At 45.5% G+C, this 72089-nt stretch overlaps 2 protein-coding genes across 2 annotated transcripts; both read left to right on the forward strand.

Moving 5' to 3' along the window:
* The first annotated feature begins 19020 nt into the window (after nt 1-19020).
* LOC123065273 (probable homogentisate phytyltransferase 2, chloroplastic) lies at nt 19021-25166 on the forward strand. The gene is made up of 11 exons (XM_044488613.1): nt 19021-19325; nt 20904-21025; nt 21104-21250; nt 21412-21637; nt 22527-22600; nt 22759-22851; nt 23467-23584; nt 23878-23940; nt 24242-24274; nt 24696-24772; nt 24859-25166. The coding sequence occupies exons 1-10, from the start codon at nt 19125-19127 to the stop codon at nt 24768-24770; spliced, it is 1152 nt and encodes a 383-aa protein (XP_044344548.1). The 5' UTR covers nt 19021-19124; the 3' UTR covers nt 24771-24772; nt 24859-25166.
* An 8476-nt stretch (nt 25167-33642) lies between these two features.
* LOC123065284 (transcription factor LATE FLOWERING) lies at nt 33643-35791 on the forward strand. Its single transcript, XM_044488622.1, has 2 exons — nt 33643-33796; nt 34090-35791. The coding sequence occupies exon 2, from the start codon at nt 34232-34234 to the stop codon at nt 35417-35419; it is 1188 nt and encodes a 395-aa protein (XP_044344557.1). The 5' UTR covers nt 33643-33796; nt 34090-34231; the 3' UTR covers nt 35420-35791.
* The last annotated feature ends 36298 nt before the right edge of the window (nt 35792-72089 follow it).

Consider the following 72089-nt stretch of genomic DNA (forward strand, 5'->3'; position numbering starts at 1 on the left):
TCCTCATCATCCTTTTTCTTGGATGGTTTGGGAGGAAAAGGCATGGGTTTATAAACCCATGGTTCTCTTTCTTTACCATGTTTCCTAGCAACAAAGTCTTACTTATCATAACGTTGATTCTTTGATTGTGGGTTATCAAGATCAACAGCAGGTTCAATTTCTATGTCATTATCATTACTAGGTTGAGCATCATTATGAACATTATCATTAACATTATCACTAGTTTCAGGTTCATTACCAGATTGAGTTTCAACATCAAAAATAGAAATATCATTTGGATTCTCAGGTGTTTCAGTAATAGGTTCACTAGAAGCATGCACAGTCCTATCATTTTTCTTTTTCTTCTTTTTAGAAGAACTAGGTACATCTATATTATTTCTCTGAGAATCTTGCTCAATTCTCTTAGGGTGGCCTTCAGGATACAAAGGTTCCTAAGTCATTCTACCAGTTCTAGTAGCCACTCTAACAGCATTATCATTATCTTTACTATTCAATTCATTGAGCAAATCATTTTGAGCTTTAAGTACTTGTTCTACTTGAGTGGTAACCATAGAAGCATGTTTACTAATAAGTTTAGGTTCACTTTTGACATTAGCCATACAATCACCCAAGTGTTCAAGCATATTTGAATTGTATTTCAATTGTCTACCAAAATAAGTATTAAAGTCTTCTCGCTTGGCCATAAATTTATCAAACTCATCTAAGCATGGGCTAGCAAATTAAGTAGATGGGATTTCAGCTTTATCATATCTGTAGAGAGAATTTACCTCTACTACCTGTGTCGGGTTATCAAGACCATGAGTTTCTTCAATAGGTAATGGATTAAGATTATATGTTTCTTCAACAGGCGGTAAATTAAGACCATGTATTTCTTCAATAGGAGGTAAATTCTTGACATCTTCAGCTTTAATACCTTTTTCTTTCAAAGATTTCTTTGGCTCTTGCATATCTTCAGGACTGAGAAATAGAATACCCCTCTTCTTCGGAGTTGGTTTAGGAATAGGCTCAGGAATTAGCTCCGGAGGTGTCCAATTATTTTCATTTGTCAACATATTATTCGATAGAATTTCAGCTTCATCCGGTGTTCTTTCCCTGAAAACAGAACCAGCACAACTATCCAGGTAATCTTTGGAGGCATCGGTTAGTCCATTATAAAAGATATCAAGTATTTCATTTTTCTTAAGAGGATGATCAGGCAAAGCATTAAGTAATTGGAGAAGCCTCCCCCAAGCTTGTGGGAGACTCTCTTCTTCAATTTGCATAAAATTATATATATATACCTTAAGGCAGCTTGTTTCTTATGAGCAGGGAAATATTTAGCAGAGAAGCAATAAATCATATCCTAGGGACTATGCACACAACCAGGATCAATAGGATTAAACCATATCTTAGCATCACCCTTTAATGAGAATGGAAATATTTTAAGGATGTAAAAGTAACGAGTTCTCTCATCTTTAGTGAACAGGGTGGCTATATCATTCAATTTAGTAAGATGTGCCACAACAGTTTTAGATTCATAACCATGAAAAGGATCGGATTCAACCAAAGTAATTATATCAGGATCAACAAAGAATTCATAATCCTTATCAGTAACAAAGATAGGTGAAGTAGCAAAAGCAGGTCAGGTTTCATTCTAGCATTTAGAGATTGCTTACTCCATTTAGCTAATAGCCTTTTGAGTTCATTTCTATTTTTGCAAGCTAAAATAGCTAAAGAAGCTTCTTGATCAAAAACATAACCCTTAGGAATAACAAGTGATTCTTCATCATCACTTTCATCAGTATCATCAGATTCAATATTTTCAATTTCTCCAGCTCTAGCAAGTTGTTCATCAAGAATTTACCAAGTGGCACAGTAGTATCAAACATAGAAGTAGTCTCGTCATAAGTATCATGCATAGCAGAAGTGGCATCATCAATAACATACGACATATCAGAACGAATAGCAGAAGCAGGTGTAGGTGTCGCAAGCTTACTCAAAACAGAAGGTGAATCAAGTGCAAAGCTAGATGGCAGTTCCTTACCCCCCCCCCCTCGTAGTTGAGGGATAGATCTTGGTTTTTGGATCTCTTCAAGTTCTTCATAATGATAAGAAGATATATATCCCAAGTGACTCAAAGAATAGAGCTATGCTCTCCGGCAACGGCGCCAGAAAATAGTCTTGATAACCCACAAGTATAGGGGATCGCAACAGTTTTCGAGGGTAAAGTATTCAACCCAAATTTATTGATTTGACACAAGGGGAGCCAAAGAATGCTCTCAAGTATTAGCAGCTGAGTTGTCAATTCAACCACACCTGGAAACTTAGTATCTGCAGCAAAGTATTTAGTAGCAAAATAATATGATAGTAGTGGTAACGGTAACAAAAGGTAACGGTAGTAAAAGCAATGTTTTTGGTATTTTGTAGTGATGATAGCAATAGCAACGGGAAAGTAAATAAGCGAAGAACAATATATGGAAAGCTTGTAGGCAATGGATCGGTGATGGAGAATTATGTCGGATGCGGTTCATCATGTAACAGTCATAACCTAGGGTGACACAGAACTAGCTCCAGTTCGTCAATGTAATGTAGGCATGTATTCCGAATATAGTCATACGTGCTTATGGAAAAAGAACTTGCATGACATCTTTTGTCCTACCCTCCCGTGGCAGCGGGGTCCTTATGGAAACTAAGGGATATTAAGGCATCCTTTTAATAGAGAACCGGAACAAAGCATTAACACATAGTGAATACATGAACTCCTCAAACTACGGTCATCACCGGTAAGTATCCCGATTATTTTCACTTCGGGGTTAACGGATCATAACACATAATAGGTGACTATAGACTTGCAAGATAGGATCAAGAACACTCATATATTGATGAAAACATAATAGGTTCAGATCTGAAATCATGGCACTCGGGCCCTAGTGACAAGCATTAAGCATAGCAAAGTCATAGCAACATCAATCTCAGAACATAGTGGACACTAGGGATCAAACCCTAACAAAACTAACTCGATTACATGATAGATCCCATCCAACCCATCACCGTCCAGCAAGCCTACGATGGAATTACTCACGCACGGCGGTGAGCATCATGAAATTGGTGATGGAGGATGGTTGATGATGACGATGGCAACGGATTCCCCTCTCCGGAGCCCCGAACGGACTCCAGGTCAGCCCTCCCGAGAGGTTTTAGGGCTTGGCGGCGGCTCCGTATTGTAAAACACGATGATTTCTTCTCTCTGATTTTTTCTCCCCGAAACACAATATATGGAGTTGGAGTTGGAGTCGGAGAGGCAACAGGGGACCCACGAGGTAGGGGGGCGAGCCCCCCACCCTCGTGGATAGCTGGTGGGGCCCCTGGCCTTCATCTTTTGCAGGTATTTTTCATATTTTCTGAAAAGTGGCTCCGTGAAGTTTCAGGTCATTCCGAGAACGTTTGTTTCTGCACATAAATAACACCATGGTAATTCTGCTGAAAACAGCGTCAGTCCGGGTTAGTTCCATTTAAATTATGCAAGTTAGAGTCCAAAACAAGGGCAAAAGTGTTTGGAAAAGTAGATATGGCGGAGACATATCAATCAACTCCATGGCCCCTCCGATGATGTGTGAGTAGTTTACTTCAGACCTTCGGGTCCATAGCTAGTAGCTACATGGCTTCTCTCTCTTTGAATCTCAATACAAAGTTCTCCTCGATTCTCTTGGAGATCTATTCGATGTAACTCTTTTTGCGGTATGTTTGTCGAGATCTGATGAATTGTGGGTTTATGATCAAGTCTATCTATGAACAATATTTGAATCTTCTCTGTATTCTTTTATGTACGATTGGTTATCTTTGCAAGTCTCTTCGAATTATCAGTTTGGTTTGGCCTACTAAATTGATCTATCTTGCAATGGGATAAGTGCTTAGCTTTGGGTTCAATCTTGCGGTGCTCGATCCTAGTGACAGAAAGGGAAACGACACGTATTGTATTGTTGCCATCGAGGATAAAAAGATGGGGTTTATATCATATTGCATGAGTTTATCCCTCTATGTCATGTCATCTTTGTTGGGGAACGTAGCAGAAATTCAAAATTTTCTACGCATCACCAAGATCAATCTATGGAGTAATCTAGCAACGAGGGGAAGCAGAGTGCATCTACATACCCTTGTAGATCGCTAAGCGGAAGCGTTCAAGTGAACGGGGTTGATGGAGTCGTACTCGTCGTTATCCAAATCACCGATGATCCTAGTGCCGAACGGACGGCACCTCCGTGTTCAACACACGTACAACCCGATGACGTCTCCTACGCCTTGATCCAGCAAGGGGATAAGGAGAGGTTGGGGAAGACTCCATCCAGCAGCAGCACGACGGCGTGGTGGTGGTGGAGGAGCGTGGTACTCCAGCAGGGCTTCGCTAAGCACCGCAAGAGACGAGGAGGGAGAGGGGTAGGGCTGCGCCAAGAAGGAGATGTTCTCGTGTGTATGGCAGCCCGAAACCCCCACTATATATAGGGGAAAGGGAGGGGCTGCGCCCCCACCAAGGTTTCCACCCCTAGGGGTGGCGGCCAGCCCTAGATCCCATCTAGGGGGCGGCCAAGGGGGGAGAGAGGGGGCGCACCACTAGGTGGGCCTTAGGCCCATCTGAGCCTAGGGTTTCCCCCTTTTCTCTTCTCTCTTCGCCTTGGGCCCTGGTGGGGTGATTCCTATATGATGCCCGTTAGCGTCAAATCGTCTCAGCTTCGCTGAGAGGGCGCCTCCCGTCGTGACCACATGGGCCGGCCCACGTTTCAGCATCGCTGTTGTTTCTTCCTTGCGGGATCGACCACTTGGTCCGGCCCATGTTTCACCTTCGCTGCTGTTTCTTCCCTGCGGGATCCCTGTTTGGGGAACCTTCTAGAAGGTTCCTAGCAGGTTGTGTTTTTTAACTAGAATCGATCCTTCTGGAACCTTCTGAACAGGTTCTTCCCTGTTTTGTTTTTTAACAAGGTTATATTCTTTTTTTATTTTTCATTTTTCTTCTTATTTCTTTCTTTTATTTTTGTTTTTACTGTTCTTGTCTCTGTTTCCCTTTTTGTAGTATAAAATTTCACCGTGTATTAAAACAAAATGTTCATCGTATATTAAGAAAAATATTCATAGTATATTATGAAAAAGTCAGCCATGCATTTAAAAATATGCATGGTTTATTTTAAAAATGTTCATCGTATTTAAGAAATTGTTCACCTTTATTTGAAACTTGTTCAGCATATAATAAGAAATAGTTCACCATATACTACAAAAATGTTCATCGTATTTAAGAAATTGTTCACCTTTATTTGAAACTTGTTCAGCGTATAATAAGAAATAGTTCAACATATACTACAAAATGTTCATGGTGTATTTTAGAAAATTGTTCTGCATATATCACAAAAATGTTCAATGTGTTTTTAGGAATTGTTCAGCGTATATTATGAAAATGTTCAATGTACATTTAAAAATTGTTCATCCTATATGAAAAATTATTCGCGTTTTTCAATTATTGTTCTCTTTTTTCAAAAATTGTTCACGTTTAAAATGTTGTTTGATTTTTTTTACATTTTCAAACATTATTCGCATTTTTCTAAAGGAAATTTGTTCACATTTCCTCAAGAAATGTTGTTTTTTATAAGAAAAAAACGTGTGTGTCGTTGTATTTATTACTTAAGCTCTCGTGTTGCATATTAGTCAAGTAGAGTTGCTAGCTCGACCGGCTACGAACGTTGCTTTGTTCCGTGCGGTCGTGAGTTCGAATCCAGTCGCAAGATTTTAATTTGCGTGAAGTTTTTCCATTCAATGCCTGTGAATGGGCCGGCCTGTTTTGTGCGTCCTTCAGCGAATGCTAGTCTGTTTGCCGCGAGCGCACCAGTCCACCCGGGGCTGGTCCCCCTTCACACTTGGCCCACGCAGCCCTCTGGGGCAGGTAGCACCACCTGGTGGACCCCCGGGACCCTCCCGGTAGTCCCGGTACATTACCGATAGCACCTGAAACTTTTTCGGTGACCAAAACAGGACTTCCCATATATAAATCTTTATCTCCGGATCATTCCGGAACTCCTTGTGATGTCCGGGATCTCATCCGGGACTCCGAACAACATTCGGTAACCACGTATATCTATTCCCTATAACCCTAGCGTCATCGAACCTTAAGTGTGTAGACCCTACGAGTTCGGGAACCATGCAGACATGACCGAGACAACTCTCCGGTCAATAACCAACAGCGGGATCTGGATACCCATGTTGGCTCCCACATGTTCCATGATGATCTCATCGGATGAACCACGATGTCGAGGATTCAATCAATCCCGTATTCAATTCCCTTTGTCCAGCGGTATTGTACTTGCCCGAGATTCGATCGTCGGTATCCCGATACCTTGTTCAATCTCGTTACCGGCAAGTCTCTTTACTCGTTCCGTAACACATCATCCCGTGATCAACTCCTTAGTCACATTGTGCACATTATGATGATGTCCTACCGAGTGGGCCCAGAGATACCTCTCCGTTTACACAGAGTGACAAATCTCAGTCTCGATTCGTGCCAACCCAACAGACACTTTCGGAGATATCTGTAGTGAACCTTTATAGCCACCCAGTTACGTTGTGATGTTTGGTACACCCAAAGCATTCCTACGGTATCCGGGAGTTGCACAATCTCATGGTCTAAGGAAATGATACTTGACATTAGAAAAGCTTTAGCATACGAACTACACGATCTTTGTGCTAGGCTTAGGATTGGGTCTTGTCCATCACATCATTCTCCTAATGATGTGATCCCGTTATCAACGACATCCAATGTCCATGGTCAGGAAACCGTAACCATCTATTTATCAACGAGCTAGTCAACTAGAGGCTTACTAGGGACATGGTGTTGTCTATTTATCCACACATGTATCTGAGTTTCCTATCAATACAATTCTAGCATGGATAATAAACGATTATCATGAACAATGAAATATAATAATAATAACTAATTTATTAGTGCCTCTAGGGCATATTTCCAACAGTCTTCCACTTGCACTAGAGTCAATAATCTAGTTCACATCGCCATGTGATTAACACTTACAGGTCAAATTGCCATGTGACCAACATCCAAGAGTCTACTAGACTCAATGATCTAGTTCACATCACTATGTGATAAACACTCAAAGAGTTCTGGGTTTGATCATGTTATGCTTGTGAGAGAGGTTGTAGTCAATGGGTCTTGCCATATTCAGATCCCTATGTATTTTGCAAAACTTTATGTCATATCGTAGATGCTGCTACCACATTCCACTTGGAGCTATTCCAAATTGTTTCTCCATTATACGTATCCGGTATCTCTACTCAGAGCTATCCGGATAGGTGTTAAGCTTGCATCGACGTAACTCTTTACGTCGAACTCTTTATCACCTCCATAACCGAGAAACATTTCCTTATTCCTCTAAGGATAATTTTGACCGCTATCTGGTGATCTACTCCTAGATCACCTTTGTATCCTCTTGCTAGACATGTGGCAAGGCACACATCAGGTGCGGTACTTCAGCATGGCATACCGTATAGAGCCTATGACAAAAGTATAGGGGACGACCTTCGTCCTTCCTCTTTCTTCTGCCGTGGTCAAGCTTTGAGTCTTACTCAACTTCACACCTCACAACTCAGGTAAGAACCCCTTCTTTGACTGATCTATTTTGAACTCCTTCAAAAACATGTCAAGGTGTGCGTTCTTTGAAAGTATCATCAGGCGTCTTGATCTATCTCTATAGATCTTGATGCCCAATATGTAAGCAGCTTTATCCAGGTCTTCCTTTGAAAAACACTCTTCAAACAACCGTTTATGCTTTCCAGAAATTCTACATCATTTCGAATCAACAATATGTCATCCACATATACTTATCAGAAATGTTGTAGTGCTCCCACTCACTTTCTTGTAAATACAAGTTTCTAGCAAACATTGTATAGACCTAAAAGCTTTGATCACTCCATCAAAGCATATATTCTGACTCCGAGATGCTTTCTCTAGTCCATAGAAGGATCGCTGGAGCCAGCATACCTTTTAGCATCCTTAGGATCGACAAAACCTTTTATTGTATCACATACAACTTTTTCTTACGAAAACTGGTAAGAAAACTTGTTTTGACATCCATCTGTCAGATTTCATAATCAAAAAACACAGCTAATGCTAACATGATTCCGACGGACTTAAGCATCGCTACGGGTGAGAAATTCTCATCGTAGTCAACTCCTTGAACTTGTGAAAAGACTCTTTCCCACAAGTCGAGCTTCATGGACGGTAACATTACCGCCCACGTCCGTCTTCTTCTTAAAGATCCATTTATCTCAATGGCTTGCCGATCATCGGGCAAGTCCACCAAAGTCCATACTTTGTTCTGATATATGGATCCTATCTCGGATTTCATGGCTTCTAACCATTTGTCGGAATACGGGCCCACCATCGCTTCTCCATAGCTCGTAGGTTCATTGTTGTCTAACAACATGATATCTAAGACAGGATTACCGTACCACTTAGGAGTAGTACATATCCTTGTCGACCTATGAGGTTCGATAGCAACTTGATCCGAAGCTTCATGATCACTATCATTAACTTCCTCTTCAACAGATATAGGTGCCACAGAAAACATCTTTCTGTGTTGCATCACTCTCTGGTTGAAGTAAAGGTTCGACAACCTCATCAAGTTCTATCTTCCTCCCACTCAATTCTTTCGAGAGAAATTCCTTCTCGAGAAAGGACCCATTCTTAGCGACAAACAATTTGCCCTCGGATCTGAGATAGAAGGTGTACCCAACTGTCACCTTTGGGTATCCTATGAAGATGTGTTTGTCCGCTTTGGGTTCGAGCTTCTCCGGCTGAAGCCTTAAGCATCGCAGCCCCAAACATTAAGAAGTGACAACTATGGTTTCTTGCCAAACCAATGTTCACACGACGTCATTTCAACGGACTTAAATGGTGTCCTATCTAAAGTGAATGCAGCTGTCTCTAACGCATAACCTCAAAATGAAAACGGTAGATTGGTAAGAGACATCATAGATCACACCATATCTCATAGGGTTCGATTACGACGTCCGAACACACCATTACCTTGTGGTGTTCCAGGTGGCTTCAACTGTGAAACAATTCCACAATGTCTTAAGTGATTGCCAAACTCATAACTTAGAAAATCCCCTTTTGATCATATCATAGGAACATGATCTTATTGTTATGATGATTCTTAACTTCACTCTGAAATCACTTGAACTTTTCAAACGTTTCAGACTTGTGCTTCATTAAGTAGATATACCTATATCTACCCAAATCGTCAGTGAAGATGAGAAAATAGCGATATCCACCGCACGCTTCAATTCTCATTGGATCACACGCATCAGCATGCATGATTTCCAACAAGTCACTTGCCTGTTTCATTGTACCTGAAAATGGGGTCTTAGTCATCCTGCCCATGAGGCATGGCTCGCATGTGTCAAGTGATTCAAAATCAAGTGACTCCAAACATCCATCGACATGGAGTTTCTTCATGCATCTTACGCCAATATGACCTAAGCGGCAGTGCCACGAGAAAGTGGTACTATCATTATTAACTCTACATCTTTTGGCGTGAACATGTGTATTACCATGACCGAGATTCAATGAACCATTCACATAGGGTGCATGACCATGAAAGGTATCATTCATGTAAACAGAATAACCATTATTCTCTAACTTAAATGAATGACCATATTGCAATGAACATGATCTAATCATATTCATGCTCAACGTAGACACCTGATAACATTTATCTAGGTTCAATACTAATCCCGAAGGCAGATGGAGCGTGCGATGGTGATCTCATCAATTTTGGAAATACTTCCAACACACATCGTCACCTCGCCCTTAGCCAGTCTCTGTTTAGTCCGTAGCTTTTGCTTCAAGTCACCAGTAATAGCAACTGAACCGGTATCCAATACCCAGGTGCTACCAGGAGTACTAGCAAGGTACACATTAATAACACGTATATACTTTGTTGAAGTTGCCAGCCTTCTTATCTACTATGCATTTGGGGTAATTCCGATACTAGTGACCGTTCCCCTTACAATAGAAGCACTTAGTCTCGGGTTTGGGTTCAACCTTGGGTTCCTTCACTGGAGCGGCAACTGGTTTGCCATCCATGAGGTTTCCCTTCTAGCCCTTGCCCTTCTTGAAACCAGTGGTCTTGTTAAACCATCAACACTTGATGCTCCTTCTTGATTTCTACCTTTTGCGGTCTTAAGCACCGCGAACAGCTCCAGGATCAATTCCATCCCTTGCATGTCATAGTTCATCACGAAGATCTAGCAGCTTAGTGATAGTGGATAGAGAACTCTATCAATCACTATCTTATCTGGAAATTTAACTCCCACTTGATTTAAGTGATTGTAGCACCCAGACATTCTGAGCACATGCTCACTAGCTGAGCTATTCTCCTCCATCTTGTTGGCAAAAGAACTTGTCAGAGGTCTCATACCTCTCAACACGGGCATGAGCCTGAAATCCCAATTTCATCTCTTTGAACATCTCATATGTTATATGGCGTTTAAAACGTCATTGGAATCCCGATTCTAAGCCGTAAAGTATGGTGCACTAAACTATTAAGTAGTCATCAGGACGTGTCTGTCAGGTGTTCACAACATCCACAGACAACGTTGTAGGGGTTTGCACATCGAGCGGTGCATCAAAGTCGTAAGCCTTCTGTGTAGCAGTGAGGACACTCCTCGGACTACGGACCCAGTCCGCATCATTGCTTACAATATCTTTCAACTTAATCTTTCTCTAGGAATGTATTGAAATAGGGAGCTACAACGTGAGCTATTTATCTACAACATATTTGCAAAGACAATTTAGACTATGTTCATGATAATTGAGTTCATCTAATGAACTCCCACTCAGATAGACATCCCTCTAGTCATCTAAGTGAAACATGATCCGAGTCAACTAGGCCGTGTCCGATCATCACGTGAGACGGACTAGTCAACATCGATGAACATCTTCATGTTGATCGTATCTTCTATACGACTCATGCTCGACCTTTTGGTCTTCCGTGTTTCGAGGCCATGTCTGTACATGCTAGGCTCGTCAAGTCAACCTAAGTGTTTTTGCTGTGTAAATCTGGCTTACACCCATTGTATTCGAACGTTAGAATCTATCACACCGATCATCACGTGGTGCTTCGAAACAACGAACCTTCGCAACGGTGCACAGTTAGGGGGAACACCTTTCTTGAAATTTTAGTGAGGGATCATCTTATTTAAGCTACCGTCATTCTAAGCAAATAAGATGTAAAACATGATAAACATCACATGCAATCAAATAGTGACATGATATGGCCAATATCATTTTGCTCCTTTTGATCTCCATCTTCGGGGCTCCATGATCATCGTTGTCACCGGCATGACACCATGATCTCCATCATCATGATCTCCATCATCGTGTCTTCTTGAAGTTGTCTCGTCATCTATTACTTCTACTACTATGGCTAACGCTTTAGCAATAAAGTAAAGTAATTACATGACGTTTATGTTGACACGCAGGTCATAAATAAATAAAGACAACTCTTATGGCTCCTGCCGGTTGTCATACTCATCGACATGCAAGTCGTGATTCCTATTACAAGAACATGATCAATCTCATACATCACATATATCATTCATCACATCCTTTTGGCCATATCACATCACAAAACACTTGCTGCAAAAACAAGTTAGACGTCCTCTAATTGTTGTTGCAAGTTTTTACGTGGCTGCTATAGGTTTCTAGCAAGAACGTTTCTTACCTACGCGAAAACCACAACGTGATATACCAATTTCTATTTACCCTTCATAAGGACCCTTTTCATCGAATCCGATCCGACTAAAGTGGGAGAGACACACACCCGCTAGCCACCTTATGCAACTAGTGCATGTCAGTCGGTGGAACCAGTCTCACGTAAGAGTACGTGTAAGGTCGGTCCGGGCCGCTTCATCCCACGATGCCGCCGAATCAAGATAAGACTAGTAACGGCAAGCAAATTAACAAAATCGATGCCCACAACAACTTGTGTTCTACTCGTGCATAGAAACTACGCATAGACCTAGCTCATGATGCCACTGTTGGGGAACGTAGCAGAAATTCAAAATTTTCTACGCATCACCAAGATCAATCTATGGAGTAATCTAGCAACGAGGGGAAGGAGAGTGCATCTACATACCCTTGTAGATCGCTAAGCGGAAGCGTTCAAGTGAACGGGGTTGATGGAGTCGTACTCGTCGTGATCCAAATCACCGATGATCCTAGTGCCGAACGGACGGCACCTCCGTGTTCAACACACGTACAGCCCGGTGACGTCTCCTACGCCTTGATCCAGCAAGGGGAGAAGGAGAGGTTGGGGAAGACTCCATCCAGCAGCAGCACGACGGCGTGCTGGTGGTGGAGGAGCGTGGTACTCCAGCAGGGCTTCACCAAGCACCGCAAGAGATGAGGAGGGAGAGGGGTAGGGCTGCGCCAAGAAGGAGATGTTCTCGTGTGTATGGCAGCCCAAAACCCCCACTATATATAGGGGAAAGGGAGGGGATGCGCCCCCACCTAGGTTTCCACCCCTAGGGGTGGCGGCCAGCCCTAGATCCCATCTAGGGGGCGGCCAAGGGGGGAGAGAGGGGGGCGCACCACTAGGTGGGCCTTAGGCCCATCTGAGCCTAGGGTTTCCCCCTTTTCTCTTCTCTCTTCGCCTTGGGCCCTGGTGGGGGGGGGCGCACCAGCCCACCTGGGGCTGGTCCCCCTTCAAACTTGGCCCACGCAGCCCTTTGGGGCAGGTAGCCCCACCTAGTGGACCCCCAGGACCCTCCCGGTGGTCCCGGTACGTTACCGATAGCACCCGAAACTTTTCCGGTGACCAAAACAGGACTTCCCATATATAAATCTTTACCTCCGGACCATTCCGGAACTCCTCGTGATGTCCGGGATCTCATCCGGGACTCCGAACAACATTCGGTAACCACGTATATCTATTCCCTATAACCCTAGCGTCATCGAACCTTAAGTGTGTAGACCCTACGGGTTCGGGAACCATGCAGACATGACCGAGACAACTCTCCGGTCAATAACCAACAGCGGGATCTGGATACCCATGTTGGCTCCCACATGTTCCACGATGATCTCATCGGATGAACCATGATGTCGAGGATTCAATCAATCCCGTATTCAATTCCCTTTGTCCAGCGGTATTGTACTTGCCCGAGATTCGATCGTCGGTATCCCGATACCTTGTTCAATCTCGTTACCGGCAAGTCTCTTTACTTGTTCCGTAACACATCATCCCGTGATCAACTCCTTGGTCACATTGTGCACATTATGATGATGTCCTACCAAGTGGGCCCAGAGATACCCCTGCATTTACACGGAGTGACAAATCCCAGTCTCGATTCGTGCCAACCCAACACACACTTTCGGAGATACCTGTAGTGAACCTTTATAGCCACCCAGTTACGTTGTGATGTTTGGTACATCCAAAGCATTCCTACGGTATCCGGGAGTTGCACAATCTCATGGTCTAAGGAAATGATACTTGACATTAGAAAAGCTTTAGCATACGAACTACACGATCTTTGTGCTAGGCTTAGGATTGGGTCTTGTCCATCACATCATTCTCCTAATGTTGTGATCCCGTTATCAACGACATCCAATGTCCATGGTCAGGAAACCGTAACCATCTATTAATCAACGAGCTAGTCAACTAGAGGCTTACTAGGGACATGGTGTTGTCTATTTATCCACACATGTATCTGAGTTTCCTATCAATACAATTCTAGAATAGATAGTAAACGATTATCATGAACAATGAAATATAATAATAATAACTAATTTATTATTGCCTCTAGGGCATATTTCCAACAATCTTACTTAAGGCGTTACTCTGTTCTTATGAACTTAATACTCTAGATGCATGCTAGATAGCGGTCGATATGTGGAGTAATAGTAGTAGATGCAGGCAGGAGTCGGTCTACTTGTCACGGATGTGATGCCTATATACATTATCATGCCTAGCTATTCTCATAATTATTCATTCTTATATCAATTGCTCGACAGTAATTTGTTCACCCACCGTAATACTTATGCTATCTTGAGAGAAGCCACTAGTGAAACCTATGGCCCCCGAGTCTATTCTCCATCATACAAGTTTCCAATCTATCTTATTTTGCAATCTTTACTTTCAATCTATATCATAAAAATACCAAAAATATTTATCTTATCATTATCTCTATCAGATCTCACTCTTGCAAGTGGCCGTGAAGGGATTGACAACCCCTTTATCGCGTTGGTTGTGAGGTTCTTATTTGTTTTTGTAGGTACGAGGTGACTCGCGTGTGGTCTCCTACTGGATTGATACCTTGGTTCTCAAAAACTGAGGGAAATACTTACGCTGCTTTGCTGCATCACCCTTTCCTCTTCAAGGGAAAACCAACGCATGCTCAAGAGGTAGCATGTAGGTAGAATGTAAGAGAGAACCATCTTTCGAGAGGAGCAGTTTCTCTCTGTTGGCTCTACTTTGTAGTGTAGGTAGAATGAAAATTGCCTCTATTAAGCCTCAAGTTGTTGGGTTAGGATACCCATCTTTTTTCTCTAATTATGATTGTTTTTTCTAGTAGTGAGATGATTTTCTCTTGTATTTTAGTGTGGAGTGTACTTCAATTTATGACTTGAATCGCATGGCCAAGTTTCTGAGTTCTTTGTTATGTACAATGGATTCCGGTTGTGGTTGCATGTACAGAAGCAGTTGCAACACATCATAGGTGATTTGTGTTGAGGATATGTACTTGTTTAAAGCATCTTCTTCTTTTGATTAAGGAAACAATGATTTCATTCTATATTTCTTCGACCTATAATTTTAGGGTATTTTACATTTGTGTCCATAACTCGAACCCACTTGTCATTCAACACGTTCTGATCGGCTTGCGGCTGTTGTTGCTTCCTCTTCATACTCCTGGCAGTGGCTACCAGGCGCCGTCTGAACCGTTCTTTCTCAAAAGGGTCCTCGGGGACTACATAGTCCTCAGTTCTGTGGCTTTCATCCTCCTCAAATTAAGGTAAATAATTGATGTCGGCCCTGTCGAAGAGATCATTATGGTCCTCATCTTCAGGGACTCTTGTGGGGTTGTTTTGCTGTTCTAGGGAGGCTTGAATGTCCTCTCCCTGGTTCTCAGCTTCGTCGTCCCATGCACCGTTGTCAGTGGCGACGGTGTCATACCCGCTGGGCCCCTGTTGGTACCTTTCACGTGCCTACGCCGACGACGCGCGGGATTCTTAGGTGTGCCCACCATATATATGTCGTAAGTGGACGTTGTAGTCCATCTGCCAGTGTTAGCCAAAGGCGTAGTAGTTTTCGCAGTGGCGTCGATATCTTCATCCATGTCGATGGCCTTCACATAGTCTAACGCGTCGGTTAAATCATCGACTGTGGCGACTAGGTGGGTGATGGGTGGTGGGTGGGGTGTAAAATTCCCTGTCATCGACTTTAAGTCTGATCTCTTCATGGACCGAAGTTTGGTCATTCGAGATTGATGAACTCTAAATATGATTCAACATCTCATTAAGGCGGGACAGATCTTCGAGGTTCATGGTCTGGCTAGAGTCCGGGCATACTCGAAGCATGATACTAGCGCTGCTTGACGCGAGCTCAAAGTGTTGGTTGGCCCTGTTTGGCTCTAGGCCACCAGTTGGAGAGATCAGATTCGTACTTGATGCAGGGTCCATGTTTAGACTCAGATTGGGGTCGGGGCCTAACTCGATGTCGAGGCCCTCGCCTGGCGTGGCAGTGGTCGGTTCCTCTGATGGAGCTAGATTCACCGGGAGGTCAGATCCGAGGTTCAGATCAGAGATCAGCTCCGTGGTTGAGCCCACGACAGCCGAAAGGTTTTTGATCCGGTCTGGAGCCCAGCTAGAAAGGATGAGCTCACCACGAGAATCTGCAGTGTACTCCAAGCTCCCGAAAGTGACCACCTGGTCTGGGGCGAAGTTTTTGACGGGTGCTACATGGACCGTCGAGTTGGCGTGAAGAACCATGTTGCCGAACACGAAGAGTTGGCCAGGGACAAAGATGTCGTCATGGACAGTGTTGCATAGGGCTGGAAAAAAAGCTCGAAGCTCGCAAGCTAAATAAGTAGCTCATGACTCGGCTCGAATCGACTCGAACTCGAAGAATAACGAGTCAAGCCGAGCTTTAGTTTAAGATCATTTATAGACCAAGTTAAACGAGCCAATCTCACGAGTACTCGTGTAACTCGTTAGGCTCGATACAATAAATCGGCCATTCCTAATACAAAGAAAGATCAGCCACTCATCACCCTACGTCCAGTGGCGGAGCTATGGCCCCAAACCTGGGCGGGCCAGTACAAAGAGGGCCAACTATTTTTACCAGCTTGGCCTAATTTACCCATCAATCTCCATTAAACTTGCTACAGGATGGGCGGGCCATAGCCTATTTCTCTAAGACATAGCTCCGCCAGTGCCTACGTCCCAGGCGCACAACACAAGGCCCAGCCGCCTAGGAGACTCATGCATTATAAGGAAATTACAATCGTTTAGTGATATATATGTTTAATATATACATAATCATTTTTACCATATTTGATGGCTTTATGTTTATATCTTTAACGAGCTTAATGAGCCAGATCGCGAGTTATACGAGTCGAGCCAATCTTGGGGTTGAGCTCATTATAGTAACGAGTCGAGTCGAGCTAGCTCGTTAATGAAACGATATGTAGCGAGTCGAGCCGAGCTGGCTCGACTTGGCTCGAATTCCATCCCTAGTGTTGCAGTTCATCCGCAGATTAGCCATTGATCTTTTTTTCACACAACGGAACTCTCAATGAAAGCACCAATGTTGGTGGTAAAACCGGCATACCTCGGGGCAGGGGGTCTCGAGCTATGGATCTCAGATCAATGGGTAACAAGGGATGAAGGAGACAACTTTTACCCAGGTTCTGGCCCTCTCGAAGAGGTAATACCCTAAGTCCTGCTTTGATTGCATTTATTGTTGTGTATCGAGTACAAGCTTGATCTACCTCGAGATCGTAAGTTGTGTTCTAACCCTAAGGCTAGGTGGATGTGATTATGATCGGATACCCTCTACAGGCTAAATCTCTTGGCTTATATACATGCCAGGGGGGTACATAGGGTTACATGGTCGGTTGCAAATCTAAGGACGCACATGGCGGCGGCCGAAGATGTCCATTGAGTACACGTCAAGTCTTCGGCAGAAGCTGTCTTGATCACATTGAGGTGCGAGGCTTCCGGGGTCCTTCTTTATGAGAATGGTGGCCCATAAACTCGGCCCGAGGACTGTGGGCCAACTAGATTGGTACCCCCTAGTCCAGGACACCGTCACTAGGGATCAAGGCCTAACAAATTTAACAACAATTACATAAGAATTCTCATCCAAGTCCCATCTACCTCCATATGCATACAGAAGAATTACTCACACATGGATCTGAGCATCATGAGATTGTTGATGGAGAAGGGTTGGTGATAGCGACAACGACAAATCCCTCTCTCACAAGGCCAGAAACAGACTCCAGATCTGATTAAACATGTTCCCATGCAACATAAAGACAAGATTAAATATGTTCCCATGCAACTTACACAAGGGAAGTAATGGTATCAATCATCAACAAAGTCCTCAACTTTGTATGAGTGAAACTTTAGTTATTATAAAAATTAACTTACAGAGGAAACACCTATGAAGGAGTCCAATCAAATCTTTGTGCTAGCCTACCAAGGAGTTTGCTAGTTTTAATTACATTTACCGGCAATTATCATGTACAAATGCATCTGGTCGTTGAACTAGGTGTTTTATATCATTTATAAATTAAAGACAAGATTAAACATGCTCCCATGCAACTTACACAAGGGGAGTAATGACATTAGTCGTCAACAAATTCATCAACTTTGTATGAGTGAAACCTTAATTATTGTAAGAATTAACTTGTAGAGGAAACAACTATGAAGGAGTCCGACCAAAGCTTTGTTCTAGCCTACCAAGGAGAAGAGTTTGCTAGTTTTAATTATATTCACCAGCAATTATCATGTGCAAATGCATCTGGTCACTGAACTAGGTGTTTTTATATCATTTATAAATTAAAGAAAATATTAAACATGCTCCCATGCAACTTACACAAGGAAAGTAATGTCATCAATCATCGACAAGGTCCTCAACTTTGTATGAGTGAAACCTTAATCATTGTAAGAATTAACTTACCGACGAGACAACTACGAGGGAGTCTGATCAAAGCTTTGTGCTAGCCTGCCAAGGAGAAGAGTTTGCTAGTTTTAATTATATTTACCGACAATTATCAGGTGTAAATGCATCTGGTCATGGAACTAGTGTTTTTATATTATTATATAAATCAAATAAAATATTAAACATGTTCCCTATACAACTTACACAAGGCAAGTGATGGCATGAATTGTCAACAAAGTCCTGAAATTTGTATGAATGAGTGAAACCTAAATTATTGCAACAACTAACATGTATGTAGCACAACAACAAATGCAACGGATGAAAACGTAGATAAGAAATTAAAGTACCACCGCCCACTCTCACAAGAAAATGTGATATAAGCAAGCCAAAGAGCATCACTCACATGTCATGTGCCCTACATGAAAGGACTCACAATCATGTCTGACGATAACATTTTGCGGTATTCATGTCCATCTTAATATCAAGGAAACTATGATACAGTAGGATTTTGAGGCATAAGGAATGACACTTTGAGACATCGTTTTTGATCCAGTGAGATCCACCTACACGTTATAGATGTTCGAGAAACCTCCACATCCAAAAATGCCCCTACCACCTATCTTCATGAGCCGCAACTCAGAAGTCCAACCCTTTCGAAGACCAGTTCTTCGTGGCTGGCTCTCGGTTCTTGTAATTTTCAACAATTAATTACCACCGGAGTGGAAAATAAAGGGGATGAAAAAATTGCGTTCCTAAAAAGGAAAAATGCTCAACCATAGCATGAACACCTACCACAGCCATAGGATAGCGCACGGACGGCCCCCGTGGCATCCCCTCTCACTCGCTGCCTCCAGCCTCATCAATCCCCAATGGCGACGGGTGGCTGAGCAGGGGGGAAAGGCCGAGAGTGTACTCCCCTCCCCACCCATGGCTTCCCTCGCCTCCCCTCCCGTCCCCTCCCACGCGCCCACCACCGCCGCTCGCTTCCTCCCCGCCCCGGCCGGCCGCGGCAGGCGCCCGTCGCCGCCGGCCGCTTCACCTATCTTCTCCTCTGCTTCCACCCGATTCACTCTGTCCCCGCGCGCCCCCTGCGGCGCCGCCCGACCGCGCCAGCGCGACGCCGTGCGGGTAAGCATCCCGATCTCATATCTCTAGCTCAATGCGATGTAGGCTTGTCGGCGGTGTGTTTCTGTCTGTCAATTTAGCTCAAGCAAATCGAGCTGCTGTTTCGCCCACTTCGAAGAGATTACGGTGTTTGTTACAAGAACTGATTCACCGTTGGCAGCTGCGTACTGTATGATTCAAGCAAGTCGATTTTACTGCATTCAGGCTTGTAGGACAGGACGGCAATGCTGAAACCTGCAATTCTGAATGTCCTTATGCAATGCTTCTCTCTTCTCTTGCACTGTAATCCGAAATAGGAATTGTGTACTGTCCCTTTGGGAAAATTGGAGAAATGCTTCTCTTGCACTGTAATCCGAATAGGAATTGTGTACTGTCCCTTTGGGAAAATTGGAGATTGGGGAGCCTTTACCTCCTTGCAGACATCTTCCGTGGGAACTCTAGTAATGAATGGACTGACTGTTTGCTCATCTTCACATATGTGACTATGTGACTATGCGTCTTGTCAAGTTGTCGTGTTCTGATCGTGGCCGTGATTTGCTGGCAAGAACAGCTACAAAGGAGTCTGAGCTAAGCTTTTTGCCGGACTACCGTTTGGAAGAGTTTCCCATTTTAATACATGCTTATTGGCTAATGTGGTGTTCAAATGCATTTGTTAGTTGCACTCGTGTTCCTACAAATATCATTTTTTATGTCAATTCATAAATTGAAAGAAGATTAGAGATGCTTCTCGTGCAACTTACCTAAGGCAAATAATGCCATGAGTGGTCACAGAAGTCCTGAACATTGTGTGGCTGAGTGAAATGTAAATTACCACAATTCAAGTGGTACATAGTACACCAACAAATGCATAGACTCAAAAGGTGGGTGGCAAATTAAATGTCGCACCTCACTCTCACAAGAGACGGTAATATAAGCCAGCTGAAGAGGATCGCATGTTGTATCCACTATATGAGAGGGCTCACAGTTATTTTTACCGACACTATTTTGTTGTTTCCCTTGTCCATGTTCATATGCAATTGAAGGAAACTAGGGCATGCTAGGATTTAGAAGCATCAGGAATAACACCATCACAGTGATGTGCTTAGCCACGGTCTAGATGCTCCAGTAACCTTCACATCCATGTGCAGCCCGACGTTCCATAACAGGCTACAACCTAGAAGCTACAGTGTTTGTTACAAGAGGTCAACCATTGCTGAGAGCTATCTATAGTTTCAGAAGTTAATTTTACTGCATTTGAGATTGGAGGATAGGATGTAATGTGGAATGTCCTGATCAACCCACATGCTTCTGTGATCATGCAGTAGTAGTCTCGTCCAAACTTTGAGCGCACTGTAATCCAAATAGGCATTGAGTGCTGGCCAGTTGGGAAAATTAGAGATCGGGGGTTATCGCAATTCACAAAGCATGATGAATGTGATTACCTGTCTTTCCTTTCTTACAGACATTTTTCATGTGAACTAGTAATGATTCAACTCACTGTTTTCTAATATTCACCATCCAGCACATTTACTTAAGTAACTATGTGACTGTGCGTCTTTTCGCATGTCATGATCACACTCATTTGACCTGGTCCTGGTACAGGCATGCTCTCAAGCTGGTGCAGCTGGGCCAGCTCCACTGTCGAAGACACTATCAGACCTAAAGGATTCCTGCTGGAGATTTTTAAGGCCACACACAATTCGTGGAACTGCTTTGGGATCCACGTGAGCATTGAGCTTTAGATTTATAATGGCTGAACCAAGATTTAGTTTTCTAGTACTGAAACTGTTGTGTGGACGCAGAGCCTTGGTTGCTAGAGCATTATTAGAGAATCCCCAATTGATCGATTGGCGCTTGGTATTCAAAGCACTCTATGGGCTTGTAGCTTTGATCTGCGGCAACGGTTACATTGTTGGGATTAATCAGATCTATGACATTGGAATTGACAAGTATGTATATTGCCTCCCTTGAATTTTGTCTTCACTTACACTTACTACCTTCATTCATAAAGGTGCCGCTACAAAGTATTACCATTCAAAGTAACATATGATGAAAGCCCAGCCAATGTTTCTGCTATACCTGTCATTTCTAAGTTTATGCCACTGAACAGGGTGAACAAACCATATTTACCTATTGCTGCTGGTGATCTCTCTGTTCAGTCAGCATGGTTACTGGTCGTAGCATTCGCAGTGGTGGGCTTCTCAATTGTCGTTTCAAACTTTGGACCTTTCATCACCTCTCTTTACTGCCTTGGTCTATTTCTTGGCACTATATATTCTGTTCCTCCATTCAGACTGAAGAGATATCCAGTTGCTGCTTTTCTTATCATTGCAACGGTACTTTGCTCCTCTCTTCTTCATTACTATAGTAACAGTGACATTTTTTTAGCTCTTATATTTTGGAATGATAGCCCAATTATGAACTGGAAACTTTGCTTAATTTATCTCTTCTTAATTGCAGTCCTGCACTTGATCTACTGCATGTTTTACATAGGGTCGATCTAAAAACTTGACTAGCCAAATAACTAGAGATAAGCCTCTAAACCAAATATATAACAACTAAACATAAGATAATGATGCAAGCCTTGGATGTGGTTGCTGGCCAATCCATAACTGCAAGTGTGCAACCCTCTTTTGCGCCATTTCCATGGGCTCATAATGGGCTCCACATGGCAGATACATTCGTAGGTATTTTCGTACTCATTTAACTTGTATCTGACACTCTCTTTTTTGCAAAGATCTGACAGTTTCTATGTAGCATTTATAATATGACAAGATAGGCTGTAGGGACAAAAGGAAATTTAATTGGCTAATATGGCCGCAAACCTATTTTGTAGTTTAGAACATGATCAGTGTATAATTGAACTTTCTAGAAATATATTCCTTCGGAGAAATGAGAGTACGACTGAATCACCTCCACCTTAATTCTAGCTATACCAGTTTACAGAAATTGGCTTGTGACACCTTTCGGAGAATAATTTAAATATTTAGGCGTGCTTAGAACAGTTTATTTGCTCGAAAATTTATTTCACTTATCAAGTAAGGTCCTTAGTTTCCTCGTAACTCGCAAATCCTCCGTATAATGTTAGAAAACCTAATTTCTCTGAGTAATGCTGTCCTATCATGTTTCTTGTTTTATTGCAAGTCCATGCTATCATGTTTCTATTTTACTTTAGGGCATTTTTTTTTCTTTTTGACAAACCTATCTTTTGTTTATTTTTTACAGGTTCGCGGATTCCTTCTCAACTTTGGCGTGTACTATGCTACTAGAGCTGCATTAGGTCTTGCATTCCAGTGGAGGTAAATAGTTGCTGCAAGTTTATTCGAACTTTGTTAAGTTAGCATTGTATTTCTACAGTCAGTATACACCTATCTAGAAAGTGGTATGTTGCATCTCATTGCAGACATTTGGAGATATTTGTGATGTCTAATGCTATGTGATACCTTTCTATCTGCAGCTCGCCTGTTGCTTTTATTACATGCTTTGTGACAGTATTTGCTCTGGTCATTGCTATAACCAAAGATCTTCCGGATGTTGAAGGAGACCGCAAGTGAGTTTATAGTCTATACAAGGTTTTGTAGCAACCACTGTCTAGTTTTTCCAACAAAGATCATGTCAGTTTTAAATGAATAACTAATGGTTACCTTTGTGTAGACCACCGTCTAGTTATCTTTGTATTTTTATGGTGCACATCCATGTTTTTGTGTCACTATTCTTAGTTGCTAGAAAAAGCTATCGACTGTAGGCCCACAAAATGACAGCAATTGGTCGAACAAACTACTAATCGGAAAAGTAGAACAATACAAATTAAGATTGTGAGTTTTGGCCTCCAATGTTTATTTCTTATTTCCCTTAGCCTTGACAAGTGGCCTGAGCCAAAATGATATAGAGCTGGATTGAGGGATTTCAGCCCATATTTGGAAAACTTGTTTAAAGCATAGTCAGTTCGAAAGATCTCAAAACACAAAAGAAAGGGACAAAATTTGTAGGTTTTGCATACTGAGTGACCCTATGTTTCAAATGTAGACAGTTCTCTACTTTGTTTCCTTTGAGACAGAATATTAGCAGTCAGCATCCTTAGCCAGTTCTGTTGAACTATTTATTTGTTTAACGGACATCACTAATTGAATTACTGATCTTGTACTTATAATGTTCCCCCCTGTAGATTCCAAATATCAACTTTGGCGACAAAGCTTGGTGTCAGAAATATTGCCTTCCTTGGCTCTGGTTTATTGTTGGCAAATTATGTTGCTGCTATTGTAGTACCTTTTCTTATTCCTCAGGTTGGATTTCTACTGCTTTTGACCTTCCTTTGATATTATTCCCCTCCTTCCAGTTGAATTAGTGAAATTTCAAACTGCCGCAATGTTTCAGATGACGGAAACATGCATCTATGGTCAATTAGACCAGTAGAAGTTTACAGCATTGTTTACTATGATTATTTATTTATCCCAAGGATCCCTTTCTGATCAGTGGATGTTCTTGAAAAAGACAGTACTTCGATGCATACCTCTGTACTACTACTAAGCAGTGTTACCTTATGCAGTTGCACTGATGGTGTTCTTCAAAATTGCAGGCTTTCAGGAGCTTTGTAATGGTGCCTTTTCATGCTGCTCTTGCAGTTGCTTTAATTTTTCAGGTAAAGACATAGACCCTTGTACATGATCAGTCCTGGAGTTTCTAAGATCTGTACCTTCCCTGTTCAATCCTGTATAACCAGCTTACAATTAACTTATGACTGACTGTTCTTAGACCCAAAATTAAATGGTCCAACTTTATTAAAGGTAGACAAACAAAATATATTGATCACTGGGGACTCCAGCTTAGGAACCCAAACCTCGATGGAAAATGCACATTTAACTCATTTGTAGCTAATTCCTTTGGTTCTGGAGCAAATGCATTTATTTTGCTAACTGTCTTGTTATGTTGAATGATTTCAGACATGGGTTCTGGAGCAAGCAAAGTATAGTAAGGTGAGGCTTTTAACTTACACTCGTCACACCTCTTGTTCATCATACAACTTTTGAAATATGAAGAGTTTATAATTGAAATTGCCAGGAGAAGCGTTTTTTGTGAGCCTGCATATATTTTGGTTATTTTATTAGAATAAGTAGAAGAAACTACTTACTTATAATGTTTCTACTTTTTATTGTTCGACCAATCTTAATTTGGATCATTTTGACTTACTTATAATGTTTCCCCCATGCTATTATTATTATTATACAGTATTATACATGTAATCTCTCTGTTCTTGAGAGGAAACATGACATTGCATGTCCTGGGCATGGAATGTTAAAAACCAACAAAAGTGAAGTGCTCTGAAGTTGCAATATAGCATATGCAAATTTGTTGCGTTCCAAGTGCATTAGTTTTAGCTGTTTGTTTGTGTGGCAGGATGCTATTTCACAGTACTACCGGTTCATCTGGAACCTCTTCTACGCCGAATACATCTTCTTCCCGTTGTTATAGAGGTAACTTTTCCTGTCAACACTTGCACTGCTTTCTGAAGTCTGTTTCTGAAACTTGATATAATCAATCATTTGGTGTGCACTGTCAGATATGGCGTCTGACATGGGCTACACTATCGGAGCACGCACCGAAGCAGGGACTTGTTGGGGGCAGCAGAAGAGAAACCCTTTGTGGCCCATAAAGCGTGAGCAATTTTTGTATGTACATACTGTTTGACTGGTAGGGGAATAGAGCAGCGATGCGACGAGGATCTTGACGATGCTGTGGGAGTTCCCATTGGGTCCTAGCGTTGAGCAGATAATGTATTTACCCAGTAGAAAATGACCTGGTTGTTTCTGCCAAACAAAGAGGAAAATATATGAAAGGGAAAGGTATCGGGCCTTGTTTTGGAGGGTTTGGGCATATTTCTTCGCTGGCATGTTTCAGCAAATTGTGTACAAACTGCACTGAAACGGGAAGAAACTGCAAATCTATCTGACAATCCACTGAATCTGAACTACGAGTCCGTGTCTGCATCATAAATGCGTGCCACGGCCCACGGAATATCACAGAAGTTTGTGACACGACATGGTCGGGCGTGTAACATGTGTGTTCAGTTCTGAAGTACTAGCACGACTTTTGGGTTGCATGGACCGTCCAGGCACAGGCGGCCACTTGGTTCTACTATTTTTTTTTATCTATCTAAGTATATCCCAACACGATCGAACATGTGGTGAGCTAGCTTTTTTTTCTTGAGCTGTAAACCGAACTTCATTAAAGGATGTTAAGGTTTACAGGATTTGAAATAGGGTCAACGGGGGATTTCCAGCCACAGATGGCGCCCTTGATCTAGAGAAACAGAAATTTTAGCTAAACGCCTTCGATTCAGCGAGTTCTCTACTCCCTCAATCCTATAATGTAAGATGTTTTTTTTCCGAAGGGAGTAGCTGTCTGTGATGAGCTAGCTGTGCGTCGGCGGTAGCGGAAGGTGGAGCTGCGGCCCACGTAGGTAGGTTAGGCAGGCCGTGATCCTGATCCTGTGGCGAAGCAGGCACAGTGCCCCAGCCGCCAGCCGCCAGCGCCGTCTTCCTTCCTGCCCGAAAGAAACGCATCCATGCATGCATACCATAGCCGATCGTCGTGGCGGCTGATCGGCATGTGTTGCAGGCGCGCGCGCGGTGGTCGCTACGTACGTAGCCTGCCTGTCACTACCGTTTCATGGTCTTTCTGTCTACTCCCTCCGTTCCACAATATATGACTTTCATTTGTTAAAATATAGATGTATTTAGACATGTTTTAGTATATAGGTACATCCATTTTTGAATAAATGAAAGTTAATTATTTTGAAACGGAGAGAGTATCTACTATCTCGAATCTACGGCTGGCTATACCCATTTGCCGCCTTATGAACAGTAGTGCCACGTTGTACACGCGGCCGCGGCTACGGACGTGCACATGCGTCCATCACTCCTTCATTTCCTATCCAAAGACAAAATGGATGCAAATGCAATGCACCGCAAGATATGCTCGGCCATCTGTTGTTAAGGTCGGCATTCTTTTCGTTTTCGATCCATCGACTCGGCTTCTTCCTTCTTCCCATTCTTGGATTCTCATTAAAGCTAGCTCGCTCGCTAGCTAGCGTGTGACTAGAGAAACCAGACTGTGCCGATCGAGACGTACGTCCAAAGTCCAAATTAACAGTGCGTAGCTAAAGCTAGCTAGAGACCCAGAGACATTTGTACAGCAAGTAGCCTCGTCGATTATAACTAGGATCATCTCGGTTTGCATCCATGCATGTTATTCCTGCTGCACGCGCGCGCGTAGTACGTCGGTACGTGCTTATCTCTCCGGCCGGCAGTCGGCTAAAGTTTGTCCTGCCGTAATCAATTCCGCAAATAGTGAGACCGGCTTATAGTTGGAACAAGAAGAAAGCTACGCACGTACGTGTCGCCCGTGAAATGGCGACGCACAGCAGCGCGATGTAATGCATGCATGTGCACTGACCTTCAACTGTCAAGCCCTCCACAGTACAATTAAGAGTGATCAATACTCCTAGTATCTAGCTAGTACTAGCTGCTTGCCCTGGTCCTCGACCGGTCTACACGTATGTGTGTACGTACGCACACCTTAATTAACTGTGCTTGCTAGTGCAAACAGTTTGCACGGCGGAAAGAAAAAGACCCTGCAGTAAGCGTACGGGCGGGGTCCTAGCTAGCTTGAGGAAATTCTTGGAAATGATTCCATCGATGGATCGGCACGTACAGTTCTTCTTCGAATGAGATGGTAGGTGCTGACTTGGCTAGGCTGTCGGCGTGTCAGGTCAAGATCCGTAGGAGGAATATAATCCACGGAATGGAATGCAGCGGCACACCGTTCCGTTCCGTGCGTGTCCCCGAGGCTTGCAAGTTGCTCTACATGCATGTGCTATCAACGGACCGGATAATTAAGTTGGCTAGATCAAGGACCTGCGACAAGGACGTGCTTGCCGTACGCGCCGCACCTCCCTCCTAGCTAGACTCGTACTTCAACTTGTGGGGGCGGCTCAACAGTATCCCGGTAAATGCTTCTCTTTTTTTTTAGAAAACTTCCGTTTTATTCATTTTTAATCTTGTCAATACAACGTGCTTGCCGTACGCGCCGCACCTCCCTCCTAGCGACGACCACAAGCACTGAAGTTACCTAAACTTGATCCTACCTTCTTGTGAGAGACGGAGACAACAATTTCCTACGTGTGTGTGTTGTGGGGGGTGGGGGGGGGGGGGGGGGCAGGGGGGGGATTCGATACAAATTTAGAGATCACTATCATCTAATGGTTATTTTAGAAGAAGAAATGTGGTCACCCCTTGTTGTCTTTGTCACTGCTTCTTGCGCCCCGGTACGAAAAGACCAAGACCGACTTTGAGGGGAGATTGAGAGGGGGCGATGAAGTCGGTCCCAGTGGCCAGGAAAGATTATTAGGAGTACTGGTGAACGTCCGGACTCTCTTGTGCTTATGTTCACACATCTAGTGTGGTTGGATCTAGTGGTGACAAGCATTGGAGACGAGGAGGAAGGAGGATGACGAGGACAAGGGTTGGACATTTTTAGAGGAGGAGCAATCGAGGATATGCTAGCTGATGAGAGGTCAATGAGGTCGGGCGATGACGAGACTGCATAGGAGAGTAGAGCGAATGGCTACACATATTAGAGCGGGAAAATCCGGACCATATTCAAGCTTCATGAAATTGACTATTGTTGATTGTAGGTTTAAGTTGGCTGACTTCATGGAATTGCTCATAATTGCACGCAGATTTTTTCTAGAATCAATTTTTTTTCTATTGCGGGGTTTTCTAGATTCAGTCGCATGCCGTTTTGGATAGACTTTTGTGAACTAAAAGCTCAAAAATATGAAAAGCACCTTTTCCTTGTTCTCTCGAGTAAAAAATGCATTTTCCTTGATTTCGGGGGAAAAAAGATGGAGAGGCGAAATTAGCCTCTTTTTTTTTTTGAGCGGTGATAGGCGAAATTAGCCGCAAAGGGCGAACGCAAACCAATAGGAGGCGGCCATTGCGCGGCCCATATCCGGAGCAGCCGACGACCGAGACGATCGAGCCCCGACCAGGTCAGGATTCCGGTGCGCTGGAGTCAGCAACGCGGCGGCTCTCGTACCGGCCTTCCGGGCCCTCCGCGCGACGGTTGGCGAGGAGGCGCGTCACACGCGGGCCCCCACTTTTAAATGCCCAATGGCTACGCATACGCGCGGCAACCCGCATCTCCAGCTCACTACACGCGGCGGCGCCGCCGTCTACTACGCTGCGTAGCAGTCTGGTTACTGTGGAGCATCGATGGCGGCGACGGCGAGGTCCCCTCGGCGAACAAGCTGTAGGTGGAGGCCAGCGGGGCGATATGCGCGTTAAGCCGTTACGTGGAGCATGCCGTCGCCGTGGAGGAGCCAGCGGCGAGCGTACGTGGACGGTGGTGCTCGCCGGAGCGGAGCAAGAAGAGGCGCTCTCCAGCCGGCCGGGCGTCCCACTAACATAGTAAGTACTAGCTGCGTTGACAGTTCATGTAAAAGCTCAACCTAGTGGAGAGAAGCAGCTGACAATTCACTTGTAAATTGTAATCCAACATCCATACATGCATGGACTTCGGATTTCAGGCATAGTATGATGGGACCGAAAAGAGACATACTAATATATTCGATCAAGTACATAAGAACAGTTTGTATAGTTAGCCGCCAAATCATTTGAAAATATGGATGAAAATGAAGAGAAAACTATTAGTCCATTCTAAAAAAAAACAAAAATATAGCTAAAATATACTCCCTCCGTCTAAACGCTCTTATATTTCTGTACGAAGGGAGTAGAAACAAAATTGAGAATTACAAAACAAAAGCTGACAAAACATACAATTCTTCTCCCACCAGCACTTAGTTCTATCCATCCACGCTCCGTTTAATTCATCCCTATCTAGAAATATAGTGTTTTCCGAAACCAAAAAAAAAAAAAACTGTTTGGTTTTCAATCGGCTACGATGGTTCAGTGTTTGTCGATTTCCTGCGTGTGGTTAAAAGCACGCTGACCGCATGTGTGCTCGTGGTGCGCACACATATGCAATCTCCCTCTCATTTTCGACAAATGTCTAGCTCCTCCGTTTCAAAAAAAAAACAAATGTCTAGCTCCGGGGCTGAGCGGTGAGTTAATTCAATGGGCCACTCCAAGAACAATCAATCGCAAGGACTGGGTTAAGTAACGGTTGTGATAGCTCCGTGCACTGTTTTAATCGCGAAGGACCAAAGTGTTATCACTGTGCATCTGCAGTGCGTACTTCGCGGAATATTTGCTTTCAGAAACAACAAGGGATAAGAGACATGAGAGGCTTCAAGACTTTTCTCTGCGAATAATGAGACTTTCAGGGCTTGTATTAGGCAAATTGAAAGTGATAAGCTGTACCTGTTAAGGACCTATATATGTACATACATTCAGTACATGTTGACAGTGATACATGAGAGAGTCTAAAGACGCGTGCCGAACATATGGTGCAGCATATGTTACACAACGAGACAAACTAACTAACTAATATTCTCTCTTCACTTCAGTTTCGTGCCATGTTTAGAACGTGTGGATCTCACCAAACCGTATTCAAATTTATATCCGACGAAATCCTTGCAGCTTTTAAATTAATTAGATGAATGAATATGGCCCAGCTTTACTAAAAACTGAATTTTCATTATCAGCCTTATATATAGGTTCCATATATTTTTGCGTCCTTGCAACTATGATATCATCATGCTACAGAGGTTTCAGATCATGCATCAGATTCACAGCAAGATTGAAATCTTGTTTCAAATTGAGCTGTGGAAATCAATGGCCTGATGCCCCACCGCTGGATGCTTGCAAACATGGGGGCTCTTGAGGAGACAAGATCCGAACCGTACTGCTGGTATGGCAGCGCTGTTCTTTGAGATCCAAGCCCCACTGACAGTATAGCAGCACTGTTCTGTAAGATCCAGACCCCACTGACAGTATAGCAGCACTGTTCTTCATCGTTAACCCGCCAAAATAAACATGTGTGTGTCATGTCATCTTACCGCAAACTTGCTTGCTTCTTTGACAGCGCTCTGCATTTTACCTGATTATCATTGTATTATATTATATTGAGTTGATAAGGTGTAGGTAGATTTTGTATTCTTATCTTGATGTTTGTTTCTTTTTCTTTTCAATGAGGGGATTCTTATCTTGCTATCGGTTCCATATATGTCCTCATCGATGTGGTCCTCTCACCTTATCTTGCATCTTCCATATCCATTATTTGCATGATGCAATTTCTGCCTAGTTTGAATCAGAGCAAAGGGGTGGGGGGATGTCACATAAGCATCATATTTTCATAAATTCATTCTTGCGTTACAAACAAGCACCAAATTCAGCGCACATAATCGCACACTAAAATTAAAGACCAGGGGCAGTCTCATACGTTTTACTAAATTTCTGCTGAACATAGTATTTGTGTGCAATTTTTTTAGAGCTTGTTGAGTGATTTTGTTTTTGCTGAACTTGTTGAGATAATCTACTGGCCACTCTACTCAGAGCCTGAGAGGGTGTTCTCTCACTCTTCTATCTTTTGCTTGCACAGATTTGTCCTCTCATCTCTAGTGCGCTGCATCTATTTCAGGGATATGTCGTGGCTTTATTGAAATCTTGTTCTTTTTCATAAGAGGTCAGGAAATCTTGCTATCTTATTGGACCAGCTAGCTAGATTCAGCCTCTTTCTAGTAAAAATAATAATAGGCGACTGCCCTGCATCATTGCTACGTTACAAAATATGCAGAAATCAGGAAGTGGATCCTCTAACATCCTGAAGGAATGTCACGAAGCTACAGTGACATCTGTATGTAAAATGAAGAAGAGATGTCACGAGCTACAGTGAATACTGCAGCAATCACCATACGAATTTACTGTAGCATGTACAAAAAAATCAAAAATAATTTTATTGCACCATAATTTTGTTTGTATGTAATTTTTGTAAATGTATATAGTATATTTATAATTTGCAATTAATTATAATCATTTTAGGCTTAACTATATGGATGTGAAGAAGGGATGTCACGGTTACTGTAGCTTACGTGACATCCCTTCAAGATGTTAGAGGATCCGCTTCCCAGAAATCATAGAGGTGCGTACTCCTGTTTAATCATTTGTCCTATCACATGACATGATCGAGGAGGCCTAGCACAGAAAATTCCAAAGGTTCATGTGATGTGCCCGGTACAAGCCAATGACACATACAAATAAAGCTAGGTACAGAGATCTTACCTGTGAAGTTGACAAAAGGAGAATCAGCCAAAGTTACATCCGAAGAAGACAACGGATGATTGGAGGGTGTGGCATCCATCATTTACCTTTTCCCCTTGTGATTGTGCAACAATGCAACGGTAGAACAATTTATACTGTATTTAACAGTGCATTACAGAATTTATAACGAAGGAATTCTCTGTAGAGATTATGTGTGTGTGTTATGGACACGCAAGAATAGTGTGCAAAATGGCCCGTAAAAAAAAGTTTTGCAATATCTAAAAATCTCCATATGAAAAGTTCCCAAGTACAGAATTGTAATATTAACTGTTTTACAAATCTTACAAAAAGGTTTTGGCTTCCCTCTAGTACTCTGTCATCTTTTTTTTTCTCGCAAAAGAATCTTCTTTTTTTTGCTTGGGTAGCTAGAATGTTCCTCTTGTACAAGGGAGTGACTCTGCAAACTATTCATGTCCATCTACATCTATTTGGTCTCTTGACTAGCGGAACTATTTGTTTGGTCTCTTGATTAGCGGAACTATTTGTTTGGTCTCTCAACTAGCGGTAAAGTCTAGTTTTTGTCCCTTAACTCCATAATGTGATATTATGCAAAATAAATAAATATATTGAGGTATATATTGTTGGTCTATCAAGTGTCAAAATCCTCACATAACTCGAATAGAGACCCCCATTTTAATGATGTGTCGGATTCTTTAGCACACATGGAAGCCCAATCATCACATAAACTATAGGTAATGGCCAAGAAGGAAAAGCGATAATATAGGATGAAAATTAGGAGAAAACATAATTACTCCAATTTGCTGAACATTATCCAAAAATAATGTGGAAAACACATGGATTTCAATGAAGGCTTCATCTTTATAAAATTTGAGATGATTTCTTTTAGAAATGTCTTGATTCTTTAGTAATCTTATGGAATATTCATATTTAAATTTCCTACTATTTTTTTTCTTGCAGGAATGTTCTATTTTTATTAGTTTCTATGATAAATTATGTTCCAAAATTTTGTACAAATTTAATTATCTAAAAATTTATTTTCTCATATGTATTTAAAAAAACACGAACTTTTTAACATATTTCACATACTTATTTGAATTACCTAGTATTTTTTAATGAAAACTTCAAAAACTTGTTTTTAATCCCTTCCTTTATTTGGTAGTATTTGAAAATAGTTCCATGTAAAAAAAGCGCTTTCAATTGACAACCTCGGTTCTATACCCAGTACATTTGGCGAAGTGTTGAAACAGTTTATACCCAATTGAAAGCGCAGCCATATTCATTTTCCAGATTTTTAACACACGATTAGTGTGGACAGAGAATATCTGTTCCTGTATTTCGTGGCGGCTAGGACAAACTCGTCCCCTCCAGTTTTCATTCGCAAGCCCGTGGATCCGCAAGCCCGTGGATCCGCCTCTCTTTGCATGTCACTCCAACAAACGATGTCGGGGAAGAAATCATGGTGCCTCGGCTCTGCCTAGTAGTTCAGGTTAGTTTTTTTTTTCCTCTTAGAGGCGACACTTCATCTTCGAGCTGATTTTTGGGCTCTGATCCTCCTCGAATTCGTCCTTCATGACGAAGTTGACGGAGCTTCGGCATAGATTCCCACCGTCTTCTTGGGTTTCTCTTCGTGCATGCACAACGATGAGATTTGGTGTCAGATGCCTTGGATTGTTTCAAGGGTTCAATGACAACGATTGCATCTCTGTGACGCCGGTCCTTAGAGTACGTGCACGAAGGCTTCCTGGCTGCCATCAATAAGGTCAGACCGACTCTGGTAGGGGAACGACAACAACGACGCGTCAGTAGCGATCGTTCGGCGTTTCAGGAACCTTGATGCAACTTTTTAACTATGTTTTAGATGCCTGTATTTCTGATGAACCTTTATATAAAGAAGAAAAAAAAACGTAGTACATGTGAATGTGCACGTACGTGTGACGCGCATCGATCGCCGGTGCACGCTAAGCACTCTGCTGTCCGCCAACCGAAACCGCCCCCTACAGAATGCAGGAAAGAAAAGAGAGAGAAAACGGCTTCTCTTCCTTTTTCCCCGACGGAAAAAGAAACAAATCTGCAGGCCAGCTACGCGGCTGAGGCCGGCTATAAAAAGACGACGCCCATCCGTCCGCAGGAGGAGGACCATCCTATTCCCAGCAGCTAGCTGCGCGGCACACTTGCACTTCGTCGTCCCCAGCAATCGAGAATCTTTCGCAGATCGACCGATCCACCGGCCGGTGCAGCCAGCCCAAGTTAATTCAGGTACTGTAGCCGTGTGTGTGCCCCTACCACCATGAATGAATTCATGGCTTGCTTTTCTTGATGTTGGTTTGCTAGTTGCCATGCTTAGGGCTTAATCTGTGTTCATCTTGCTGTGTTCATTTGGTCGGAAAAGGAGGCTTTGCAGCTGTGTTCGTGTTAGCTTCGAGCTTATTAATCGTCGTTAATTGCTTGGAGGAATTCGATGCTGATATGCATGCCAGCTTAATTGTTTCTCATCGATTATCTACCGGTGCAATCAAGCTCACTTCAATGAACTACTTATTTGCTTGCAGTGCTGCACCAGTAGCATGAGCATCTACCGCTAGCTTGATAGCAACTAGCAACATAACCAGCAAGGGCAGTGCGATTCGCAGCACAACTAGAGAATCGAGCTGAGAGGCTTGCCGGCCGGAGGCAGCGGCACACGTGCAGTACATGGACGCCTTCGGCTGGAGCACGCAGCCTCCTGTGACGACCGTGCCGAGCTGCCCGACCGACGACGCCCTCCTCGCCGCCTTCCTGGGCGCGGGCAGCTTCGAGGAGCTCCACTCCGCCGGCGCCGGCGACGGCACCGTGTGCTCCGACGCCTACCACGGCGGCCTCGACCTGCCGTCGTGCCAGAGCGACCTCAGCCTCCTGCGGTGCCAGGACGGCGTGGCGCTTCCCGGCCACGGCGACGGCGACGCGTCGTCCAACGTCTTTCTCGACTCGGCGGGTTGTTTCCTCCCGGCTATCGCCGGCGCGCATGATGGGCTCCATGACAGGTTCGCGTTCGTCCCTGATGATCCCGCGCAGGCTGCCGGCTCCAACACCGCCTTCTCCGGGTACAGCACCACCACCGGAGGCGTCGGCGGTGGGAACGTCTCCTCCGGCGAGTCCAACACGTACGGCGGTGGCGGGCACGATACGGAGGTTGCGTCGCCGCCATGCGCCGTGTCGTCGCGGCGGGTGCAGCAGATTAGTCAGGTGGCCCCGCCCCCAACGAATGGGAACAAGATGCCGGACAAGCTCCCGGCAGCGGCGGCGACGACGGTGGAGGGCAGAGAACGCTGGGGCACGAACCGAGCCGCCGCGCCGACGACCAGCATCACGTTCGGGCACAGCGGCGGCCGGCGCGGGTACGAGCCGGACAAGGAGGCGATAGCGCAGGTCAAGGAGATGATCTACCGCGCGGCGGCGATGCGCCCCTTGCCCAGCTTGACCGACGCCACCGCCGGAGAGACGCCGCATGAGCCGTCGTCGTCGAAGCCCCGGCGGCGCAAGAACGTGCGGATATCGAGCGACCCGCAGACGGTGGCGGCGCGGCTGCGGCGGGAGAAGGTGAGCGAGCGGCTGCGGGCGCTGCAGAGGCTGGTGCCGGGAGGGAGCAAGATGGACACGGCGTCCATGCTCGACGAGGCGGCCAGCTACCTCAAGTTCCTCAAGTCGCAGGTCGCGGCCCTGGAAAGCCTAGGCGGCGGGGGCGGCGCCGGCGGTGACGACGACGGCCGGTACTCGTCGGTGCAACGGTACACGGGAAGGAATTTCAACCCTTCGGCCCGTGGCATCGGCGGCGGCGGCAGCACCGTACTCTCCTTCGGGAGAGACGGCGTCGCTGGCTACGTGAGATCCAGTAGGAACTGAACATGCAGTTGTAACAAGAACACAAGTTGCTGTGTTGATGTCACTGTGGTGACATGAGATCGAAGTATATCCATCCAGATGCCTCGATCGATCTGGCGTTTCATGAAGGATGGATTGATTGATAGTAAAGTGTTCAGATTTACCATACGTTGACAGGAATAAAAATGTGTGATTTGTACACTTAGGAATTGATGAAAAGCACTGTAACTTGCAATCATGGATGAATTCTATCTAGGTAGCTAGCTAGTGTGTGCATGCAGTTCATGTACTAAGATTGATGGCTTGCTAATCACCTTGTTTCGGAGATGATGCGTAAAGCTTAATAATACAAGAAAATGACCGGGTGAACCAACCTGTGGTTGGATGGTTAGAGGGACTGTGGTGCTCGCATTTATTTCTGAATTTATTTCAGGATTTCCGGCAATGCGCATTCAGTGAGAGCAGATGTTCTCGTCGATGACGAGGTGCCTGCGGTGACTTCGTAAATTTCAAGTTGATATGTCGGCTCAGTCTTTTGAAGATGTTCATACAGATAGAGTATGCGTGTATGCGTTCATAGGGATGAGTGTATGCGCATGTATATCAGCGCTTGCGCGTGTAATGTGTTAAAAGAAAAGAAAATGAAGGGAAGGTGTGAGCTTTTGTCTATCTGAATTCTGACATCGCCGAACTTTTTGCATGCATGCTACTAGTAACGATGCTGCATGCATGCACAGCACAGCACTGAAAGTTCACTTTTCTTGTCCAACCCCCGAAAACTTTCTCCACTGCATGAATGTGCACACTAAACTATGCATCATGATGATTAATTAGTACTCCTACTAATGCGCTAAAAGATAGAGCTAATCGCATGCATGTAGATGTGTGTACTATGACCAGGGCATGGATTTTAGTTTCTGAACATTTGGACCATAAATCCATAATTGCCAACGTGATCACGCCATGGAAATGTGAAATACAAGTCTTTCATGTCGAAGAAATGCAAATCTTGGTAACGGCTTGGGGTCTGGGGTTGCAGGTTTGCCGGGAAATTCGGGTGGTTCATCGGTCTACAGGGATTGCCAGGGGTGGCGCTAGCACGGCGGTGAGGAAAGGGCAGGGCGGGCGGCGAGGCCGGCGCCACCAGCCACAGATTGTAAAGGCAGACGGTTCGGCCGGTGTGCGGTTTTGGGGCAGAAGATGGACATTGTGGAGAGCTGAAGGTTGAAGAATGCCATCTGACCGTTTGCGGTTTAAATACTCCCTCCGGTATTTTTTACTCCGCATATTAAATTTGTGTCAGATCAAACTTTCTAAAATTTGATCAAATATATATTAAAAATTATTAACATATACAATATCAAATATATATACTATGAGACTACATTTCGTACTGAATCTAACAATGTTGATTTAGGATTATCAATGTTGATATTCTTTCTATAAGTTTGATCAAGGTATAGATACTTTGACTCGTTCAAAATTTATATGCAGACTAGAAAACCGGAGGGTGTACTACTACAATCGAGCATGGCACTGTAGCGGCATTGCTGCCTTGGTACAACTGCGCACTTTGGGGCTGGCTGGCTGGCTGCCCGATGCCAAAAAGACATTCCCCTGTGCATCGCCGCCCGCCTCGTTCGGCGCCAAAGTGAGGAGGAGACCACCCTCTGACTGACCAAAGCCCCCGTGTACGTGATTGCTCCTCACATGCACCCTCTCGATTCTCCTCTTCCTCTCTCTCCCTGAACCTTCGCCGGCTTTACGTGGCGGTGGCGGTGCGACTTTCGATTGGCCGCCGCCACCGCGTCCGGACGTAAACAAACTCGGCCGCCGACGGGTGCGTCACCCGGGAAGGCCGCCGGAGAAGCGAAGGCGTAGCTTGATTTGACCGTGAGAAAAGTCCAGATCGGGTACAGAGGAAGAAGAAGAAAACGATAAGGTCAGCCTGTCAGGTCAGATGATGAGCGGCGTAGGCTGAATTTCTGCTGGGATGAAGTGCACATGTCAAACGCCATGTGAGAGGTGACGACGGGATGGATCGACGCAGGCAGGCGCAACTTGGCTCGGCGGTTTGGTGATGCGTTTGCGTGCTGGAACGGCGTGAAGTATTAATTCCAGAAACGGAGCCTTACGTTTGCATGGCAGCTGATATGATCGATCGGTTTTCTCGTTCCTTTTCTTTTCTCGCGCGTAGTCGATCGCCTAGACGATGGACCGATATGTACGCACGAGCATGTATGTGTACGTTTTTTCTTTTCTTTTTTTCGGATGAAAATATTGTATTGCTCATCATCAAAGTTCATATAGTCAATCGCAACTAGTTCCAAGGCATCTGGAGGTCAGACCTGCTAGTAACGAGCAAATTTAGTTAGATATCACTAATCTTATTTTGGCTACAATTAACATGTAATACAACTTAGACGAAGAGACATAAGACAGCTAAGAGCATCTTTACTAGTGCCCCCAAGAAGCCTTCCTAAGCCATTTTTTGGGCGCCGGCGAGCAAAAATCGCCCACTCGGGGCCCCAACTCCTTGTTTTTCGCCGGCGACCCCATACAACACCCAGCGCACCGCGGGGGGGGGGGGGGGGCTCCTGGGGGCTTAATTTCGCCTTTTTGTGGGCGCTGGCCCACCTGCCAGCGGCTCTCTCTCCTGTTAACTCATTTATTACGCTGGCCCACCCATGTGCTCCCTCCTCTCTCTTTCCCTTGCCAGCCCCGCCTCCACCGCCCCGCTCCGCTTCCTCGCCGCCCCGCCGAGCTCGTCGCCCCGCCTCCTCCGCCCCGCCCCGCCGAGTTCACCGCCCCGCCTCCTCGCGCTCGCCGCCTCGCGCTCGCCTCCTCTCGTTTCCCTCGCAACGAAACATGCATCGGCGCCTCACGGCCGCAGCGTCAGCAATGTCGCCGCCGTCCTCGTCGCTCTACTCCGACCACCTCCTCTCCTCCCGCCCGGCGTCCAAGGGGCTCGTATGCCGTCTCCTCGGTCAGGCCGTCGTGCTCCCTATATATGAATGGCTGCGCAGCCGGCGCCAGCGACTTCGGCGCGGTGACCATGTGCGAGACGAGGGCCCTGCCGGCCGCGTCGGCATCGCAGGAGGCCGTGGGGCAGCTCAGGGCCGCCGTCGCCGCGCTTAACGCCGACCCGCCGGTGTCCTCCTCCGGCATCATCCGCATCGAGGTAGCAAAAGCACATATCCCTCGTCAATGGCGCGTGTGGTGTGGAACTGCGTTTGATCATACGGCAGCCACAAGGAGCAGTTGGAGCAGCCGGTAAGCATCGCCGGCGTGGGGTTGCGTGGAAGCCCCGATCAAGGGGCGCCGGAGGAGGGAGGCGGGCGGCGCGGCGTGGCGTGGAACCCGGTCGAGGAGCGCCGGAGGTGGCTTGGTGAGGCCGCGTGAGCGAGGGCGGCTTGGAGCGAGGGCGGTCCAGCAGGCGGCGGAAGCCCCGGTCGAGGATGGCGCGGCGCAGCGGCTTGGACCTCTGTACAGAGCACAACGGAGACAGCGTCGGGCTCGCGCTCGCGCTCATGTCGCTCTGCTCGACCTCGGCGGCGAGGCCGGGCCGGCCGTGGCCTGGGGCGGGCGCGGCCTGGGCACGGCTTGGGGGTGGACGCGGGCTGGAAACTTTTCCACCCCCAGGCCAAAAATTCCGCCGGCAGCCCCCCAAGCGGCAAAAAAAAAATGCCTCCCGAAGGACTCAACGACTGGAGATGCTCTAATCTCCTTGATGAGGCCATGAGGGACAAGTAAACCGGTCTATCAACCTCTGTAGCTTGGATCAATTTCACTGCAACAATTGAATCCGTCTCCATCTCCAATGGTAGCTCACTTCTCTCCATGGAGAAAAACAAACCTTCCATGCATGCACATAATTCGGCTTCAAGTGCTTCTCGACAAGAAAATAGCTGCCTGCAAGAAGAGAAAATGATGGCACCGTTGTCATCTCTTAGCACCATTCCAGCACCCGCCGACCCATCATCCACGTAGGAACCATCGGTGCAAAGCTTCACCTAGCTGGGTTTTGGAACAGTCCATTAATTGGGACCTGCTGCACTCATTACGCATGTGGCCTGGCCCCCAAAGAAGTGTGCACCAGACATGTGATTGGGCGTTTTTTCTGTGTGTGAGAATTACGATGATATTTTTCTATTTCGATCATAAACTCTTAATAATAATAATAATAATAATAATAATAATAATAATAATAACATATTAATATTTATTGCTCCCTCCAAACGGGTGCATATGACATGCACGTGTTCCTAGGTCATCAATTTGACTAACAAAATACATGTTATATACCACCAAAATTATATGTTTAGAAACTTTGTTCAATTACAAATCCAATGGCATGCTTTTTATGGTATACAATACATGATTTGTTAGTCTACCTTCTCTAATCCATTTGACCTAGGTTCCACAGGAGCAAGTGATACATCACTAAAAAATAGTCTACCACATGCCGATAGCTGGATGTTTTCCTTGATCGATTCGCAATATATCCCTCATTTGTTGTGCTATGTCTTTGTATCGAATAAATAGATCCAAGAATTTCTAGACCATGTTAGATCAACGTGAAATTTGTAGCTATTTTCTCTAACTATAAGAATGGGTGTGCTTCATATAGTAGTCTAGAACAACTGGATAGCCACCTATTTGTGCTTTGTGTAGTTTGCCTCTATTTAATTGTTTGCCGTCAAGAACATGGAATCGAGTAAATCTATCGTACATATTTCAGAATAACCGTGAATGAATGAATATGCTGAGATGTTGACCATATGGACCAAATACCTAATATAAAAAATAACAGAATGTTCATATTTTTCATTAATACCAAAGTTCGTAAAAGCTTTATTTTCTTATAAATCAACATGGAAAATTCAATAGTTCTCAAATGAAAATAATACATGTGAATTTGAGTGCATCGTCCAAAATAAATAGTTATATAAAGTTTTTGAACGCCTAATCTAGGAAAAAATATGATGGTTATGATTTTTTATTAATATTGATTAATACAAATCAACTTGTGGATTAGTTTCCAACTCCTTAAGAAGTATGGGCTGTTACCACTGATACAACTTTTGTGATTATGTAATCCTAACCGCAAATTAGAATTCTACCAATCCATTTTTTTCTGCCACGTGCTTAGGTAGTTTTGAATCAAACTAACACATGTCTGTGTACGAAAAATAATAATAAAGAAATAAACCAATGCACTGAAAAGAAACGGAAGAAAAAGAAAGCGTTGAAGGTCTGGTGTCCGCTGGGCCAGCCCATTCTGGCGCGCTTCAGGCGAGCGCTCGTACAGCCGTACAGGATCGCCACTCCATCGAGAGAGGAAAGAGGGGATCGGGAGTCAGTTATGCGCCGCCGCCTGCCCTGCGCCGTCGCCGGCGGAGGCCTCGAATGAGGATCTAGTGGTGCCCAAATAAGCAGCTCCCCAATCCAAGCAGCAGCTCCTCCTTCCCGAGCCGCAACCGGCAATCGAAGCAAGCAAGCGGCTCCACCCCGGAATCAGAAACAGGCTCTGTTTCAAATTCAGTCTCCGAGCTTCCATTGGTGGCGGGAACCGCCAATCCTCGGAGGAGACGCACAACAACAACTATAGACATCAGTGGCGGAGCTTGGGCTAAAATCATGGGGGGGCATTGGCTAGGAGGGGCAAACAAAATCACAATATGCTGATTTTTAGTGAAAAGATGGGTCAAATACACAGGTATATATGCAATTTTTTCTTTGAGCTGGGGGGGCCACCGCCAAGGTTGGCCCCCATGAAGCTCCGCCACTGATAGACATCAGTTTTCAGAAGAAGATTGACCAGCAATGGCGAGGACCAGTCGCCGGCGACAGGCTGCCAAATTGATGGCCAAATCATCGATCAGGGCCGAATCCTCCCTCGACAAGCTTGTGAGTTGGTCCTCCAAATCCTTTTTCGTATAACATTTCACGCAAAAAAAAAAACTATTTCTCACAAACAGTAAAAAGTAGGAACCATAATCAGTATAATAGATTGTCATCAGCAGATCTACGAGGGAGCCATGGGGATTGTCATGAAGTTGCCGCTAGAGGAGGAGAGTTTCATCTAGTGGAACCACGCCTGACAAGACCGAGTTTCTGAAGTAGTAAAAGCACTCAACATGTTTATTAAAGAACGTAGAAAAAAAACAATCCAATGTTGTTCTTCAGTAGACTCAGTTAATCTCACTTAATTTCAATCTAGATAACCTTAGTATGGAACACAGGTTCAGAAAAAAATCTGATCGGGCGGCAATGGTCCTTAGTTCTCTCATTTCTATGGGTGTGTGTGTCGAGATGTCTGCCTCTCAATCTGTTCCTGGCGCCGAGTTTACCCGGTGGTGTTGGATGCGGGGCTCGCGAGGTGGCTCGAGGATGAGGACGGGCAGGTGAGGGGATCGTGGTTCATAGACTCGGCTTTAGCTTTCGGCTTATACCATCATGTAACAATGTGACCTGTCTAGAGTCTAGACCAGTTTGGCACGGTAGGAAAATTATCAATTTTGTTCAAGATTATAACCACTGCTCTCACCAACTACACTGGCTCATGCATAAGTACACAACAACACACAGATGAACAAGCCAGTAAGCTGTTGGACTGATTCTAGCCAACGGCTAGACCTGTAGGGGCTGCTTTCAGAAAAGGGAAACCACACATGAAAAAGTAAATAGCCGATAGCTCTTCATATGATTATTTTCTTCCTCAGATATTTCAAGATTTGGCCACCTTCTGAAATTAAAAAAACAAAGTCCTCCGAGTAGCAACTTGGAACAGATTTATTGCAAAACAAAATATTATACAGCCCGATACAACGTCACATAAGTAGTATGCCAACAATACGCACTACAAGAGACCATACACTCATACAGGGAATACAGATAGCCATAGTTCACATCGGTGAGTCCTGATCTATAGTTGGTAGATAGAACTCATGAAAGATCAGAAACTTCAGACGGTTTTACACCTTCAGCAAGAACTTGAAGATACCTTGGAACAGGCGGCATTTCAACATTAACCAACCCTTCTAGGATCTGAACAATTTCCCCCATCGTTGGCCTGGAGCTCTCACTGTCTTGCACACACCAACAGGCAACCATGCATGCCCTTTCAAGCTCCCTTAGGTCCACATCACTGACAAGTTCAGAATCAATCAATGTTTGCACATCTCCTTCCACTAGCTTCCTCACTACCAACATAGGAAAAAATGTATATCTACTTGTGGGAGTATGCACATTGTTCCTCTTGCCAGATATAATCTCAAAAAGCATCATTCCATAGCTGAAAACATCAGCCTTTGTTGTGATAGCCTCACCACTTATCCACTCAGGTGCAAGATAGCCTATGGTGCCTCTCATTGATGTTAAAACCCTACTAAAATCTCGGCCAAGGAGCTTTGCCAATCCAAAGTCTGCCACCTTTGGAATTAGTGATTCACCCAATAATATATTTTCTGGCTTGATATCACAATGTATGATGCAATCCCTGCACTCCTCGTGCAGGTAAGTTAATCCCCGTGCAACTCCGGTCGCGATTTGGTATCTTGTGCTCCAACTTAAAGGCGCACCGCTGCTCCTAAACAGATGATGATCCAATGAACCATTGGGCATATACTCATAGACAAGCAACCGCTTCGTTCCTTCAGAACAAAAACCAAGTAGTTGAATCAAGTTGACATGCTGAATTGTTCCAATAGTACTCACTTCAGCCCGGAATTGCTTCTCCCCTTGACGGAGGCCCTCCAGCTTCTTCACCGCCATTATAGTTGCGTCTGGTAGAACTCCTTTGAACACAGAGCCAAAAGCTCCCACGCCCAATATCTCAGAGAAATTTTTGGTAAGGAACTGCAGATCATTGTATTTAAAGCTGATCAGAGATCCCTTAGCAAGATTCATACTATTAATTCTTCTCATCCTGCGGAGAAGGAAATATAAAGCGATCACTGCACAACCAAGAGCAGCAACTCCACCAACGGCAACTCCAGCAATCCACCGTCTCTTGGTTCTTGAATCTGGTAACTCAGAGGCTCCCACCCTTATATGAATGTTATCCGGAGAACCGTCAATGGTGTCTTGCAAATTCAGAAGTTCCACATACCAAAGTGAGCATGTGCCGTTATAAGAGTAGGCGGTACATGAACAATTGTTCAGGCAAGCTGATTGGCAGTTCTGATTGCTGGTACCCTCAATACTAGTGTATGCTTTGTCAGGCAGTTTCACACTATTGATTGTATAGAACCTATCCTGCTTTTCTTTCTCCAAGCCCTTGCTGCTACACTGCAATTGGACATTTCTCCTACAACCTGCGGTTGGATCACCCAGATTCCAACTAGTTGGATCACGCTCACTGAAGCCCTTGAGGCAGCTACACGATGATGACAGGGCACTCCCACTGCACTTGCTGTAAGCTCCACAAAATCCATACACATCGCAGTTGGCTTTTGGTTGTGAAAAATAGACCACCCAGGCCTGTGCAGCCTCCACCCATACAGAAGACTGAGTTTGACCCGACACGCTAATGACATGCCTTGATAATATTCTGTCATCGGTGACATTGTAGGTGAAGTATGTTTCCTGCTCATTGTCAACAAACTGATAAGTGTATGGGGTGTTGGGGTAGGTATTTGCACGCGACAACTCCGGCATGTTAGGAAATGAGCTGCCGGTCCAGTTGCCAGTTTCCCAGTACACCATGGAGCTATTCCATAGGATGATGTATTGCTTTGAGCCATTTGGGTCCATCTCCACGGTGAACATTCCTGGTGCTGGATCACCATTGTTTTTCCAAGAAATGATCCGGTTGGACACACCAGTCACCTTGTTAAAACTGAGCTTATTACCTGGGAGCCATGTGTCTGTCATATCATCGAAACTTTGCCAGACCACATGGGAGCTGTTGGACTTGTGTCTAACCACTAGGTTCCCTGTGTCGAGGAGCACGGCAATGGTGGAGTTAAAAGCTTCATTGGTTGAATTGCTTGACCAGACAATCGATTTGGACTGACGGAGGACAATATTTCCGTCGGCAGAGATCGTCAGGCTTGATGAGGCTGGATCAGATATTGGTTTCTCCCTGTTGGCTACCCATACAATAGTTTGCACCGGGATTTTGTTGTACCAAATACCCACGTACCACCTGCCTCCAGATCCTTCAGCTATCCATGTATAAAAAGATCAGCGAAGTCAGTATAATTGATTGATCCACACAGAAATACATATAATTATAAATGAAAAAATGGAGAACATGTGGTTTTAAGTCCTCATATAAATATGATGATGTTTCAAACTGCAGTATTACTGGCAATACAAGATTGTTTCAGAACACACACACACAGATAGTGCCTCTATTATTCATAAGAGGCACTTCCAAAATACTATAATACTCTCGTTCCGTTACGAGTGTGCAATATAGGTACTTCACCATGCCTGCTCCCAACCCACCACCGCTCCACCGGCCCATACCGGCGACGCTCGCTCCGGCGTCGTCGGCCACACCTCACTCCCTTCCCGCTGCCCTCCTGGCCGGCCTCCACCGCCCGTCCCAGCAGCTCCTCTGGGAGTTCCCTGCTTCGCAGGCCTCGTCCCCGGTGCTCCCAGGTGTGCCCGATCCAGATCTGAACTTCGACACGCCTCCGCCTCCTTCCCCGGGTCGACCGCGTCTCCCTGCTGATGAGGTGCAGGTGGTGCTGGAAACCCCTCCCGGCCTGCTCGCCAACGCTGCTTCCCCACCTACCGGCTTCAATGCGGCTGGGGCTGCCCGTACCGCCATCTCGTCGGACGCCAGGGATCTTAATGGAGGCTCTGCCGCGGGATGGCTCGCTTGCTTTCGGCCTGCGCCAGTGCAGGATGCCGCTGAGCAATCAAGGCCGCGCGGCGCGGCGGCCGCGGGGCTCGAGGTTGAGAAGACCGCGCCATGGGTTGAGGTCAAATCACGGTGGCCACGCTCGCCGGCCAAGCCAGCTGGGGCATTCACTGCGCGCGCTCCTCCCCCTGCGTGGATAAAGGGGCTCTGCTTCCACTGCCTTGGCCACCGACACCGGGCCGTCGACTGCCGAAACCCCGTCACCTGCAGGCGCTGCTTTCGCTCGGGCCACTGGGCGCGCGACTGCTTCCACGCCCCGCGCCCTCATCTGCGTCCCGGCGCACCTAGGAAGTGCACAACACCACCCCCTCCGCCGCCTTGGATCCTGCAGAAGGCCGACCAGTCCCCGTCCCCGCCGGCTGCGACGGCCTCCGCTGCTGCGACCTCGGCCTGGGCTGGCGACCACTCCGTCCGCCCGGAGGTGTCCGCCACCATCCACAACACCCCCGCCATGCAGCTGGAGATGGCCCTCCTGGAGTCCAACGCCGTCGTCGCCTAGTTCGACCGGGACCGCCAAGTCTCCACCAACGAGATGGCCGCGTTCCTCGCTGACAGGCTCGGGGCGCTGCAACCTGACGTGGTCGTCGTCCTCCACCACCCTGAGAAGTATCTCGTGTGGTTCATCCACAAGCATCACGCCGAGCTGGCCGCCTCCCGTCGTGTGTTGCCGTTTGGGGACACCAAGCTACAACTGCGGGCGTGGCGGCTTGAGGCACACGCGGAGCACGTCGACCTCGCCCAACACGTTCGCCTATGCCTCGAGGGCCTCCCCCTCTATGCCTGGGATGAGCTCGCCGTCGCCAACGCTATCGGCTCCGGTTCTCCCTCGACTACATCGAACCCGCGTCCAAGTTGAAGACGGACACCCAGGTCCTGGGCCTCTGGGCATGGACGCCCTGCCTTAGCAAGGTCCCGCGAGTGAGCTGGGTCACCCTTCCCGCTCGCAACGGGGGTGCTCCGATCTATGGCAGGAAAGGACTCGAGCATCGGGTCCTCGTACACCTCGACATCCATGAGGATCCCTCCTCGGGCAGGCTGGTCTCCAAGCCATTCACGTGGCGCTACAACATCGTGGATGGCGAGGCCAAAGCTCGCGACAGGCGTGAGCGCGTTTCCCGTCCCGTGCGTCAGGATCGGCGCGACCGAGATGAAGATGGTGACCGCGGTCGTCGCCGCGACGGGCGCGACGCGTCCAGGGGAGGTCAAGACAGCGGTGCACGTCCCCACAGGAGCCTTTCCCGTGCACCTCGTGACGATCAGCGACATGGCCAAGACAGGGGAAGCAGGGTTGACCACCGCGGCAACCGCGACGGCCGTAGGCGTGCTGCATCGCCGGCACCCCTGCCGGCCGGCGCCCCTATCCTCTTGGGCTCTGGCACCTACTGCGACCCCGAGCTAGCGCCCTGGAGATGGGTCGAGCCCCTCCGGCCATGGCTCTGGCTGCTCCTGTGGAGGCTCGTGGTCGCAGCCCGTCTAGGCACGCGCGCCCTGGCAGTGCCAGGCAGGACTCAAGGGACGCCTGCACTCCTCCGGCTTCGCCGCCCCTCTCCCCCACGTCCGTGCTCCGCTCACCACCCCCCTCCAAGCGTGACGAGGCTAGGGCTGCTACAGAGGCCATTTAAGAGAGGAGTCCAGCACTCATTGAGCTTTGCTCGCCGGTCTCCATGTTGAGCCCCCTCCTCCATGTTTCGCCAGTACGCCCTCCCGGCTTTGAGGCATCTCCTACACCACCCCTCCTCAGCAGTGGCCCCCTGCAGCGAACCCCGACCTCTCCACGGGCTCGTAAACGTGCAGATGATGATGTGTTGCCGGCGGGGCTTGCTGAACTGCTTGTGCCAAGCCTGGGGGTGGCTCTCCCTGAGTCGTTGTTCTGTGCTCGCCAGCCTGCGCTGTTGATGTGTGCTCCGGATCTCCCTCCTTCCCCTGCTTCAACACCACCCAGGAAGCCGACAGCCTGCCGAAAAACTCTCGCTGGCGTGAAGATCTCCAAGGTGGGTGGCCTCTCCCTGCAGAGGATCAGGCGCCCGGTTGTCCTCGCAGCAACGACGTCGGCGGCACAGGCGGCTGAGCAGTTTATTGGCCGCAGCCTGGGCATCATCAAGAACGGGCAGGACGTCACCACTGCCACCCTGGATGCCTTTGCTGTAAAGTTCAAAGAGCAGCTTCCTCCTGATGTAATTGTGGCCATGAGAGAGTTCTTTGAGCTAGACAATGGGGTTGTTACAGCGGTGGAAGATGCTCTGATCGAGCATGGTGGAGCGGGGGTCCTCGACGCTGTGGGAGCAGATGTTGCCGCGGGCTCGCTGGATGTGAACGCCTGAGGTTTAGATCATGTAGTAGCTGCTGCTGGGTGCGTTGTTCCTCATGTTAGTGCAACATCTGTTGTTTTGTAAGGGTCTGTTCCAGTTCAAGGGCAATAGCTCTGTTTATGGAAGAACTACAACTCTGTACGTGGTTTGTACCAGTTCAAGGGCAATAGCTCATGTTAGTGCAACTCTGTACGTGGTTTTGGCGGCCTTCCATTTGGCCTTGTGCTAGTCCATGCTTCCATCTTGTTCATGCATGTGTGCGCCCCCATCATGGGCTTCATCCAAACCTCCAGGGCCACCTTACTTTCCAATGACAGTACAACCGATAAACACAATTAGCTGGAATGTGCGGGGGCTTAATTGCCCAGACCGAAGAGCTACTGTTAAAGCAACGCTTGCCGACTCCTCCTGCCAGCTTGTCTGTCTTTAGGAGACTAAGTTGAATGTTGTCGACAAATTCATCGTTGCGTCACTTGGGGGAAACAGACTGGGTGGCTTTGCCCAGCGTCCGGCGAACGGAACTAGGGGCGGTATCCTATTGCTATGGGATGAGAATCTACTTGATGCTTCCGACTTTGTCACCTCTGCATACTGTATTTCTGCCACGTTCTGTATACGTGCTTCTGGCTCCTGCTTCAAGCTCACTTCGGTCTATGGCCCCACTGATTCCTCGTGCAAAGACGCTTTTTTTGCGGAGTTGCTCAACCACAAACCACCTACGGATGTGGCTTGGTTGGTTGCCGGGGACTTTAACCAAATTTACCGAGCCAGGGATAAGAACAAGAGGAACGTCAACACGAGCAGAATTAACCGCTTCCGCTCGACGCTTCATTCCTGTGAACTCAAGGAAATCCACCTCCAGAACAGACGCTTCACTTGGAGCAACGAACGCGCCAATCCCACCTTGTGCAAGCTTGATTCCTTCTTCTGCAATGCCGAGTGGGACACCACTCACAACAATCACTTGCTACATGCCCTGTCATCTTCCCTCTCTGACCATTGCCCTCTGTTGCTCGCCGACGACAAGGGCCCTAGGCGCCCGCGTACATTCAGATTTGAGAATTTTTGGGTATCACTGCCCGGATTTCACGAGGTCGTTCTTGATGCTTGGGCGGAGAGGGTGAGTCATTCTGAACCGTACCAGGTCCTCCACCATAAGCTCAAAAAAACGGCGCTCCGCCTTGCTCAGTGGAGCAAGCGTATCTTCTCCAAGGCCAAGGTGCAGCTCCATGCAGCCAACATCATCATCCTTCCGCCTGGACATTGCGCAAGAGGAGCGACTGCTATCCCCGGAGGAGCTTGACCTACGCTCTAGGCTTAAGAGGCGCGTGATCAGTCTTGCGGTTCTAGAGAGGGCAAGAAAGAGCCAATGCGCTAGGATTGCGAACCTGAAGGATGGGGATGCTAACACAAAATTTTTCCACCGCCGCATCAACGCTAGGAGAAGGAAAAATCACATCCATAGGATAAAAAACGCACAAGGCTGGGTCACCGACCATAAGCAAAAAGAGGACATCATCCATAACCACTTTGCCGAGGTCATGGGCAGAGCAAGCACGAGCTCTGTTGACCTTAATTGGGATGAGCTTAATATCCAGTCGCATGACTTGGATGATCTCGGTGATCCCATCACCGAGGATGAGGTTTTGGCGGCCATAAAAGCAATGCCGGGGGACAAGGCTCCCGGGCCGGATGGCTTCACGGGCATCTTCTTCAAACGTTGTTGGGAAATTATTAAGCATGATCTCATGCGGGTCATCCAGAGCTTTGACTCGCTCCACACATCCCACTTGCAATGGCTCAACTCTGCCAATGTGGTGCTTTTGCCCAAGAAGGAGGGGGCGGAGGGCGTCTCTGACTATAGGCCTATTAGTCTTGTCCATGCTGTGGCCAAGATTATCGCCAAGATTCTTTCCCTGCGGCTTGCCCCTCACATGGACGTTCTCGTCTCCAATGCCCAAAGTGCTTTCATAAAGAAGAGGAGTATCCATGACAACTTCATGTATGTGCGCAATTTTGCGAGACGGTTGCACAAGCGCAAGACTTCAGCCCTCCTCTTCAAGCTTGACATTAGAAAAGCTTTCGACTCGGTCAAATGGGAATACATCCTAGACTTATTACAACGCAAGGGGTTCCCTTGCAAATTCCGGAATTGGATCGCCGCTCTACTGTCATCTTCCTCTTCGTGCGTTCTCCTCAATGGGCTTCCGGGCCCCCTGATCAAGCACGGCCGCGGGTTTCGTCAAGGGGACCCAATTTCACCTCTACTGTTCGTCCTTGCAATTGACCCCCTTCAACATATCCTCGACATCGCAACTCACAAGGGCATCATCCATAGGATACGCGGCCGCGGCGTCATGATGAGAACCTCCCTCTATGCGGACGACGCGGCCATCTTCATGGCCCCAATCAAGCAGGACATTGATAACCTCTCAGTCATCCTAAGGGGTTTCGGCGAGGTGACAGGACTCTGCACCAACTTCCGCAAGAGCTCGGTTGTGCCCATTCGATGCAGCCACCTTCCTCTGGAGCATATTCTGAGTAGCATTCCGGCGACCCGCGCCGCTTTCCCAATCAAATATTTGGGCCTCCCGCTCTCAGTTCGACAACTTCGGAAGGTCGACTTCCAGTATCTTGAAGACAAGGCGGCCGGAAAATTAGTAACTTGGGAGGGACAAAGCATCACAACTATTGGGCGCACTACCCTTGTCAGATCGGTCATCACCTCTCAAGCGGTATTCTCCATCACATCTCTCATTGTGCCACAGGGCACACTTCATAATATCAACAAGATTGAGAGGGCCTTCCTCTGGTCAGGGTCGGACAAGACGACCGGCGCAAAATGTAAGGTCAATTGGGACATGGTCTGCAGGCCTACGATCTATGGAGGCCTGGGCATCCTCAACACCGACAAGTTTGCTCGGGCCTTGCGACTAAGGTGGCCATGGTACGAATGGAAGGAGCCTACCAAGCTTTGGGTTGGCTTGGGCAACCTGCGCACCGACGAAGATATGGATTTCTTCTATGCCTCCACCACAATCATCGTTGGCAATGGTGCAAAAACACCGTTCTGGGACTCCCCGTGGTTGCTTGGTCGCAAGCCCAAGGATATTGCCCCTCTTATTTTTCAAGCCTCAAAAAAGGAAGAGATCGACGCTTCGTCAGGCCCTTCGAGGGAACGCTTGGATGACCCACATCAAGCATGACACTATTGTCTCCGCCGCACACATCCGGGAACTTTTCTCGCTTTGGGCACTTGTGCATGACTTCCATCTTGACGATCACGTTGAGGACGACATTGTTTGGAAACATGCTGATGATGGGCAGTACTCGGCGGCCACAGCATATAAGGCGCAATTCCTTGGCCTGACGCACTCGCCCATTCACCACATGGTTTGGAGAGCTTGGGCCCCCCCTAAGGTTAAATTCTTCGCCTGGTTGACCTTGCAAGACCGGAACTGGACCGCCGACCGGTTGGTGCGGCGTGGTTGGGATAACTGTGGGCTTTGCCCTCTTTGCAAACGTGAGCAAGAATCGGGCATCCACCTCTTGGTCAAGTGCCGCTTCTCCATTAGGCTCTGGCGATCGGTCATTGACAAGTTTGGTCTTGTGCACATGGACACCTCCAATTGGCACCTTGAGGATTCCCTCATGCAATGGTGGGATAAAAGGACCGACATGCGAAACCCCAATAGACGAGCGATGGCCTCCCTCACCATGCTCGTCTCTTGGACTATTTGGAACAAGAGAAACGCGCGGGTGTTTCGTAACAAGAGCGCGCCGCCGCCTATCCTGCTCCAAAATATCGTGCTTGAGGCAAAATTATGGGTTACGGCAGGTGCTAAGAAACTAGGGTGGTTTGTTGTACGAGAGTAATTGCCATGCCGTGTTGCAAGGGCGCTTGTAAAAACTCTAAACTCTATTCTCCTCTTATTTAATGGATGAGGCAAATTTTTTGCCTCCGTTTCGAAAAAAAATACTATATTTTTTGCTAGTATCTAGAATTAATTCCCTGGTATCTCCTAAGTCCTAACACGTCGATAGTAAGTCTTGTTAAATTATAGGAGCTTGCATATATTTCCGTTACTATTATTTTCTAAATGATGCTAGTCAACTCCACATTTCCTAAGACATAGAAAATCTGCCCAGAAGCTCCCACCAAAGATTGATTGGAACCAGTTCATCAAGGTTGAAGTCCTAGATTTAGCACTAGTGCTCACATTTTTCTATATTTATTTTAGTATTTTCAGTTATGTTCGTTCAATGGAGGAGACGTTCCCGTCGATGAGGCGTCTATGATAATTTCGTCGATCTCAAGAAGTTCTGCCGGCTCAATATCTCAAAAGTGCTCATAGGGTAGAATGTACGTGTGTGCGTTTATAGAGGTGTGTATGTAGAGTCATGTATGTAAGTACTTGTGATTGTACTGTGTTAGAAAAAGCCACTTCCAGTCACACGACCAGAAAAGACTCATCCAAAGACCACAATAAAAAAAATATTTTGTTGTTTCCCCCACATGCCAAACCAACTAGTAGGTAAGTAATTTTTACAACTTCAAAATAATTGCATGTAAAAATAAAGGGACTGCCTATATACCATGTCAACTGGAAATGAAATTAGGGCCGGTCGAATCGTTTTCAGCTTTCTGATGTAGATCCAACGGCCGAGACACCTTCTTCTACCTCTCCACCGCTCTCATGTTCATCTTCTGCCCCTGATCGAGCCGCCAACTGCCACCGATCGACCTAACCACCTGCCGCCTACAGCTAGCAGCGCTCCCGCGACTGGCTCGCCGCCCCGCCCTCCCCTCAGCCGCAGCCCACCGTTGTGCTGGCGCTGCCCCCGGCTATCCCTCTAACCCCAGCGATGATCGATTTTTTCTGGCGACTTGCACCACCCCCACACCCATAAGATAGATAATGGGATGGCCTTCTCGCTCACCACCCCCCACACCCCTAAGATAGATAATGAGGTAGCCTTCTCTGGTAAGCTCTTTCTTTCCTTCCACTCTACCTTCCTTAACGTGAAAATCGACTTATCCAAATTCCAAATTCAACCAACTTACCTATAGCTATTGCGAAAAATAAAATCTATGCAACCCAAAAACATAAGGGGCACAAGCACAACGAAACGCTAGCAAACCCCGCAAAAAAACCCTGAAGCGCTAGCAAACATAAGCACGACTGGGACAGTGTACACGGCGACTAACACTATTCAGGAGGAGGGAGGGACGTACGATTGTGGATGTTACCTTGAGGCTGGAAGAACCCGAGCGCGAATTTGCCGCGCTGCGAGATCAACTTCTGGTCCCCGGAGAGCGGCCGGCTCGCCGTGATCGTGTCGGTGGCATTCGAGGACGACCCATGTGACAGGGCCAGCAGTGCCGCGACGACGAGCAAGTGCAGGAGGAGGGAGCAGGAAGGAGGAAACCAGCTCGCCATGGACTCAAATCGATCGATGCTGTACTATGATGGACCGATCAGCCGCCTAGCGGTCGCTATATATGGTTCGTTAGTCTTCACACGCGCATACCGGCACCACACCTGGTCCATGTTTAGTCTCGACACGCGCATACCGGCACGACAACTGATCCGGGCACTGTGCCAATTTTTTTAACATCAATAGAGACGCAAGCACTCATACATACGTCCATGCACTCATCTTAATAAACGCACACACACCATGTCTCTATGAGCATTTCCGAGAGACCGAGCCGGCATGTCATATTGAAATTTACGAAGTCACCGTAGGCGCCTCGTCGTTGACGGAAACATCTCCTCCCATTGAAAATGCATCGCCGGAATTTCTGAAATAAATTTAGGAATAATGCAAGTATCAGGATTTGAACCCTGGTGGGCTGAGGATACCACTGTCCCTCTAACCATACAACCACAGGTTGGTTCGCTCACTGTGCCAAATTGATTGGTGATTTTTGGAGATTTTATTGATTCAAAATATAGCATCAAGATGGTGCAAATATAATGAGCACACATCCAAACTTTATACGACTATTAGAATGGACACAGCCAACAACGATATACACATCCCTGTTTAAGAATTCGTCCGATTAACCAATTAACTTGCCGATTAATCCCTACTCGTAGGATCACCGAGTAGCCGATAAATCATCCGAATAATTGATTAAATGGCCGATTAACTTGCCGATTAGCCTATTAATCCCCTACTCGCCAGCCAACCGAGTAGCTACCAGTTAACGATTTTCTCAACAATGGTACACATACCCCTATGCAAACATCAATATATTCGCAAGAAAAAACATCAATATACACATAAAATATCACGCTGACAAAGGGCAAAATTATACAAGATCGAAACTCTGCCTTCACGAAAGAAAAGGAAGAGGGGGGGGGGGGGGGAGGGGGAATTGAGCATCAAAACAACAATCGATGAACTATAACAACGACCATCGGCCCACCATTTGACATTACAGAGACAACAAGAAAGATTCTTCAGCAACTATGTCTTTAGAAAGGGAGCAATGCTCAAGCATCATTGTCTTCAGATGTAACCACCAATGGTTAAATCTCGAATTTTCACCTTAAAGATAAAGGCTGAGCAACTACAAGCAATGTCTTAAGAAAATTAACGGCAAAAAAAGAACATTGCCATGGTCAAATATAAGGGCATGTCCAATGCGGGGCGCTTAGGAAGACGCCAGGATTACTTTCCTATCAATCTCCCGGTCGATTGGCAGTTAAGGCAATTAAATCCTGGAATCGGACGCCGCGGGGCGCAAAGATGTGCGCTGGGCGCTTCCTTCCTTTTTACCCCGCATGAGACGCGTAGATAGTTTAATTGCCGTGGAATTAGTGCCCAAGATTAGCGCCTGCCGTCGGAGAGTAGCATTCTTAGGCTGGTCACAATGGGAAGGAATTTAGGAGTAACATCACACACTCCAATACAACTTTGCTTATGTGTCACATATTTAATGAAGAGAAAGGTGCTTGTGGTAACTAGCTAAGTTACCGGAATATCACACACTCCAAGAAACAATGAGTCTATAACCTAATAAATACATTGTTGCATGACACTATATAGATGTTCCTACCCACTGTGGAGGTAGTAACATAGTCTAGAGAAGTGTGTAAGTTACTAGACTATGTTCTTGCCCAATGTGACCAGTCTTAGATTTTTTATTTAATACTCTCTCCATTTCACAATATAGTGCTTCCTCTATCTCCGTGCTTCAAATTTGACCGTAAATTTAACTACCAAGACCGATTGCGGCGGGAGCAAAAATTATATTAGTGAATTCGTATTCGAAAGAAGTTTTCAATTATATAATTTTTTCTCCCGCCGCAGTTGGTCTCGTTTGTTAAATTTATGGTCAAAATTGAACTTCGGAAAGCGCGGGCGCACTATATTTTAGAATGGAGGGAGTAATATTAATTTTTCCCTCCATAAGCGCCCGGTCAGGCGGCTGGCATTGTAGATGCCCTAACCAGTTAAGGTCAGATCTACCATCAACAAAAAAAATTAAGTTAGACTGAAGGCTTTCACTCGAGACCAGATACTTGGAAAGCACCACCAAATCAAAGTCATCAAGTAACGTCGCTATTACTTTTTCCAATCCCAATGCATAGCACAGTCTTAACTTAAGATGACCGCACAAGCAGCTAGTCAAGCCGCTGATGACGATGTTACAGTGTATGCCCGATGAATATTGACCAGCTCATGCTCAGCTGATTTGTGCGATGTGACGATTCTGGCTCGCCTGCGGTCGTTGGTCATAGTTATCGTCTTCACCGTGGCGCCGTGTGGTTGGAGCCGTTGCCGAACGTCAATAGACCGCAGAGTCGATCGTGACCGCCAATTCCGCCGTGCGTTTGAGACGGTGTGGACCATCGTGCTGGTTCTATCACTCTTGGTGGGCTGGAAATGTAATGCTTTATTTTCACCCACGCACTTATCACCCTGGACTGTCGTCAAATTTTCCGCGTAAGGATTATTAGAGCAGCACGTTAATTAAAGCAGATTAGTGATCCTGTCGAAAATTTAGTCACAGTAATTTGAACTTATTTGAGGTCAAATAAGATTAGTAGAGGAATTCTTTTGCTTAACGACGTAGTCTGAAACATATTGAATGTTTTTTTTTCCGAAAAGGGTGGAATGTTACTTCATTCTAACACAATACGAAAATGCAATGGAAATAATATGAACAATCTGAATTCTGTAATGTAATGCTTTATTTTCTTACTCCCTCCGTTTTTATTTACTCTGCATATTAGATTTGAGAGAAGTCAAACTTCGTAAAGTTTGACCAAGTTTATAGAAAACAACAAAAACATTTACCATAACAAATGTATATGATGTAAAAGTACATTCAACAATGAATCTAGTGGTATTGATTTGTTATTGCATATGTTAATATTTTTGTTTATAAACTTTGTCAAAGTTTACAAAGCTTGACTTTGACCAAAGTTAATACGCAGATTAAATGAAAACACAGGGAGTACTAGCTAATTGCCCGTGGTTAACACGGGTATACATATTCTGATGGTTCAACATCAATTATGTTTAACATATACTCCCTCCATAAAAAAATAGTTGACTCAAATTTGTCCAGATACCACTAGTAGAAAAAGGATCAAACGTGAAGCACATTAGTGCCGGTTTGAATTTGAGCCGGCACTAATGTGTACATTAGTGCCGGTTCCAACGGCTAGCCGGGCCGCTCTCATTAGTACCGGTTCGTGACGAACCTTTAGCACCGGTTTGTGCCACGAACCGGTACTAAAGTGAGTGGTGGCAGGATGTTGTCAATCCGGGGCCCCTCCACCACCTTTAGTACCGGGCCATATCACGAACCGTTACTAAAGGTCGTCCTACATAGACCCTTCGTCCACCCGAGCTCGCTATGTTCTTCCCCTTTCCCCTCTCCTCTCTGTTCTTTTCCCTCTTCCTCTCAAGCTCATCACACATTTTGCCCAAAATTTGTCAAGATTTGAAGGCCCCCATCCATTCAAATGATCACAAAGGTTAGCAACTTTTTCCTTTCATCTCTCATTGTTAGATTAGCTCGTGCAATGCTTTATATAGTGATTGATTTTTGAGTTTAGTAATTTGGGAGGAATTATATATATGTGCTAGTATTTGATTTATATGCAATTTGAGGTAAAAAATAATACTTAGTTTGCATATGTAGGTGTGGTTTACTTAGTACCTTCTAAATCTCCGTCGTAACCACCGTCGATCGCTCGCAACGTCCCGTCGCCGGCACCACCTTGTGGTGAGCCTCTTGTTCATGAAGTTTTATATAAAAAATTGATGTTTGTGTGATTTGGATATATAGTTACTCGTATAATTATCTTACCCATACGTTGTTTGTTATACATAGTGCCATGGTTTTGATATCCGTCCCCGTCGGCCCTCGTCCGGGTTATGATTCGGATGTGGTATATTCTCTTTTAAAACTATTCATTGCATTTCGTGTTTATGACAAATTATGCCCATCAAGTTGACATAGATATTTGTATGTAGGAGGTAGTTGAACCGGAAATTCCAACCGACCCTATTGTCGAGAGGTTAAATTTAGTTGAAAGAGAAAACGAGGATTTGAAGGAAAAATTGAAAAGAATTGAGGGGGAGAAGATGGAATTGGAGTTGCATGTTGCCGATGTCGTCGATGATCACAAGATTAAGATGGAGAAAATGCGCTTGAAGATTAGAAAGATTAGAAAATATGCCATTCATAGTGAGGCTTGGTATCATTATGCTGTTGGATCAATTGTTACCTTAGTTGCGATCTTGATCGCATTTGTTGTTGCATTTAAATTCTTTAGCTAGAGAGTTATTTGTTTGTTGCATTTAAGTGTTGTATGATCTTTATGTATGAACTTTATGTATTGTATTAATTTGATGTTTTCGGTGCTGTGTATTGAAGATGAGCCGGCAATGGATGTACGATGACCGATGCTCTCCCGAGTTCATTAATGGCGTGCGTACTTTTCTGCTTGCGGCTGAGGCAAACAAGCGAGCGGATGGTTTTATGCCTTGTCCATGTGCTGGCTGTAAGAATGGTCACAATTACTCTACGTCAAGAACCATTCACGTCCACCTGTTTGAGTCCGGTTTCATGCCCCACTATAATGTTTGGACCAAGCATGGAGAAAGAGGGGTTATGATGGAAGACAATGAAGAAGAAGAGGACGACGACAGCTATCCTGGCCATGGGTTCCCTGAATACGATGATACAACAATGAGGGAAGAAGCTGAGCCGGTAATGCGGGAAGAAGCTGAGCCGGCAATGCGGGAAGAAGCTGAAGAAGAGGCATCGGATGAGCCCGTTGATGATCTAGGTCGGGCCATTGCCGATGCAAAGAGAAACTGCGCAAGTGATTTGGAGAAGAAGAAGTTGCAGCGCATGTTAGAGGATCACAAAAAATTGTTGTACCCGAATTGCGTAGGTGACAAGAAAAAGCTGGGCACCACACTGGAATTGCTGCAATGGAAGGCAGAGAATGGTGTATCTGACAAGGGATTTGGAAAGTTGCTGGTAATGATAAAGGATATGCTTCCAAAGGACAACGAATTGCCCGAGAGTACGTACGAAGCAAAGAAGGTTGTCTGCCCTCTAGGGTTAGAGGTGCAGAAGATACATGCATGCCCTAATGATTGCATCCTCTACCGCGGTGAGTACGAGGATTTGAACGCTTGCCCGGTATGCGGTGCATTGCGCTATAAGATCAGCCGCGATGACCCTGGTGATGTCGAGGGCGAGCGCCCCAGGAAGAAGATTCCTGCCAAGGTGATGTGGTATGCTCCTATAATACCACGGTTGAAACGTTTGTTCCAAAACAAAGAGCATGCCAAGGCGATGCGATGGCACAGAGAAGACCGTAAGAAAGACGGAAAGTTGAGAGTACCCGCTGACGGGTCGCAGTGGAGAAAAATCGAAAGAAAGTACGGGAAGGAGTTTGCAGATGACGCAAGGAACGTATGGTTTGGTCTAAGCGCAGATGGCATTAATCCTTTTGGGGAGCAGAGCAGCAACCATAGCACCTGGCCTGTGACTCTATGTTTGTATAACCTTCCTCCTTGGTTGTGCATGAAGCGGAAGTTCATTATGATGCCAGTGCTCATCCAAGGCCCTAAGCAACCCGGCAACGACATTGATGTGTACCTAAGGCCATTAGTTGAAGAACTCTTACAACTGTGGAATGGAACAGGTGTACGTGCGTGGGATGAGCACATGGGGGAAGAATTTGACCTAAAGGCGTTGCTGTTCGTGACCATCAATGATTGGCCTGCTCTCAGTAACCTTTCAGGACAGACAAACAAGGGATACCGCGCATGCACGCACTGTTTGGACGATACCGACAGTATATATTTGGCTAATTGTAAGAAGAATGTGTACCTGGGACATCGTCGATTTCTTCCGAGCAGGCATCCCGTAAGAAAGAAAGGCAAGCATTTCAAAGGTGAGGCGGATCACCGGACGAAGCCTCGCCACCGTACTGGTGCTGATGTACATGATATGGTCAAGGATTTGAAGGTGGTCTTTGGAAAGGGTCCTGGTGGACAACCTGTTCCGAATGACGCTGACGGACGCGCACCCATGTGGAAGAAGAAATCTATATTTTGGGACCTGCCCTATTGGAAAGACCTAGAGGTCCGCTCCGCAATCGACGTGATGCACGTGACGAAGAATCTTTGTGTGACCCTGCTTGGCTTCTTGGGCGTGTATGGGAAGACAAAAGATACACCTGAGGCACGGGAGGACCAGCAACGTATGCACGGAAAACACGGCATACATCAGGGTCATGCAAGCTACGCTCTTACCAAAGAAGAGAAGGAAATCTTCTTTGAATGCCTACTCAGTATTAAGGTACCGTCTGGCTTCTCGTCGAATATAAAAGGAATAATAAACATGGCAGAGAAAAAGTTCCAGAACCTAAAGTCTCATGACTGCCACGTGATTAGGACGCAACTGCTTCCGGTTGCATTGAGGGGGCTTCTACCGGAAAACGTTCGATTAGCCATTGTGAAGCTATGTGCATTTCTCAATGCAATCTCTCAGAAGGTAATCGATCCAGAAATCATACCAAGGTTAGAGAATGATTTGGTGCAATGTCTTGTCAGTTTCGAGTTGGTGTTCCCACCATCCTTCTTCAACATCATGATGCACGTCCTAGTTCACCTATGCGAAGAGATTAACATTTTGGGTCTTGTATTTCTACACAATATGTTTCCCTTTGAGAGGTTCATGGGAGTCTTAAAGAAATATGTTCATAACCGTGCTAGGCTAGAAGGAAGCATCTGCAAGGGCCATGAAAATGAGGAGGTCATTGAGTTTTGTATTGACTTTATTCCTGACCTTAAGCCAATTGATGTTCCTGAATCGCGGCATAAGGGCAGACTGGATGGAAAAGGCACGCTAGGAGGGGAACAAATAATATGTATGGACAGACATTCTCTCACTGAAGCACACTACACAGTGAAGGAAATATGCCCTAGAGGCAATAATAAAGTTATTATTTATTTCCTTATTTCATGATAAATGTTTATTATTCATGCTAGAATTGTATTAACCGGAAACATAATACATGTGTGAATACATAGACAAACAAAGTGTCACTAGTATGCCTCTACTTGACTAGCTCGTTAATCAAAGATGGTTATGTTTCCTAACCATAGACATGTGTTGTCATTTGATTAACGGAATCACATCATTAGGAGAATGATGTGATTGACGTGACCCATTCCATTAGCTTAGCACCCGATTGTCTAGTGTGTTGCTATTGCTTTCTTCATGACTTATACATGTTCCTATGACTATGAGATTATGCAACTCCCGTTTGCCGGAGGAAAACTTTGTGTGCTACCAAACGTCACAACATAACTGGGTGATTATAAAGGAGCTCTATAGGTGTCTCCAAAGGCACATGTTGGGTTGGCGTATTTCGAGATTAGGATTTGTCACTCCGATTGTCGGAGAGGTATCTCCGGGCCCTCTCGGTAATGCACATCACATAAGCCTTGCAAGCATTGCAACTAATGAGTTAGTTGCGAGATGATGTATTACGAAACGAGTAAAGAGACTTGCCGGTAACGAGATTGAACTAGGTATTGAGATACCGACGATCGAATCTCGGGCAAGTAACATACCGATGACAAAGGGAACAAAGTATGTTGTTATGCGGTCTGACCGATAAAGATCTTCGTAGAATATGTGGGAGCCAATGTGAGCATCCAGGTTCCGCTATTGGTTATTGACCGGAGACGTGTCTCGGTCATGTCTACATTGTTCTCGAACCCGTAGGGTCCGCACGCTTAAGGTTTCGTTGACAGTTATATTATGAGTTTATGAGTTTTGATGTATCGAAGAAGTTCGGAGTCCTGGATGAGATCGGGGACATGACAAGGAGTCTCGAAATGGTCAATACGTAAAGATCGATATATTGGACGACTATATTCGGACATCGGAAAGGTTCCGAGTGATTCGGGTATTTTTCGGAGTACCGGAGAGTTACGAGAATACGTATTGGGCCTTATTGGGCCATACGGGAAAGAAGGAAAAGGGTCTCAAGGGTGGCCACACCCCTCCCCTTGGTCTGGTCCGAATTGGACTAGGGAGGGGGGCGCCCCCTTCCTTCCTTCTTCTTTTCCCTTCCCTCCTACTCGTACTACTTGGAAGGGCTCCTAGTTCTACTAGGAAAGGGGGAATCCTACTCCCGGTGGGAGTAGGACTCCCCTAGGGCGCGCCATAGAGAGCGCCGGCCCCTCCCCTCCTCCACTCCTTTATATACGTGGCCAGGGGGCACCCCATAGACACACAAGTTGATCCTCGTGATCGTTTTCTTAGCCGTGTGCGGTGCCCCCTCCACCATACCCCTCGATAATATTGTAGCAGTGCTTAGGTGAAGCCCTGGGATGGTAGAACATCAAGATTGTCACCACGCCGTCGTGCTGATGGAACTCTTCCCCGACACTTTGCTGGATCGGAGTCCGGGGATCGTCATCGAGCTGAACGTGTGCTAAAACTCAGAGGTACCGTAGTTTCGGTGCTTGATCGGTCGGGTTGTGAAGACGTATGACTACATCAACCGCGTTGTCATAACGCTTCCGCTGTCGGTCTACGAGGGTACGTAGACAACACTCTCCCCTCTCGTTGCTATGCATCACCATGATCTTGCGTGTGCGTAGGAATTTTTTTGAAATTACTACGTTCCCCAATAGTGGTATCAGAGCCTGGTTTTATGCATTGATGTTGTGCACGAGTAGAACACAAGTGAGTTGTGGGCGATATAAGTCATACTGCTTACCAGCATGTCATACTTTGGTTCGGCGGTATTGCTGGATGAAGCGGCCCGGACCGACATTACGTGTACGCTTACGCGAGACTGGTTCTACCGACGTGCTTTGCACACAGGTGGCTGGCGGCTGTCAGTTTCTCCAACTTTAGTTGAACCGAGTATGGCTACGCCCGGTCCTTGCGAAGGTTAAAACAGCACCAACTTGACAAACTATCGTTGTGGTTTTGATGCGTAGGTAAGATTGGTTCTTGCTTAAGCCCGTAGCAGCCACGTAAAATTGCAACAACAAAGTAGAGGACGTCTAACTTGTTTTTGCAGGGCATGTTGTGATGTGATATGGTCAAGACATGATGCTAAATTTTATTGTATGAGATGATCATGTTTTGTAACCGAGTTATCGGCAACTGGCAGGAGCCATATGGTTGTCGCTTTATTGTATGCAATGCAATTGCGCTGTAATGCTTTACTTTATCACTAAGCGGTAGCGATAGTCGTGGAAGCATAAGATTGGCGAGACGACAACGATGCTACGATGGTGATCAAGGTGTCGCGCCGGTGACGATGGTGATCATGACGGTGCTTCGAAGATGGAGATCACAAGCACAAGATGATGATGGCCATATCATATCACTTATATTGATTGCATGTGATGTTTATCTTTTATGCATCTTATCTTGCTTTGATTGACGGTAGCATTTATAAGATGATCTCTCACTAAATTATCAAGAAGTGTTCTCCCTGAGTATGCACCGTTGCGAAAGTTCTTCGTGCTGAGACACCACGTGATGATCGGGTGTGATAGGCTCTACGTTCAAATACAACGGGTGCAAAACAGTTGCACACGCGGAATACTCAGGTTATACTTGACGAGCCAAGCATATACAGATATGGCCTCAGAACACGGAGACCGAAAGGTCGAGCGTGAATCATATAGTAGATATGATCAACATAGTGATGTTCACCAATGAAACTACTCCATCTCACGTGATGATCGGACATGGTTTAGTTGATTTGGATCACGTGATCACTTAGATGATTAGAGGGATATCTATCTAAGTGGGAGTTCTTAAGTAATATGATTAATTGAACTTAAATTTATTATGAACTTAGTCGTGGTAGTATTTTGCAAATTATGTTGTAGATCAATAGCTCGCATTGTTGCTTTCATATGTTTATTTTGATATGTTCCCTAGAGAAAATTGTGTTGAAAGATGTTAGTAGCAATGATGCGGATTGGATCCATGATCTGAGGTTTATCCTCATTGCTACACAGAAGAATTATGTACTTGATGCACCGCTAGGTGACAGACCTATTGCAGGAGCAGATGCAGAACATTTGGCTAGCTCAATATGATGACTACTTGATAGTTTAGTGCACCATGCTTAACGGCTTAGAATCGGGACTTCAAAGACGTTTTGAACGTCATGGACCGTATGAGATGTTCCAGGAGTTGAAGTTAATATTTCAAGCAAATACCCGAGTTGAGAGATATGAAGTCTCCAACAAGTTCTATAGCTAAAAGATGGAGGAGAATAGCTCAAGCAGTGAGCATGTGCTCAGATTGTCTGGGTACTACAATCGCTTGAATCAAGTGGGAGTTAATCTTCCAGATAAAATAGTGATTGACATAATTCTCTAGTCATCATCACCAAGTTAGTAGAACTTCATGATGAACTATGATATGCAAGGGATAATGGAAACGATTCCCAAGCTCTTCGTAATGCTGAAATCGACGAAGGTAGAAATCAAGAAAAATATCAAGTGTTGATGGTAGACAAGACCACTAGTTTCAAGAAAAGGGCAAAGGGAAGAAGGGGAAGTTCAAGAAGAACGACAAGCAAGTTGCTGCTCAAGTGAATAAGCCCAAGTCTGGTCCTAAGCCTGAGACTAAGTGCTTCTACTGCAAAAGGACTGGTCACTGGAAGCGGAACTGCCCCAAGTATTTGGCGGATAAGAAGGATGGCGAAGTGAACAAAGGTATATTTGATATACAGATTATTGATGTGTATTTTACTAGTGTTCATAGCAACCCCTCGGTATTTGATACTGGTTCAGTTGCTAAGAGTAGTAACTCGAAACGGGAGTTGCAGAATGAACATAGACTAGTTAAGGGTGAAGTGACGATGTGTGTTGGAAGTGGTTCCAAGATTGATATGATCATCATCGCACACTCCCTATACTTTTGGGATTAGTGTTGAACCTAAATAAGTGTTATTTGGTGTTTGCGTTGAGCATGAATATGATTTGATCATGTTTATTACAATACAGTTATTCATTTAAGTAAGAGAATAAATTGTTGTTCTGTTTACATGAATAAAACCTTATATGGTTACACACCCAATGAAAATAGTTCATTGGACCTCGATCATAGTGATACACATAATCATAATATTGAAACCAAAAGATGCAAAGTTAATAATGATAGTGCAACTTATTTGTGGTACTGCCGTTTAGGTCATATTGGTGTGAAGCGCATGAAGAAACTCCATGCTAATGGGCTTTTGGAATCACTTGATTATGAATCAGTTGATGCTTGCGAACCATGCCTCATGGGCAAGATGACTAAGACTCCGTTCTTCGGAACAATGGAGCGAGCAACAGATTTGTTGGAAATCATACATACAGATGTATGTGTCCGATGAATGTTGAGGCTCGTGGCGGATATCGTTATTTTCTCACCTTCACAGATGACTTAAGCAGATATGGGTATATCTACTTAATGAAACATAAGTCTGAAACTTTTGAAAAGTTCAAAGAATTTAGAGTGAAGTTGAAAATCATCGTAACAAGAAAATAAAATTCCTACGATCTGATCGTGGAGGAGAATATTTGAGTTACGAGTTTGGTGTACATTTGAAACAATGCGGAATAGTTTCGCAACTCACGCCACCCGGAACACCACAGCGTAATGGTGTGTCCGAATGTCGTAATCGTACTTTACTAGATATGGTGCGATCTATGATGTCTCTTACTGATTTACCGCTATCGTTTTGGGGTTATGCTTTAGAGACGGCCGCATTCACGTTAAATAGGGCACCATCAAAATCCGTTGAGACGACGCCTTATGAACTGTGGTTTGGCAAGAAACCAAAGTTGTCGTTTCTGAAAGTTTGGGGCTGCGATGCTTATGTGAAAAAGTTTCAACCTGATAAGCTCAAACCCAAATCGGAGAAGTGTGTCTTCATAGGATACCCAAAGGAAACTGTTGGGTACACCTTCTATCACAGATCCGAAGGCAAGATATTCGTTGCTAGAATTGGATCCTTTCTAGAGAAGGAGTTTCTCTCGAAAGAAGTGAGTGGGAGGAAAGTAGAACTTGATGAGGTAACTGTACCTGCTCCCTTATTGGAAATTAGTTCATCACAGAAATCTGTTCTGTGACTACCTACACCAATTAGTGAGGAAGCTAATGATGATGATCATGAAACTTCAGATCAAGTTACTACCGAACCTCGTAGGTAAACCAGAGTAAGATCTGCACCAGAGTGGTACGGTAATCCTGTTCTGGAAGTCATGTTACTTACCATGACGAACCTACGAACTATGAGAAGCGATGATGAGCCCAGATTCCGCAAAATGGCTTGAAGCCATGAAATCTGAGATGGGATCCATGTATGAGAACAAAGTGTGGACTTTGGTTGACTTGCCCAATGATTGGCAAGCAATTGAGAATATATGGATCTTCAAGAAGAAGACTGACGTTGACGGTAATATTACTGTCTACAAAGCTCGACTTGTCGCAAAAGGTTTTCGACAAGTTCAAGGGATTGACTACGATGAGACCTTCTCACCCGTAGCGATGCTTAAGTCTGTCCGAATCATGTTAGCAATTGCCGCATTTTATGATTATGAAATTTGGCAAATGGATGTCAAAACTGCATTCCTGAATGGATTTCTGGAAGAAGAGTAGTATATGATGCAGCCGGAAGGTTTTGTCGATCCAAAGGGAGCTAACAAAGTGTGCAAGCTCCAGCGATCCATTTATGGACTGGTGCAAGCCTCTCGGAGTTGGAATAAACGCTTTGATAGTGTGATCAAAGCATTTGGTTTTGTACAGACTTTTGGAGAAGCCTGTATTTACAAGAAAGTGAGTGGGAGCTCTGTAGCATTTCTGATATTATATGTGAAAGACATATTGTTGATCGGAGATAATGTAGGATTATTCTGCAAAGCATAAAGGAATGTTTGAAAGGAGTTTTTCAAAGAAATACCTCAGTGAAGCTGCTTACATATTGAGCATCAAGATCTATAGAGATAGATCAAGACGCTTGATAAGTTTTTTTTCAATGAGTACATACCTTGACAAGATTTTGAAGTAGTTCAAAATGGAACAGTCAAAGAAAGAGTTCTTGCCTGTGTTACAAGGTGTGAAATTGAGTAAAACTCAAAGCCCGACCACGGCAGAAGATAGAAAGAGAATGAAAGTCATTCCCTATGCCTCAGCCATAGGTTCTATAAAGTATGCCATGCTATGTACCAGATCTATTGTATACCCTACACTGATTTTGGCAAGGGAGTACAATAGTGATCTAGGAGTAGATCACTGGACATCAGTCAAAAGTATCCTTAGTGGAATAAGGATATGTTTCTCGATTATGGAGGTGACAAAAGGTTCGTCGTAAAAGGATTACGTCGAAACAAGTTTTTGGCAACTGATTCGGATGACTCTAAGTCTTCATCTAGATACATATTGAAAGTGGGAGCAATTAGCTAAAGTAGCTCCGTGCAGAGCATTTGTAGACATAGAAATTTTGCAAATACATACGGATCTGAATTTTGGGAGACTCGTTGACTAAGCTTCTCTCACAAGCAAAACATGATCACACCTTAGTACTCTGGGTGTTAATCACATATAGATGCGAACTTAGATTACTGACTCTAGTAAAACCCTTTGAGTGTTGGTCACATGACGATGTGAACTATGGGTGTTAATCACATGGTGATGTAAACTATTGATGTTAAATCACATGGCGATGTGATCTAGATTATTGACTGTAGTGCAAGTGGGAGACTGAAGGAAATATGCCCTAGAGGCAATAATAAAGTTATTATTTATTTCATTATTTCATGATAAATTTTATTATTCATGCTAGAATTGTATTAACCGGAAACATAATACATGTGTGAATACATAGACAAACAAAGTGTCACTAGTATGCCTCTACTTGACTAGCTCGTTAATCAAAGATGGTTATGTTTCCTAACCATAGACATGTGTTGTCATTTGATTAATGGGATCACATCATTAGGAGAATGATGTGATTGACATGACCCATTCCATTAGCTTAGCACCCGATCGTTTAGTATGTTGCTATTGCTTTCTTCATGACTTATACATGTTCCTATGACTATGAGATTATGCAACTCCCGTTTGCCGGAGGAACACTTTGTGTGCTACCAAACGTCACAACGTAACTGGGTGATTATAAAGGAGCTCTACAGGTGTCTCCAAAGGTACATGTTGGGTTGGCGTATTTCGAGATTAGGATTTGTCACTCTGATTGTCGGAGAGGTATCTCTGGGCCCTCTCGGTAATGCACATCACATAAGCCTTGCAAGCATTGCAACTAATGAGTTAGTTGCGAGATGATGTATTACGAAACGAGTAAAGAGACTTGCCGGTAACGAGATTGAACTAGGTATTGAGATACCGACGATCGAATCTCGGGCAAGTAACATACCGATGACAAAGGGAACAACGTATGTTGTTATGCGGCCTGACCGATAAAGATCTTCGTAGAATATGTAGGAGCCAATATGAGCATCCAGGTTCCGCTATTGGTTATTGACCGGAGACATGTCTTGGTCATGTCTACATTGTTCTCGAACCCGTAGGGTCCGCCACGCTTAACGTTTACGATGACAGTTTCATTATGAGTTTATATATTTGATGTACCGAGGAGTTTTCGGAGTCCTGGATGTGATCACGGACATGACGAGAAGTCTCAAATGGTCAAGACATAAAGATGATATATTGGAAGCCTATGTTTGGACATCGGAAGTGTTGGGTGAAATCGGCATTTTACCGGAGTATCGGGAGGTTACCAGAACCCCCGTAACCTAATGGGCCTTATGGGCCTAGTAGAGGAAGAGGAGAGGGGCCTAGGGGCTGCCGCGCGCCCCTCCTCCCCCCATGTCCGAATTGGACTAGGGAGGGGGGCGCCCCCTTCCTTCCTTCTTCTTTTCCCTTCCCTTTCCTTCCCTCCTACTCCTACTACTTGGAAGGGCTCCTAGTTCTACTAGGAAAGGGGGAATCCTACTCCCGGTGGGAGTAGGACTCCCCTAGGGCGCGCCATAGAGAGGGCCGGCCCCTCCCCTCCTCCACCCCTTTATATACATGGCCAGGGGGCACCCCATAGACACACAAGTTGATCCTCGTGATTGTTTTCTTAGCCGTGTGCGGTGCCCCCCTCCACCATACTCCTTGATAATATTGTAGGGGTGCTTAGGCGAAGCCCTGCGACGGTAGAACATCAAGATCGTCACCACGCCGTTGTGCTGATGGAACTCTTCCCCGACACTTTGCTGGATCGGAGTCCGGGGATCGTCATCGAGCTGAACGTGTGCTAAAACTCGGAGGTATCGTAGTTTCGTTGCTTGATCGGTCGGGCTGTGAAGATGTACGACTACATCAACCGCGTTGTCATCACGCTTCCGCTGTCGGTCTACGAGGGTACGTAGACAACACTCTCCCCTCTTGTTGCTATGCATCACCATGATCTTGCGTGTGTGTAGGATTTTTTTTGAAATTACTAAGTTCCCCAACACACAGTTCTACAGAATTCCGCCTTGGTAGCTCTGTATATGGATGAACACAAGAATTTGCTACGCTCCAAACACCTAGAGCGGTCTGATAACTGGATTACACGTGAAAAAATCAGGAGTTTCGCCAGCTGGTTGCAGACACGTACCATGCATGACACCTCTATTGAAGATGACCTGTACTTGATGTCCCAGTTACCATCTTCTAATATAATGACTTTCAAAGGGTACAAGATAAATGGTAATACATTTTACATGATCGCCCAAGATAAGAAGAGCACCAACCAAAACAGTGGTGTCCGCTTTGATGCAGAAACCAAGACGGTAAAGGAAACATATTATGGTTATATACAGGACATATGGGAACTTGACTATCGACGTGGTTTGAAGGTCCCTTTGTTTCGGTGCAAATGGGTCAATATGACATGAGGCGGGGTAACGGAAGACCCGCAGTACGGAATGACAACAGTGGATCTCAACAATCTTGCGTATGCAGACGAACCATTCGTCCTAGCCAATGATGTGGCATAGGTTTTCTATGTGAAGGACATGTCTACCAAGCCAAGAAAAAGAAAAGATAAGGAAGCGAATGCATCGTACGATGAGCCAAAGTGGCACATAGTTCTTTCTGGGAAGAGAAACATCGTGGGAGTGGATGACAAGACAGACATGTCAGAAGATTATGAAAAGTTTGATGAAATTGCTCCATTCACAGTGAATATTGACCCGAGCATCCCGTTAAATGATGAAGATTTTCCATGGTTACGGCGCAAAGGGACACACGCGAAGAAAAAGTTTCACACCCAAAGATCTGGGATGTGATCGGCTTCACTATCATCACTTTCTTCTGTGTTTCACACCCAGGAGGGAATCTCTGTAATAGTTAGGGTAGTTATGTGTTTTGGCATTTGAAACGCGAAGGAATTTTATGTGCAAACAAATTCTTTCATGCCTTTACTGATTTTTAAAGTTAAGTTATTCACAAACTAGTGATTCACACTAATTTCAAATAATTCAAAATTTAAACTATTCAAATTTGAAAACTATGGGCACTAACAGAAAGTTTGTAATTTTTTGTACCTAAAGCAAAAATATTCACAAAGAAACTCTAGATACACAAAAAAACAACTCAAAAATAAATAAAGCAAAAAAATAAAAAAAACCGCCTACTGGGCCAGAGCGGCCTGCATACGACTAGAACCCCAACCTGTTGTTGGGCCAGGATGCACGCCCGCAAAGGCCCAGTAGGCCCACAGGGCAGCACAGAACATGTAGGCCCAGTAGGCCTGCTTTGGAGAGGAGCTCGAGAGAGCTACCGCACGGGGGGTTATAAACCAGTGCGGACGCCCCTCGGCTAGTGAGGTAGGACTAAACTTGCCGCACCGCACCTGCGCCAGTGCACCCCCTTTAGTACCGGGTGGTGGCACCAACCGGTACTAAAGGGGGGCCTTTAGTACCGGTTGGAGCCACCACCCGGTACTAAAGGGGGTGCGCTTCACGCCGCTTGCCCTGGCCAAAACAGGCCTTTAGTACCGGTTGGTGGCTCCAATCGGTACTAAAGGTCCATCCTATATAACTAAACACTTCAAAAATTTCAGTTTCTCATCTGCTTCTTCTCCTCTGCCCCGTCGCCCGCCGCCCCCGTCTCCATATCCCTCGTCGCCACCCCGTTGTCTCTGTCCCCGTCGTCCCCGTCGTCACCGCCGCCCCGTCCCGGCCCGTCACGCGTCGTCCCCATCCCCGTCGTCGCCGCCCCGTCCCCGTTGTCGCCGCCCCGGCCCGTACGTCCCTGTCCCCGTCGTCGCCGCCCCATCCCTGTCCCCGTCGTTGCCATCCCCGCCGTCGCTGCGCCCGTCGCCGTCCCCGTCGCCGCCCCCGTCGCCTCTCGCCTCGCCGGTGAGCACACACACACATACATTTTTTTTAGTTTTTTAGTTATAGAAATAGTTATAAAATGTTAGAATTTTTCTTTTTTAGTTATAGAAATAGTTAGTTATATAGCATTGTTAGAAATGTTATAGAAATGTTAGAAATTTAATTTTTTGTTTTTTAGTTATAGAAATAGTTATAAAAAAGTTAGAATTGTTAGAATTTTTTTCTGTTTTTTAGTTATAGAAATAGTTATAAAAAAGTTAGAATTTTTTCTTTTTCTAGTTATAGAAATATTAGAAATGTTATACAAATGTTAGTTACATATATAGAAATGTTATAATTTTTTTTTCTGTTTTTTAGTTATAGAAATATTAGAAATGTTATAAAAATGTTAGTTACATAGCATTGTTAGAAATGTTATAGGAATGTTAGTCATATAGAAATGTTAGAAATTTTAGTTATCAAAATCCAATCATTAAAAAATTGTTACTTTTTGCGGGCATATGGCTAGTATTTGTTCTCGACGATGCCTGGCCCGCATCCTCGCCGTCGACCCGTCCGCAACGACGTCCGGCTGACCCATGTCCGGGACTGGGCTCTGCCGGGCTGGCACTGGGAGGTGCTGCCTGGAGGGGCGCGCCGCTTGATGAGGAACCCGGCCCCGGGTCCCGTCGTCGACCCTGATCCCGTTTGGTGGCGTTCGCGTGGGCCAGTTTCGGTGCGGAGGGAGCCGGCCCCGTCGGAGGTGGTACGTCACCGTGTCAGGGAGGAGGACGAGCATGTCCATCGCTACATGGTTGCATTAGAGGGCGGCAGGTTCTCCAATACCTGGCAGTTTCTTCAGGGATCTCACTTCAGCTATGATCCTGTGAGGGTTCCTTCTCTTTGGGTGTCCACCGCCCGCGCCGCAGGAACCGCGAGTGTCCTAGATTCTTCTGTAGTATTCGATCTTTATTAGCTACCTAGCCAGTGATGTATTCGATATATAATATTCGAGACGATGTATTCGAGATTATATATTATTCGAGACGATGTATTCGAGATTATATCTATTATTCGAGACGATGTATTCGAGATTATATCTATTATTCGAGACGATGTATTCGAGATTATCTATTATTCGAGACGTATTCGAGATTATTCGATGATGCTTATTATGTACTATGATTGATTCAGTTTTTCCTTATTAATTGATTGCATCCATGCATTGTAATTTGAATATATTTCTTTTGGATTAGTTAAACAAAACCTATGGCGGACAATACCGGCAGAGAGGGAGAAGAGGCCCTGTTCAATATCATACGCAATCCTCGCGGGCCAGATGATGATCAGAATGAAGAAGATTATGACGGCTCCGAATATCTAAACAACACCGGGGAGGGTGATATGATATTCGATCGCGACGACCGAATTGATGAAGTCATGAACTATGAACATGACGAAGAAAATGTTGATCTTGAAACAACAAAGACCGGCGAGGTATATATATTTATATAAGCAGGCATCTGGTGATCATCACATGTTTTAAATGACTTGAAGATATATTAACGAATCGATCTTTCTTCTTTCAGCCATCCGGATCGAGCAAATCTTC

Source organism: Triticum aestivum, chromosome 1A (assembly GCF_018294505.1).
Source record: "Triticum aestivum cultivar Chinese Spring chromosome 1A, IWGSC CS RefSeq v2.1, whole genome shotgun sequence".
Taxonomy (NCBI): Eukaryota; Viridiplantae; Streptophyta; class Magnoliopsida; order Poales; family Poaceae; genus Triticum; species Triticum aestivum.

Coding starts and splice junctions, on each gene's coding strand:
- LOC123065284 (XM_044488622.1), top strand. CDS start 34,232: ATGGACGCCTTCGGCTGGAGCACGCAGCCTCCTGTGACGACCGTGCCG.
- LOC123065273 (XM_044488613.1), top strand. CDS start 19,125: ATGGCTTCCCTCGCCTCCCCTCCCGTCCCCTCCCACGCGCCCACCACC. Junction 21,638..22,526: donor CTTTTCTTATCATTGCAACG/GTACTTTGCTCC, acceptor TATTTTTTACAG/GTTCGCGGATTCCTTCTCAA. Junction 22,852..23,466: donor GATGTTGAAGGAGACCGCAA/GTGAGTTTATAG, acceptor TCCCCCCTGTAG/ATTCCAAATATCAACTTTGG.